The 72,089-nt window shown below is 42.2% G+C and overlaps 1 protein-coding gene across 1 annotated transcript; it reads left to right on the top strand.

The window, feature by feature from the left end:
- The first annotated feature begins 13,236 nt into the window (after positions 1-13,236).
- LOC126245844 (uncharacterized) lies at positions 13,237-50,358 on the top strand. Its single transcript, XM_049948353.1, has 2 exons — positions 13,237-13,752; positions 50,335-50,358. The coding sequence occupies exons 1-2, from the start codon at positions 13,237-13,239 to the stop codon at positions 50,356-50,358; spliced, it is 540 nt and encodes a 179-aa protein (XP_049804310.1).
- The last annotated feature ends 21,731 nt before the right edge of the window (positions 50,359-72,089 follow it).

The following is a 72,089-nucleotide window of genomic DNA, read 5'->3' as shown; positions in this document are numbered from 1 at the left end:
TTTCGGAAGTGTCAGTCGAAATTACACAAGAAGTAGTCATGCAGATAGACAGGAAAACAGAAATTTTTATAACAGACACAACCAAGAATTTACATCTAACAGACAGGAGGGACCTAATTGTCATGCTCCGCGTGACAGAAATTCCGAGAGACAAGTGCAAATCGTAGAAATTGATCCGCGAAATGACGCGAATAATCAAGGACGTGACGCAAACAATCGACAATGTCTTGTAGCTTCGGCTTCTGGCAGCCATATAGACGGTTCAGAAAGTAATGACACTACGACTTTACACTACGTACGCCTGGAAGACATGAGAGAAATTTTGCTAGACGGAAATAAAAATAATGTAGACGCATTTTTACATCCTTTTATTGAAGTATGTGTGGGTAAGAATAAGTTCACCGCGGATTTAGATTCTGGGAGCCCATTGAATGTTATTAGTGAATCAGTTTTTCGTATATGTGTAAGAACTATTGCTTGTCCTGTGTTACCTGTTTCTAAAACTACAATTCGAGGAGCTATTTCTGGAAAAAGTGTGGAAGTCAAACAACAGACCAACCTAAATTTCATTTGTCAAGGATACGAATTTTCTGCTAATTTTATTATTGTTCCACTACTCAGTACACAAATTATATTAGGTATGGAGTTTCTTAACACACATAAGGCAATTTTAAACTTTAAAGAAGGAAGTGTGGATTTGACTGTTGCCGGAATGCCGAAATGTTTGAAATTTTTCGAGTGTTTAACAAAATCTGAATCAGACACAAGACGTTTAAGGTTTCTCACTTCTGATGTTTTCGCTGAGTATTATGACGACAGTGTGTTCATTCATGACAACGACAATAGATACAGAGACGGGATGGATGATGTAATTAATAGCGAAGAATTAATTAATGAAAAGGTTAAGAAAGCTGAAGTGCCAGATGACGTTGCAAGAGAAGAACTGCACCAAATTTTGACTTCACATGCTACAGTATTTAGTCATCACACAGGAACTATACAAGGCTTACAATATTTATTTAAAGTAAAAGAACACACACCATTTCGAGCAAAAACGTACGCTATTCCTTTGGCTTACAGAGACAAGGTTAAGAGTGAACTTCAATACATGTTAGATAAAGGCATTATTGAGCCAGCAGTCAGTCCTTATACCAGCCCATTACACGTCGTTCTTAAAAAGGATGGGTCAATTCGTTTGGTTCTGGATTCCAGACAGATAAATAATATCATCATTCCTGAAACTGACCGCCCACAAAATTTAGATGAACTTCTTCAACATTTCCATGGAATTAAAGTTTTATCCACGACTGATATGCGCGCAAGTTTTTGGCAAATAGAACTCCACCCTGATTGTAGAAAACACACTGCCTTTTTAGCCTTTGGTAACTGTTACCAATTTCGGAAATTACCGTTTGGACTTACTGTATCTTCAGCAGCATTCATTCGTAGTTTAAACGAAATTTTACCTGTTTATCTTCGTGATAATATTACTTCATATGTTGACGATATTCTTATTGCTAAACGTTCTTGAAGTGAGCACAACTAAATTTTGGATTCATTATTACGTATTTTTGCAAGAGTTGGAATTACAGTGAACTTGGAAAAATCTGAATTTGGTCTTTCTCAGGTGAAATTTCTTGGTCACATTATTTCTACCGAAGGTATTCTTCCTGATCCAGAGAAACTAGACACTATTCGTAATTATGCTGTTCCTACCACGAAACGTGATGTTCGTAGTTTCCTTGGTGTCTGTAATTTTCTTAGACGGTTTGCTATATTGGACGATTTGGCCACACCTCGTTTATGTGAACTATCTGGAAAGAATTCTAATTGGTGTTGGGATGAGAAAGCTCAATCAGAATTTGAACAACTTCGTGATGCTTTAGTTGCTGCTCCACTTCTTTCACATCCGGATTTATCTAAAGATTTTTGTTTGGCGACGGACTCATCATACAAAGGCCTAGTTGCACATTTACTTCAAGAGATAGAAGAAAACGGCGTTGTAGTACGGAAAACTATTGCATTTGGAAGTCGTGTTCTCTCTAAATCAGAAAAGAATTATTCGATTACGGAACTTGAAGCCTTGGCTGTTAATTGGGCTTTCACAAAATTTCGGACATTTTTGTTTGGCAGACATACTAAGGTTTACACCGATCATCGAGCTCTGGAATTTCTTATGTCAACACAATTAACACATGGAAGATTGTCACGATGGGCGCTGTATCTACAGGAATTTGATTTTAGTATTGTTTACATACAGGGTTCTTCAAATATTATCGCTGATGCTTTATCACGTGCACCTATGGGTTTGAAACAAAGTGCTGAGGAGGACAGCAAAGAAAACAATTATTGTTTGATGTATATTCAAGGTGTTGCGTTTGAAAATTTTATTTCTTCTTCGCTCCAGGACATCGCTAAGGAGCAAAATAAGGATCCAATTTGGAAGGACATTAAGGAGAAGTGGAGGAGAAAGGAAAGCGTAACGATTAGACAGTATTATTTAGTTCGCAATGATATTCCTTTTAAACGAAAATCGGTCGACAACTCTGTTTGGTTAGTTTGCATTCCTGATGAGTGGGTTAATAAATTGATTTGGTATACACATTTCAGTTATGCACACTTTGGTCCCAGAAAATGCTTTCATAAATTACGAGAAAATTGCTACTTCAGTAATATGGAAAAACGTATTCGATCTGTTCTTGCCAATGCAAATTATGTCAAAAGGCTAAGCCGTCAACTATTTCTCACAGAGCACCGTTGTTTCCTATCATTCCAGCGAAATTAAAGGACATGGCTGCAGTCGATTTGTTCGGCCCAGTGGTTCGTTCTACTAATGGTTTTGCGTACATTTTGGTAGCAGTGGAATTGACATCAAAATATGTGTGTTTTACACCTTTACGCAAAGCAACAGCTCGTTCAGTATCTAACGCTTTCATCAAACATTTTCTTAAAGAAGTGGGTCATGTTGATAAAGTTATATCAGATAATGGATCACAGTTTCGCTCTAAAATTTGGCTTCGTACTCTACGGCGTCGTAAAATTAAACCAATTTTCATATCACTTTTTCACCCTCAATCTAACGCTTCAGAGAGATGGATGAAGGAAATCAATAGATTGTGTCGACTTCATTGTCATCAGAATCACAGAACTTGGGATCAGTATCTTCATATTTTTGAAAACATTCTGAATGAACTCCCTAATGATTCAACTTCTTTACCGCCTATATTGATATTAAAAAATAAAGCACTGACAAATCGCATTTCTGAAATCGTTCCTTTTCCGCCTACACGGAAACTGCGGCATTCTGAAGTTGTGAAACTGGCTCTGCAAAATATTGCATCTGCGGCTGCTAGAAGAGAGAAATCAGTTAAACGTCCTGGTCGTTTATAAACCTTGTAAGTTGGTCAAAAGGTGTTAATTAAGTCACACCGTTTGTCCCACAAAGGAAAAGGCTTGTGTCGCAAATTTTTTCTGCTTTGTAACGGTCCATATAGAGTTCGCAAAATTATTCATGATAACACTGTTGAAGTAGAAACTCTTAAATCTCGACGCTCCAAGGGAATACATCATATATCGAACGTTAAAATTTTTGTGGAATGACATACTTTTGAGAAACTAACAGTTATACGTAAACACACGGAGAGCACAAGGATACCGCGCAGTGTTCCGGCGGCAGCACGTACTCAAAGCAACAGTCAAGTCTGCGCGCCGCACAAGGCAGTCGTTGACCGCAAACAATTACTTCCTACGTTACGCGTACCTACAGCTGATCGAGCGCTCAGTGCGAATGCACTGACAGCCGTAAACAAATACACAGTCTAATTTCTCTGATTCAGTTCAGTATAAAGCTATAGTGAATTGATAAATTATGTTATTAACGGTCAGTATTTTTCAGGATACGGTTGTATAAAATATTTAAGAACTTCAGGTAAATTGTGTGTGTGTCCGACGTTAAGAGGACTTGCTATCGAGAAAATTTCAGGAAGAATGTAATTTCGAAGAAGAAAGTAATAAACTAAAAAGGCAACTATTAATTGATTTTATTTTTCAGGTAACATATTTCCACTTAGGTACGTACTTTAGACGTAATTTGCTGCTCGCGATTACGTGATTCATACTTTGTACTAAATTTCATGTTCTATGAATTTACTTGTGAAGCGACGTGCTTGCGTACATCAACAGATTTTGACAATGATTGATTAATGTACAGGGTAGTTACTTGTGTATATTATGCATCGCTTGGCTGCTGTGCTTTTTTACTGTTGTCACATTTTTTTTTATTATGTTCCTGCTGTGCTTATTTATTTAAATTATAATTGTCACCTGATTAATTGTGCTGACTGTGGTTATGTATGTAAGTTATACTTTGTGATTTATCTGCTTGCGCCTTCATGTTTACTTATTAAGAATACATATGAACATTTATTTGCCTATGCTGATATGATGCTAATGACCTGTTTATTATGTAAGATATATATTTGCTGCTTTGCGTATGGATAGCATATTTACACATTTCTGTTTTGTTGTTATAACTACTCTTTAATTTGGTATATAGAAATGCTGATATGCGATGTATGAACATGGAGTTTGGGTCACACCATGGTATTAATTATAGATTGTTCGCTTGGCAGAGCCTCGTTATAGGGATTGTGCTGCATCCACTTGTTAACATTCTGTTCTCTACTGGTATATTTACTCGCTGTTGCATGTTTTGCTTACGCTCAGTGCCTTATATTTTAAGATAACAAAATGAACTACTATAATGCTGCGAACGACATTAGTACAAGAAACTTCATTGAAGTCACATGAGCTGGAGGTTTTATGGAAGCTGTATAAATTTATGCTAATAGGAAGGAAGCTAACGACATGACGTACCAACACTAGGTTTAAACCATTGACAGTTATTACACTGCATTCTTCGTGAGCAATTGAAATAGCAAGTGACACTTGACACAAGAAATACTCCACATGTTTGCTTCTGTTTTGCTATGATTCTTGAAGTGGTGTACACACTGTGAAATATTATGATCATTCACACTCCGTACTCGTACTTACTTACTGAGAGTTATTCAAACTAAAGGCTGTTAGACGCCATGTATGCATTTCTTTTATTTAATGATGGACAAGGTAACCAAAATGTATTTTATAATTCATAATGAGTAGAAGACTTGGGTCAGATGGATTACACAGAGGTTGTGTGTGGACATTGTGTATTCGGATTATATGGGATGATGAATTGAAGTTTACACTAGGATTTTATCTGTACTTGTTCGAGGAGACTGACTAGAGGAAAGAGTTCTTATGGAAGTGAAATGATATTGGCAATAAGGTTTATATGTGTCGACGTATTGAAGAGGTATTATCGAGGTATTGAGATTGTGTGAGTTGATGATTATTGGAGATTTGGTGGACAAGAGGTAAGGTAAATGATATTGATGATAAGATTTATATGTATCGACGTAAGAGGTATTATTTAAGTATTGAGATTATGTGATGCTGACGATTATTGGAGTTTTGGTGGATAAGAGGTAAAGTAAGTGAGGAGCATTTTTTTTTTTTTGTTGGTTTATATGGAACAAGGAGGATGAAGATGGCAGACTAGAACACTCAAGTAGAAGGATGATTGTCTACACACACACTTTTTTAAATCAATAAGCAGTATATACTTTTTTTTGGAGAGAGGAAGTATTTGCATATCTTGGCACACTGACAGTTGTTCAGCAACCATACATTTGATTTGGCTTGGCAAACATTGGTCTTGACATGATGACTATGACGTTGACTAACTATTATTGACTGTTACACACTGCTGCCATTACTACTTGATACACATGTCGAACATCAAATTTTGACAGAATTGCTGTTTTGTGTGTTTTCCTTTCCTAATCCCAAATAATTGGTACCGACGTATCTCCTAAATATTATTTTACTTGTTTGTTGTGGCTTGCATTGACACCCATAAATATTATAGGTTTACTGGTATTTGTGTATTTGTAGTAGTTAATATGACAATTATCTGATATCATTTGTGTGTTTATTATTATTTGTATGTTCAGTGTAAGAGTATTGATAATAATTTTGTAAAAGCAATTGTGTGTGCATTCAAACTGTTGTTCGTGCTTGCACCTGTTCAACATTGCTGGGTGCAGCTTTGAAATGTTTAATTTATGCTAATGAACTCTGATGAACTGTCTGTGATAGTGAATATTATGGACTGTTACCTGCACTTGTTCAACATTATGGGTGCCACTTGGAAATGTTTAATTTCTGCTAATGAACTCTGATGAACTGTCTGATTAGTGATAGTGAATATTATGGACTGTTACCTGCACCTGCTCAACATTGCTGGGTGCCACTGATGGAACTGCTTATACTGAAATAATGTCACTTGTCGGTGTCTGCACCTGTTCAACATTGCTGGGTGCCACTGATGGAACTGCTTCCACTGAAATGATGTCACTTGTTGGTGTCTGCACCTGTTCAACATTGCTGGGTGCCACTGATGGAACTGCTCCTACTGAAATGATGTCACCTGGTGGTGTCTGCACCTTTTCAACATTGCTGGGTGCCACTAATGGAACTGCTTCTACTGACATAATGTCACTTGTTGGTGTCTGCACCTGTTCAACATTGCTGGGTGCCACTGATGGAACTGCTTCTACTGACATAATGTCAATTGTTGGTGTCTGCACCTGTTCAACATTGCTGGGTGCCACTGTTGGAACTGCTTTTACTGAAATGATGTCACTTGTTGCTGTCTGCACCTGTTCAACATTGCTGGGTGCCACTGTTGGAGCTGTTTAAATGCTGCTGATGGAATGTTATGAGACTGCTATTTGCACCTGTTGACCATTGCTGGGTGCTACTGCTGGAACTGTCAACTACTTGTTTATTGAACTATTGACAAGATTTTATGTGAATATTTGTATAAACTGATTTTTTGTGTATTTACTGTTTATGAAATGTTAAGAGACTCTTACCTGCACCTATTCGTCGTTGCTGACGCTATTGATTGAATTGTTTAACCACATGATACTTGTGTAAACTATTATGTTATGTACAATCACATGTATGCAAGAATTTGTTTTCCTTACTGTATTTTATATATTAGGTTATTGCAGGGTCAGTGCAAAGCCAAAATTTATTTAGTTATGAGATATTTACTTATTAATATTATCTTTTATTTTTGTCTGTATTTTTTTTTGACGAGTTTGGTGGTATTTTCACCACCAATGCCGGCAAAAATACCATCAAATGCTAGCCCGTGGACGAGGGGCATGTGAAAGGTGGCTACACTGAGTCACAGCGCCAGAGATTGCGCCAAAGAGTTTTATTCCGCCGCCTCCACTGGCGGTGTTTCTTCAAAAGTTGTGGTAGTTAGTGCTTTCTGAGAGGATGTTGATAGCTGTACTATTTGAGGCCATGTCGTGTGCAGTTGTTTTCATGGGCTAGACAACAGATGTTGTTCGAATGGGGATGTTGTAATGATCAGAGTGTATTTTTAGTCAATATATATGAAGGTAAAAAACATTTCTTTTTATTTTTTTTAAAATTTCCTGTTTAACAATGCCTCTTGGTCACAGGTTCAGTCAACAAAGCATCTGGCTTGTGTTCATGTATTAGACTTTAATTCGGCTTTCTATGTACAATTATAGTATTTCAGTTTTATTTAATTAATTCACTGTAAATGGAATTTAAAATATCTTGTCTTATTGTGGAAGAGCCGTTCCAGATGTGTACATTGAATCACACTTCCACACACAGAACAGTTACACTTTTCCCTTGTTGTTTCGTAGCTTTCATAGTTGCTGGGGACTTCATTAATTGTGTTAACGGAAATTTCGTTTCATTCTTTGTTGTCATTCTATGCATTCAGATTGCGTACTAATACTAGCCAGGGCCAACCGGTTACGAGACTTCGTAGCCGGACATACAGCGACTAAAATTAAAAATATTTGCATTATATTTAATTAAGCCCCCATGCAATATTCTCTGTAACACACAAGTACTTGCGGAATTCCTGGACCACGTTCTCAAGTTAGGTGAATAGACATACAACAGTCGAAGCCCACCAATCTCTAGCTTGTCTGAAACAGAATTTTATATACACGGTAAGGAATGCTTGCAAGACGAAAAATAGTTACCCCAGGTTGATTGTAGTTCATTCAAACATTTTTTAGGCACATTTTGCGTTGATAATTTGTGTCGTGCGTATAATTTACTAGCAATATCGAATTATTTATCCTGCATTCACGGTCGTAGCGATGTTATTTCCGTTGTTTCTAGCGTGTAGAATGTATATATAGCACGCAGAAAGATATCAATATCTTCAAAAATTCTCTAAGTTGCTTCGTATGCGAATTATTGCAACTTCGAAAACAAGTGTCACCGTGCTATTTAATGAAGTTGTAGGTGTATTGTCATACGTAGTCTTCAACGCATGCCAGTGGATCGCGAACCAAATTATGTCAGTTTTTTTTATTTATTTATTTATTTTTTTGGAATGGTCAACGACTTAAGTGGCCGTAAAGATAACCTAACATTTACTCCGACCAGTATCTTACGCAATGTAAAAATCTTGGGGCTATAAAGCTACAAAATTATGAACATACCAGTATCATAGTTATTTTCGGCTCTTTTGAATATATTTTTAAGTAGGCGGTCCATATGCTGCAAAGTATAGCCAATACGTACAAAAACACTCATATAATTGCTACTTGTATTATTCTCTTAGGTAGAAATTTCCTGGTATCATTGTTTCGCGAGTATTTGAGTATTTGCTACACGTTACTCTTCCAGAGTTTTTGAGACAAGACAACAGTATGAGAAATTATCGTAGCACAACGTTTAAAAAGGTACTTTGAAATCGTTCGTTAACGTCAGCAGAATTCTAGAACTGGTTTGTTGAGGCAATCATTCACAGTCGTTATTTTACTCATAGTTTTATGATTAAAAGCATGCGTTCAAGGAAAGAGGAAAAACAAAATCCCTATATTTCCTCTTACCGTCACAGATGAAAGCCACATGTTTGCCACGCATACTACTTCCACCGCAGTACAAGCGTAAAATGGTGCCACAGTACGTATACACGTCCAAAGTGCGGAGAAAGAGCGTCGGCTCTATTGACAGGCGTAGCAAAATTTGTAACTCCTTCTTTTTTCTTTCAGTCTGCCTTTCATTTCCGGCTGTCAGAAACACTGCGGCTTATTTCATCTTGTACGTTGCCATGCTTCAAGCAGAGAAAGCGAACGAAAAGCCAGAGAGTGCCCTCGAGGTTTCATAACATTCCTCTACGTGGTCTGTCTCAGTTTCTTTCTTTCTTTCTCTGTCCTCCTCCACTCTCTCTCTCTCTCTCTCTCTCTCTCTCTCTCTCTCTCTTCTCTCTATTACGTCAGTGGCCAGCGGAGATTTTGTATTTCGTTGGCAACGTGGAAAACTGTCCAAGAAAAACAAATTCATAAAACGGAATACTGGAAGAGAAATAAAAACAAAACAGTGCAGTGAGTGGAGGTCAGATCAGCCACAGAAAGTAGATATGATGCCAAAATTCAATTTGGTTTATTACAGTAAGTAGGAGAAATTGGAAATCTGGCAGTGCTTTACGGGAACAAATGAAACTATAAAACGATAAAAGAAAAGATTTACTGAACAGATCATTAAACACGGGAAGTACTTAAAGAGCAAGCAGGGTTAAGTATATGAAGAAAAACGAAATCGGAACCAAAAGTTATAGAGTTTAAAAATTGTAGTGTTTCTGTTGTTCATGTATGAAATGGTACAGGAATGACTAACACTTGGAGTGTATGTGACTCAAACATGGTTCTTGACATAGTAGAGCTTTTGGTTCCGGCTTGCATCACGGTAGTAAAGTGTCGTATAAAACATTTACACAAAATCCCTAAAACAATACAGGTTAAAGCAAGTGCCACAAGTCAACATGAAGGTAATAAATTGAGAAGAAAAAGCAATAACTGGACTGTGTTATGGCATTACCAACCACTGCAATCATTTGATAGTGGGACACGTTTACTTCTCTTGTGCCTCAAAACTCAATCTGCAAAGCTCATTTGTCAGAAATCAATGTCTTGTTTTATTTAATAATGTAAAAAATTTGATTAAGGAATGTCTTGAAATCTGTACTTTGTTGACGAAACTTCATTTCTGTTATTCACTTCATTTCTTCGAACTCGTAACCTTATATGGCGGCAAAAAGGCGAATGCTTATATTTTTGATGTAGTACTTTTCAGGTGAAACACAGTTTGTCAAATACTTTTGTAATGATTGTATTCCATCCTGTGGTGAGAATCACAAAAGCCTTCTATCACTCAACTTCACCCAAACCTTTCCACCAGACACTGAACGTTTTCCATCCTAAAAGTTATTTCCGATAAGGGAAGAGATAGAAGCTAAACGATTTCAAATCGGGTGAATAGCGTTGACGTTTCACCGATTCGTTCTTGATATCCCTGAGTTTCCTCATTGCTAAATAACATAGTATTGTTCCATGGAGGAAAATCCATATTTTCACCCCTAGCCCAGCGTCACATACTCTTCGGTTTAATTGTCCCTCAAGGGCCTGCGTAGTACTCACCTTTTATTTCCTTACAGTTTGCAAGTCAGTTAATTAGACGAACACCTGTATCTCGTGTAAATGGCATACTTTTCCAGCAGCTGAAATCAACTTCATGTTATTTGATTCCGAAGTATAGACATCAAACACTGCTGTGATTTTCTTTTCTTTTATGTCATGAAATGCTAGACGCAAGTGTCAATCTCAGTAACAGGTAGACACACGAAATAGATACATTCTTGTTAAAACGGTCCAAATGTTCCTAACAACTATTTTAGTATTTATTTAGTTTGCGTAAGGAAAATTATGGAAATGGAAGGGGATGTAGATGAAGATGAAGATGAAATGGGAGATACGATACTGCGTGAAGAGTTTGACAGAGCACTGAAAGACCTGAGTCGAAACAAGGCCTAAGGAGTAGACAACATTCCATTAGAACTACTAATGACCTTGGGAGAGCCAGTCCTGACAAAACTCTACTATCTGGTGAGAAAGATGTATGAAACAGGCGAAATACCCTCAGACATCAAGAAGAATATAATAATTTGTAAGGGGTCCGCAGGCCCTTACTACTAAGTTTGCGCTCACACAGGTCGACAGGGCAACTATCGATTAGTGTGTCAGGTCGCGAGAGCGAGAGTGAGTCGGTAGGCAGTGTGTGTTGGAGTTTCCCGCGAGGTGGGCAGAGAGCTGTGCAGAAGCCAGCAGTTGAAATAAGGCAGATTACCGACAAAGGGAGTGGCCATCGCCGCGGTTTAACCCCTTTGTGTTAGTATTATACGGGAAAGTGAGAAAGTTTAATTAACAGAGTGATTTCAGTGATATTATGTGCCGTTATTGAGATTCCACGTCTACCGCGCCGGCATTATTTGGATTGCAGTGTTGGATTACAGTGATTGGATTTTGCGTGTGACGACGATGAATAACGAAGAAACCTGTGCTGAGATTAGCCGTTATTAACAGTGTATTGACGAAGGCAGTGGCTGTCTCCTTATCTTTGTGGTTTTGAGGTGAATATAGGTCTTGATTAGTGAAGCTGTGTTGTTGTTCTCTTGCCACCAGACATTTCATTATTGCAGCATTTGAGAAGGACAGAATGGAATGTAACAACTCCCAAGCAGTCCAATCCGATTGCCAGCCCCATTAGGTACACGGTCATATTAATTAATTATTTAATTGGGCTGCTATTCAGATCCGCGAACGAGCGGACACACCAAATAATAAGGGAGTGTTACACCCTTGGCTTACCGTGAAAGGACTAGTGCAATTTTCGGACGAATCGTAATGAAAAATAGATAATTTTACCGTGCCTAACGCAAGAAAATATTTTTCAATGTGGAATTGGGACAGTGCATGAACGTTACAATCGCGACAAGGAACAGTGCATTTTTTAACAATGCTAAGTAATATCATCCTATAATTGTGACTAAACTGTTTTTCTTGCCATATTAAATAGAACAATAGTGTCAATAAACTGTGTTGTAAAGTGCAAATGCGTAAATTCGCGCGAAAAAACTGTGAAAAGTGGACACTAAAGAAAGACACATGTGAACAGTAAAATAGCGAAACGAGCCAAGATTTCGTCACAAAAGTTGTTAAAAAAGTGTTTAGCGGTAGTATTTCGACTGAAATTGCTTTTTGAACAGTGAAAATCGGACGGCTTCGTGTGGACACATAAACTGTTATGCTGACGACAATGTGGTGGCGACGCAATTATTGAGTGACGTCACGCAGACCCATGTAGCAGTTGCACCAAAGAGCTTCGATCCGCAAGGTGATTTCACACGACATCCTACCACGGAGCAACGCGACTTCGAGACAACGAGCGCAGTCCCAGCATCTAGCGGCCAAACTACAAACTACGCCCGCCTGCAGCGCCACGGAGCGGCCGACGGAGAACTACGTCGTCTTGTAGCAGATCTTCAACTTCACGCGAGCTTCGGCAGCAGGGCAGCGCCACGCCAACCTCAAACGTCAAAACATCGCGACTCGCGGTAACGTCGGTTGGTGAGTGAAGACGACTGGTTGACATAACAGTAAATTGCAGTGTGCAGTATTCGCCATAAATAAACAGTTTTTAACTGATATTTACATTAGGAAAAGTGCTAAAATGCGGTAATTTCCGAAAAATTTGCGAAACATACTCTGAAATATAGCATGCTTATTTATGCACACTACACTGACTAAATGGTAATTGTTTTGGTGATTTTGCATTTATAGATTTTGTGAGTGTTGTGATTATCTTGTTTAAAACATTTTTACATAAACTGTGTATGTGGAAATTGTTATTGGAAATTAATAGGTTTTTGAGAGTTGTGATGTTCGGCACTCATGCATGTTGTATCATTTGGGGATTAACTGAAAGTACTGCAGGTACTGTTTGATTAATTTCATGGTAATTAGGAGTGTTTTGGGTTATTAGAGGTTATTTTGTATTACTTGCCTGTGCATTAAAAATAAACCAAACATGTCTACTGAAGATAAGCAGGTCTGTGAGGCAGTAATTGAAAGGAAAGGGATAGGACAGGAAGACAGAGATGATTCGGGAATCAGTGATTGTGGATTGTCATTAGGAAGCCCATCAGCACATTCAACTAATTATCCCGAGACACCGAGACAAACGACGAGAGATAAGCCAATTTCAGAGGATTCAGATATGCGGTGGATGTTAGCAGAGCTGCTAAAGGGGACCAAATCATTAGAGAAGGGTTTACAAGAAACTAACGCATCGTTAGAGAAGAGTTTACAAGAAACAAGAGAATCACTAAAGGAAGATTTACAACAAACTAGAGAAGAGGGAAGAATATTCCGAGAATTATTAGAGAAAGGTCTCAGAGAATCACTAGAGAAGGGTTTACAAGAAACTAACGCATCGTTAGAGAAGAGTTCACAAGAAACAAGAGAATCACTAAAGGAAGATTTACAAGAGATCAAAACATCACAAATGAAGATGGAATATAATTTGAAGAAGGAAATGCAGGAGTTGCAAGAACGACTGAAGATGGACATCGACGAAAGAGAGAGGAAGCTACAGAAGAGCATAGACCAAGTCCAGGGAGACGTGGAGAAGGTGGAAGGAAAGTTAACAAGAAAGATAGAAGACGATATTGAAGAAACGAAAGCCGAATTGGGAGAAAGAATCAACGAAGTGGAAACAAGTTGCAATCATCGAATCGCCGAGGTGACGCAGATGCAGAAACAATGCAACGATGCTGTTAAGGGGATAGGAGTCTCCGCAATATCCTTTCTTTCAGGAGTGCTAGTTCTGCCAGGTTCGCAGGAGAGCTTCTGTAAAGTTTGGAAGGTAGGAGACGAGGTACTGGCAGAAGTAAAGCTGTGAGTACCGAGCGTGAGTCGTGCTTCGGTAGCTCAGTTGGTAGAGCACTTTCCCGCGAAAGGCAAAGGTCCCGAGTTCGTGTCTCGGTCGGGCACACAGTTTTAATCTGCCAGGAAGTTTCATATCAGCGCACACTCCGCTGCAGAGTGAAAATCTCATTCTGGAAACATCCCCCAGGCTGTGGCTAAGCCATGTCTCCGCAATATCCTTTCTTTCAGGAGTTCTAGTTCTGCCAGGTTCGCAGGAGAGCTTCTGTAAAGTTTGGAAGGTAGGAGACGAGGTACTGGCAGAAGTAAAGCTGTGAGTACCGAACGTGAGTCGTGCTTCGGTAGCTCAGTTGGTAGAGCACTTGCCCGCGAAAGGCAAAGGTCCCAAGTTCGTGTCTCGGTCGGGCACACAGTTTTAATCTGCCAGGAAGTTTCAAGGGAAATAATGTTGAACAAAGCTATATCGCATGTCAAATGTCCTGTCCTCTCTTGTTATATTTCTATTGCGTAGCCTGTTTCACTAATAGTCAATTGATGGATACCGTCATCAGCATTTACAGATCTTTCATTACATGGTTACAGTTAAGGCACGTTCTTCACATCGATCGCTTTGAAGATGCGTTTGACTCGACAACGTATTTCCAAACGTATGAAAATAGAACGACGAACTCTTTTTAAAAAAAGCTTTACCGCCTGTAGACGATTTTCTGTCGAGATGGTCGTCGACTAAGGTACCTAAATAACACAATGGAGCACCATCAAAAATAACCTAATTCAGCACATTAAACTGATCTTAGAAAAAAACGGTTCAAATGGCTCTAAGCACTATGGGACTTAACATCTGAGGTCATCAGTCCCCTAGACTTAGACCTACGTAAACCTAACTAGCCTAAGCACATCACACACATCCATACCCGAGACAGGATTCGAACCTGCGACCAGAGCAGCAGCGCGTCTCCGGACTGAAGCGCCAGAACCGCTCGGCCACAGCGGCCGGTAAACTAATCTTAGACTATGTTAGTACACAATATACAGCAACGAGAAACGAACATCATAATATTTATGTTAATAGCATGTCTACAGCAGAATTGTCAATTTCCACGTTCCCAATGCATTTACCAAGTAGCCTTTCCTTGGAATAAATAATGAGCATGAGGTAGAAATCTGTGAGTGCTACGTTTCTCTACAACGGCACATAAGTTTCAGTATCGAATTTATATTATTTTCAAAAAGTTTCCCGAAAAATATTTCAACATTTTTGTGACATGAACGTGATGCCAAGTAATGGTGAATATTATTTAATCACTTTCATACTCAGCGATTTCTAGAAGAGCCCCTGCTTTTGGGGATAGCCTTTCTGACTATCAAACAAAACTTCCACGGTCAACGACTCCCAACGAGAGAACGTTGTTCTACCAACGTCCTTGTCAGGAGGGTGGAGGAGAGGCCAGAGTTCCAGGGCAACGTCTTGCCCTTGGAGTTGAAAACCGACCACAAGGAACGTCATAATCAGGAATCCTCAACAGCATGAGGATTCAGAAAGCAATGGGAACCACTACTTTACAGACGCACAATCTATATCTCTGAAACAACTAATTAAAAGATATACAATGTTTATCTACAAGACAAGGGGCCTCTAATAAAAAATTTGTCATGATGTACCCTCCAGTAGCAAAATATTCCATATTACTCCCCCATACGGATCTTCGAGCGTGCGATAGCCACGAGAGAAATACTGAATGACCACCGAAAGGATAACATTCTTAGAGTTGGGGCACGGAATGTCAGCGTAGTAAGGAAGCTGCAAAATCTGAAAAGGGGAATGCAAAGAGAGTAGCATTCGTTATGGATCGAAAAATAGGACAGAGCGTAAGTTACTATGGACAGTTCAGTGACAGGTTTGCTCTCATCGCAATAATAGAAAACTGAAGCCAATAGTAATAGTTGAGGTCTACATGCCGACGTCACGAGCTGAAGGTAAAGACACAGAGAAAGACAAATTCGCTGTTTAAAAATCACATGAGGAGGGGGTATTTTTGGAAAAGTATCAAATATAGTGGAAAATTCCAGTTGGATTGCATCATGGTCAGACAGACGTTCCGAAGTAAGATAATAAATATTAAGGCGTTGCCAGGAGGAGAAGAAGACCAGTCACCATTTAGTGGTGTTGAAGAGTAGGTTGAAGTTGAAGAGATTCACCGGGAAGACTCAGTGCTTACAAAGAAGTCGGATACGGAACTACTGAGTAATGATTTCATGTGCGTGAAGTTCTCTAAGGCTATAATACTACATATGAACACCACAGTAGACAGCTCAGAAGAAGAGGGAAGTACATCTCTTAAAACTGTAGCCATAAACGCTGGAAAGACAAACATAGGTACAAGGTAAGTAACAGCGACGTAGCCTTCTGTAATAGAAATATTTCAGCTGATCGAAGAAAGAAGGAGTAAACAAGGTTCAGGACAGTTCAGAATTAGAGAAATAGGAGTCACTTAGGAATGAAGTTAATAGGAGATGAGAGAATTCAAAGCGAAATGGTACAAAAAAGGGGATAAACTGAAAAACAAATAGTCGTCGGAAGGGCTGATTCAGCATACAGAAAAAAACTACAATGAAATTAAAATGAAGGCCGTCAACATTCAAAGTGCATGGGAAATCCAATGTTATGCAGAGGAGATCCAAGTAAGCGTAGAGAGTACTTTGAACGCCTCATTGAGGATGAAGACTTGTCTTATGACGTGATTGAGCAAGAAATGGAGCCAATTGGGGAAAGGAAGGTAATCTATACAAGAGTCAGAGATTAATAGAGCATTGGAACACATGCAATTAAATAAAGCTGAAGGGGAAGCTTATATTCCTGCGGAATCTCTGAAATCATTGGAAAAAGTGGTAACCAAGAGACTGTTCAGGTGGTGTTGAAACGGACATACTTCGCCCCTCCTTTAGAATCCCTTTGACACTGCTTCACTAATTCAGTATGTTGTAGGCAGATGCACCCGTGGTGTAGGGATATCATATTTGACTAGTAATCAAAACGTCATCGGTACCGGGTTCGAAACACAACGCTTAAATTTTGATGAATAATCACCACTGGCAGCGGAAGACTTCCGGCATAAGACGTCACCCTCACTTGCCAACGGCCATGTTAAAGAGGGCGGACAAGTGGACAGAGTTTCAGGATACCCACTCTTGTCCCTGGGGTGGGAAAGGACCCCGAAAGGAGGAAGAATCAGCAATGATTAACGGAATGAGGAAGTAGAAGGCAATGGAAACCAGAGGATTTAAAACACATAACGTGCACCCACAGGACATGTGGCTTGTAATTGAAAAAGTCTCGTGATGATCTCCCTATTGGTAAATGACACCGGGATAGTCTTCCATTCGGATTTCCGAGAGAGAACTGTTAGGGGGAGCTCACCATGAAAAACAGATTGAATAACCAACGAAAGAATAACTTTCTACGAGTCGGAGCGTGGAGTGTCCGAAGCTTGAACGTGGTAAGGAAGCTAGAAAATGTGAATAGGGAAAATGCAAAGGTTCAATACAGATATAGTAGGGGTCAGTGCTGTGAATGGAAAGAAGACTAGGATTTCTGGTCAGATGAGTATAGGATAATATCAACGACAGCAGAAAATGGTATAACGGGAAGAGATGTCGTTATGAATAGGAAGACGGGGCAGAGAATGTGTTACTGTGAACAGTTCAGTGATAGGGTTTTTCTTATCAGAATCGTCACCAAACCAACACCAACAACGGTAGTTCAGTAAAACATGCCGACGTCGTAAGCGGAAGACGAAGAGATAGAGAACGTATATGAGGATACTGAAAGGGTAAAGCAGTACGTAAGGACAGATCACATTTTAATAGTCTTGGGGGACTGGAATGCAGTTGTAGGGGAAGGATCAGAAGAGAAAGTTACAGGATAATATGAGCTACGAACAAAGAATGAGAGAAGAAAAAGCCCACTTGAGTTCTGTAATAAATTTCATCTAGTAACAGTGAGTACTCTGTCCAAGAATCGCAAGAGGAGGAGGTGTACTTGGAAAAGGCAGGGTGAAACGGAAAGATTTCAGTTAGTTTACATCATGGTCAGAGAGAGATTCCGAAATCAGATACTGAATGTAAGGCATGCCCAAGAGCAGATATAGATTCAGACCACCATTTAGTAGTGATGATGAGAAGGCGGGAGTTTTAGAGGTTAACCAGGAAGAATCATCTCACTAGGCAGTACAATTGAAGGTTTATGGACATCTCTAGAAGGGGCAATCACAGAAGATGGAAAGGAAAACTTAGGCACAAAGAAGGTAACTGCAAAGAAGCCATGGGTAACAGAAGAAATACTTCGGGTGATCGATGAAAGCAGGAAGTACAAAAATGTTAAGGGAAATTCAGGAATACAGAAACACGAGTCGCTTAGGAATGAAACAAAAAGGAAGTGCAGAGAAGCTATGATGAAATGACTGGAGGAAGAATGTCAAGGAAACGAATAAGAAATTATTGTCAGAAAAACTGACTCAGCTTATAGGAAAGTGAAGACAACTTTCGGGGAAATTAAAAGTAAGGGTGGGAACATTAAGAGTACAACAGGAAATCCACTGTTAGATGCAGAGGAGAGAGCGGATAGGAGGAAAGAGTGCACTGAAGGTCTCTATGAGGGGGAAGATTTGTCTGAAAGGATAAAAGAAGAAACAGGAGTCAATTTGGAAGAGATGGGGGATCCAGTATTAGAATTTAAGAGAGCTTTGCTGGACTTAACATCAGTAAGGCAGAAGGGATAGTTAACATTCCGCCACAGTTTCTAAAAATCATTTGTGGAAGTGGAAGCAAAATGACTATTGATGTCGAATGTATGACTATAGCGACATACCATTGACTTTCGGAAAAATATCGTCCACATAATTCCGAAGACTTCAAGAGCCGACAAATGCGAGAACTGTCACACTATCAGCTTAACAGCTCAATCATCCAAATTGGTGAGAGGAATAATGAACAGAAAAAAGGAAAAGGAAATCTAGAGTGTGTTATATGACGATCAGTTTGGCTTTAGGAAAGGTAAAGGCACCAGAGAAGCAATTCAGACTTCACGGTTGATAATGAAAGCAAGATTAAAGCGAAATCAAGGGTCGTTCTTAGGGTCCGTTGACCGTTAAAAGCATTCAACAATGTAAAATGGTGCAAGAAGTTCGAAATCCTGAGAAAAGTAGTAGAAGCTATAGGGAGAGACAGGAAATATACAATAAGTACAAGAGCTAAGACCGGAAGTCCAAAACGAAGTGCTCGGATTAAAAAGGGTTAAGACAGAGATGTAGTCTTTCGCCCCCACTTTTCAATCTTTACATCGAAGAAGCAATGATGGAAATAAAAGAAAGGTTCAGAAGTGGAATTAAAATTCAAGGTAAACGGATATCAGTGATACTGTAAAACGCCCGGGGGTACAATTGGGTGGGATGGTACCTTATACTGGTTGTCGTTTCGACCGTGTGCCCTGTCCACACCACGTACCGGATAATCCCACGGCGGTCGTACTGTTCTGCTCCACACTGCTTCTGGCTTGCCTGAAATTATCTATCGAAATATAGAGGCGGGTTTAGGAGAGCCACTCAACGTTAAAACACAACACTGTTCTAACTCTGGTATGAACAACTATATTCTGAGACGATAAAAGAAAATCGCAGGTTTGCACTGTTTACATTCCAATTCATAAGTGTTTATCCCAATTAATGGATTATTATCTGTCCACAAAAATCACTAGGACGAGTGTACGTGTAACCGAACACGGCGCGGATGATTGTTGATGATGCGAAAGCCGAATGAGCGCACGGAAGTTCTTACGCTCGTCACGCATACACAGATATTTGGTACCAGTCCTCCTTGACACTAGTAATCATATAGCACTATTCGTAAAGTTAATTTTTCATTTCACCATTCTCACTTGTACGAGCGCGCGCGTAACCGTCACGGCACGGCTGATTGTTGATAATACGGAAACGCGATGATAGAACGCACGTCCTGATGCTCGCTACAAGACAATGTCACTTGTTTTCACTCTTTTATGATAACTAATTTCTGATGATTCACATTAGTTCATTCTGAGAGACCGAACACGGTGCGGATGATTGATATTGTACAGTACGACACGCAACAAGAGGGTACACAAATACGTTATCAGCAGCACTGCTCATTTTAAACTACTTCTTGACTCACTTTTTTTCTGAATCATTTGCTTATTTTATCACTTTACTGTAATAGCACTTGTAGCACACTTCAACTTCCATACTAACAATGCCTATCACATGCAGAGCTACCCACAACACACCATAACATTTCCGTATCCCGCGTTCGTCTCTGCAGACGCGGCTGCCCCCAAAGATACTCCATAACTAAGCCAGCGATATGACAATACGCTTACAATACGATTCGCTGATCATATTGCGATCCTGAGTGAAAGTAAAGAAGAATTACATGATCTTCTGAATGGAATGAACAGTTTAATGAGTACCGAATAGGTGAGAATAACTTCAAGAAATATGAAAGTTATGAGGAGTATCTGAAATGAGAACATCGAGAAATTTAAAATCAGGATTGATAGTCACGAAGTAGGTGAAGTTAAGAAATTCTACTTCCTAGGCAGCAAAGTAACCAATGACAGACGGGGCAAGGAGGACATCTAAAAGAGACTAGCACTTGCAAAAAAGGGCATTCCTAGTCAAGAGAAGTCTATTAGTAACAAACATAGGCCTTAATTAGAAAAAGAAATTTCTGAGAAAGTATGTTTGGAGTACAGCATTGTATGATGGAGGAACACAGACTGTGGGAAAAGTGGAACAGAAGAGAAATGAACCATTTGAAACGTGGTGCGACAGAAGAATGTAGGAAATTATATGGACTGATAAGGCAAGGAATGGATAGATTCTGTGCAGAATCGGAGAGAAAAGGAATATGTGGAAAACGTTGACAAGAGGAAGGGACAGAATGATAGGACATCTGTTAAGGCATCAGGAAATGTCTTCGATGGTACTTGAGGGAGCTGTAGAGGGCAAAAACTGTAGAGGGAGATAGAGAGTGGAATACGTCCAACAAATAATTGTGGACGCTGGTTGCAAGTGCTACTCTGAGATGAACAAGTTGACACAGGAGAGGAATTCGTGGCGGGCCGCATCAAACCCATCACAAAACTGATGACTGAAAAATAAAGAAAAAAGACAGACAGATACCTAAGATTGTATTATATCTTCCTTATCTTCTTTCTTTTAAATTTGATTGAGTATTTTTTATGCTGTTATGTATGAATAAGTAACGAAAAATTGTTGTGTAAATTGATGTTGTTATTTGAACCTTACGGTTCACACAGACAACACAACAAGAAAATTACGGTGTCGCATCTTTGGGGTTATCTCAGTATCATTTGTGTGTCCTCTCTTTGTAAATCTGGATGCTCTGCCCGGTGGGAGAAAACATAATCTATGAGCTAACCTTTTATGAACGAAAGAATAACAAATGATGAAAATGGCGTTCGAAGAGATTTCGGAAGACTGTCGACCCTAAGCCGCGAGATGTGGTGTATGTCAGTAAATGTTTCAGATTTTGAAGAAAATAACAGTTCTGTCAGTGTCGCAAGGAGCTTGGAAGGAAAGGGAAGCAGCAGTTTCGATACTGCGAACGTCACTTTTTACGAGGAAAGGTAAATCGAATGTAGGAAGTTCTGGAAGCTGATACGTGCGTTACTAATACTTTGTTACACTGAAGAGGAATAACTGGTCTGAATGTCGAGTTAGATGAAGAAGCACGAGACAAGAAGAGAACAGGAGAAGGAAGAAGATGCGACGAACCTTCTAGAATCGGCAGCAATCAGGCTACGAGATATCACACCATAGCTATCACATGTATCAAAACGACCAATTTTTGTGATCATTGTTGGCCGAAATAGGTGAAATTTTATAATTCAATAGCATTTCAAGTGGGAGTGAACTGATTGAGTTTTGTGCTCTGATTTGTGAATTGTTTTGTTTCAAATTGTCTCTTACTAGTGTAAGGTCACGACTTCCAGTCGTTGATATTGATAACAATAGAAAACGGACGGCTTTTTAGCTAAATATGCAGTTAAGCTGTCGTTCGTTGCTGAAAGTGGAGGTTCCGTGTTCGCAAAATTAATCAAAGATATCCCATACCGTACTTTTTGAAAGAAACGGTTTTAAGTTCTGTTTACATTCTGTTCTGCAAAGGAACAGCACGCCGGAGCCGCACTAATCTCTTATTTTCAGTTTTGGTAAACAGGTTAGAAATCGATGAAGCTGCCATCGACACCTTGCAGCAGTTCATCAATACTTCCGGAACGCAGAGTGTCAACTTCAGAGAATACTCTGCGGTCATCACGAGGTAGGAAGTACATGAGGCAACATCTCTGAATTCAGCTCACAACAATCCGCCGTCATTTGTGTTGCAGTGTAGTACGGAACAAAACTATTTACCTAGCATTATATTAAAGTGTGCAACACAGACACAGTGTTCATATCCACTAAAACAGTGGTCCCTAAATTTGTTTGTTCAAGAGCCAGTACTTACATTTTGAGACGGCACTTCAGGCTGCATATGTCCCGATGTATTTACTGGTAACCCACACAAATTAGTATGTTACGAGCCGCCAAAAGAATATCTGGAATAAGGCCGCGATAATTTGGCCACCGGCCCCTAAGTACTTATCCTTAGAAGTCGACATCAATCGGAACGCTTCGTGTCGACTGTCCTCTGTTTCATATTGCTGCCGCCATCAGTGACCCCAAAGATGCGACACCGTAATTTTCTTGTTGTGTTGTCTGTGTGACTGGACGATTCATTGATTCATAACAGTAATTGTACTTATATTTAAATGCATTGTGCAATATGAACACCACCACAGATGTTTACTGAATGTTTCAATGCCATTTTTCTTCTACACGTTGCATTATATTACAGCAGCCTTATTTAATCGTATTCCCTGTTACAAATATGTACCACATTTGAAGAGGACCATCTCTACAATGCACATTCACGATTACATGTTACGACCCTCTGAAATTTATGCCACAGCAGCTTATAGGTACAAGTCGCGTAAGAGTTTAGTTGTCCGTACTGGAAGATAATAAAAAGTACACACTCTCATATAGTGGACGCACTATTTACCCCTCTGCCACTGAGATAAACGGCCAACTTATCTTACAGCCGAGTTCACAAACGAAAATAAAATTCTTAATGGTAGAACAGTTTTAGCTAACGTACGCTGTCAGTTTTATTTCGTTGATGTTCAAATGGTTCCATCATTTATGTGATTCTTCGAGGTTGTGCACCAGTGCATGAGGAAATTAGTTACGACTTAGACTGAAAACTGCACTCTTAAGAAGCCCTTAATGTTTGTGGAAGTTTTTGAATTTTCGTGTTACCTGCTAGATGTACATTATTATAAAATACGGCTACGAACGTCGGATGGCATGAACCCTTAGGCCGCTTTTTGGCGATCACTGCCCTAAGAAGCGAAGTAACGGTATTCCACAGTGCAGTAATTACGTGGAATATGTGCTAAACTAATAAGACTAAAGAGAATGACAATGACAGAGGCAAGAGCAAAAGTAAAGATCCTTAGCAGAACAAGTGAAAGCTTTGACTTCAATAAAGGTGTGGAACTAGGTGACAGTCCCTCCACTGTCCTATTCAATGTAGCCCTGCATAGTGTAGTAAATAAAATCAACAAAAGAGGCACCATATTTATGAAAACTAACCAGATATGCGCATATTCTCATAACATTGCTATAGTAGGAAGAAATACCAATACACTCCTAGAAACATACCGGGCAATTAAAAAAAGAAGCCTTAAAAATTGGCCTCGTAGTAAATGAAAATAAAATATATGGTAATGTCCCAATCTGAGGCCAGAAGAACCTCTAAAAACCTAAACATGAATGGGAAATGCTCCAAAGGAGTGCCCTCTTTTAACTTCTTGGGAGCCCTAATAACAAACGATAACAGTATTGGAAAGACTATAAGGGAAAGAATACAAGCAGGAAGCAGAGCCTACTTTGCAAATATGTAACTTCCCAAAAATAGCCTTGTTACAAGAAAAACTAAACTGCTGATAGATAATTCCCTAATCCGCCTAGTTATCACATACGAGTCAGAGGTATGGACGTTGACAGAACACGATAAAAATGCACCAAAAACCATTGAGCGGAAAATACTACCCATTATCTATAGGCCAATAATGGAGGAAGAAGGCTGGAGAATACGCTACAATGCCGAATTACAAGAGTTAATACGAGGTAAGGAAGTAGTAAAATTTTTGAAATCACAGCGAATACGATGGGTAGGACACTTGGAGAGAATGGCAGAGGATAGAATTCAAAAGAAAATGATGAAAGGTGTGATCTATTCACGGAAAAGGGTACATAGAAGAAGATGGATCGACGAGGTAATAATGGATAACACCTGTATGGGAGTCTGGGGATGGAAATGAGCAGAAAACAACCGAGAAGTGTGGAAGAAGATTGTTGAAGAAGCCAAAGCACACCAAGGGCAGTAGCGCTACTGAAGAAGAAGAAGAAGAAGTAATTACGTTTGAATCCCAACAGCTTCTGAATGCCACTCTATCACTTTTCATTACAACCCTTCCCACCATTCACGGAAGCTTTTTCTTGAGTTAACTTACTACCACGGTTAAAACGATATAATCTGACTGGAACTTCCGAGTGTAAAACAAAGTTGTTGTGAAACGTAAAAGCTAAGTGCGTTCCGTTGACAGCTACAACAGATTGAAACTGCATACAGAAGTAGTATATTCCTCATTGTTTTCAAGTACTAGTCAGTCTGACAAATCGTTTAATTCTTGATGTATTTTATATTGCTGTATAATTCTAGCTCAAGCAGCAATTGACTTTTATTATTACATATATATGTGGTGCCATTTCTTGCCAATATGTCAGAAAGAACTGGCACCGTTTTGATCAAACAGCCACAACAAATTAAGACACAAAGTAATTACAGACATTGGCTGCGAGCGGGCGTTGATTGAAATCAAGGGGGAAGTTAAAAATTTGAAACCGGCTCTTCTTACTAGGCAGATGCTCTGACCACTAAGCCATCCGCACGTGGTTTCTGTTCTTTCACATTTATCCGAAAGAACAGACATCACACGTGCATATAAAATTAAGGGGAGACAGCCAGTGATCTCTTCAGTGCAGATGCACACCAGGCGCGAACTCTACGGGAAACGACGAAATGCCGCGAGTAATGAGAGTAACAGGTAAGAGGTACTACTTTAATGGTTTATGGATAATATGAGAATTGCGTCTGACGGGCGGCGTGCTACGGTAGCACATGTAGTTCTTATGATCAATGTTTAGGGATAGCTTGGTAGTGAGTCGGCCTTTGACTGTGGTGAGGCTGCGCGCCTTGTTCGCGCCTCGCCTGTTGTGCTGCTTGCGAGCGAGGGCGCGTTTGTTTTCTTCCGCGTAGCGGCTTGTCTCACAGACCGACTTCATCGACCATAATGGCGTTTTCTTTCCGTCAAGCCACAATTAAATTGACTTTTCCTTTGGATCACACCAACCACCATAGGGGTATGAAGTAGAACGTTTTATGTGGGATGAAATGCGACTCCCGCCCAAAGATGTTGTCGAATTCACTTTTAGACCCTCAGTACTACTGTGTACATAAAGATGAAGAATGGCGAGCTGTGCGCCGACGTCGTGCGGCACCATGCTAACGATCTCAGGTTCCGATACTCTGATGGACATACAGCAACTGTCGTGGTTCATCATTCTGGTTTTCGTCTCCGAACGTTGTAAGTTTTCGAACTTCCGTTTCAAGTACTGTCGGACGTTCAGATGGCCGCCTTTAAGCCTAGGGTACGCCTTACGGCATCGCCGTTAGTCGCGTGGCTGAAACATGGAACACGTTCGAAACATACCGTTTCCTCAATGGTTATAACCGGCTGTAGGGCTGTCGTCATGGACGATGGCCAGCTGCACAACTGTTCAGGTGGTGGCCGGGTAGCTCATGTCCGTTCTGACTGTCTCCGACGTTGACTGGTTCACAAGCCGATGAGACATCGCTCTTCCTGCGGTGCCCACTGAGGAACCGCTACTTTAACGCGTCTGCGGTTGTGCCCCTTCCTGCGGCGCCCAACGTGTTACCTCTGTCTTAGCACATGCGTTGGTGCTGCCTGCTGCACTCCCTCTGATCAGTCGGTACCGGCGTTAACTCTTCGCGACGGGATGGACGTTTCGCTTGTCTCTCCTACACTCCTGCTGCAGGCAGTACAAATGAATGATGGCCGTCAGGCACAAGCTGTCTCTCCCGACCCCATGTTTGTTGATCATGGAACCGTACCTACGTCCGCTTTTCTGCCATCTGACCACATGTCGGACGATAGCTGCCTGCCATCCTACACGGAGCAGCACGTTAGGAAGCAAAGATCGTTAAGGAAAAGGAAGAGACACCGCCATACACCTTCTGATGAATGCATCCATCGGATGTCTGCTCAGGATGTCGACCCTGCTACTGTTGGTGCGCTCTCCTCTGCCGCCCTGACACCTAGCGACACGACGTTCTTCCCCGCCTCCATCTCCAGTCAGCGTCCACCTCTGGACACCGATCTTCCCCTCCTGCGTCTGACATGATTGTCTCCCTTTATGTGTCTGACGGCACCAGTGGACGCACCTCTGATAGTGTTCCACTGGAATGGCCTGGTGAGATGTCTGTCTCCTGGGCGGAGACATCGATGTTGAGGATGGCCGTTCTGGAGGTGTACGGAGCGATAGACTTCCCTTGTTGGAATCGGATCCCTCCCCGTCATAGTGATGTGCAATTCCATGTGGGCCTAACAGGGAGTTCCCTGTGCTTCCCCCTTGTTTGAATCGCGATGGCAGCTTTTCAGACTTACCGCATAGTCACGGTCAATATCAACACCATTCGCGTACGCCACAAACTGGCTTTCCTCCATGACATGCTGCACGCCGCGGATGTTGACGTAGCTCTTCTTCAGGAGGTGCAAGTTGCAACTTCCTGTGCTCCCCATGATTTTACAGCACATGTATCTCATGGTTCCCCTACCGGTAATCGGATGTCGATCCTCTTACGTGACGACATCCTCGCTGATGCAGTTCCCTATCTCCCTGATGCCAGCGGTATGCCTCTCAAGTTTAGTGCGCCATCTGTTTTGGGTCGCCGCCGTGAACGTTCCACTTTCTTTTCGGAGACAGTAGCGCCTCTCTTTCCGTTTCGGCAGGATGCGTTTATCATGAGAAGCTGTTTCAACTGCACCCAGGCACCCAAAGACTAACTACCACGTTACTCTCTGTGCTAGCGCTAGCACTAGCGACAATTCTCCAGCACCTAAACCTACTGGATTCTTGGGAGCATGTTGATGGCGATCGCCCAGGCTTTATGCATTTCACTAGCCATTCTTCCAGCCGACTCGATCATGTTTAAATCTCCCACGATATTGTCAATGCGTACAAGCTGCTGAAGTCTGGCCCGTTGCATTCTCTGACAATGACGCATATATCTGCCTTATCAATCTCTGCCGCCAAAGGGTGTGGGGCGGCCGTGGCCCATGAAAACTGAACACGATCCACATTACGTCGCCCGACTGCCGGCAGCTCATCCAGACCACGTGAACAGCTTGTCGTCGACGCCGTGATGCCTATCAATCTGCCCTGTCTTGGTGAGTACTGTGTGAAAAGCTTGCCCTTCGCACGGCCTCGAGTGGGTACGGAAGGGACGTTGCGGCGTGGCGGGGACGGACCCAGGAATCCTACTTCACCATTCTCCGGTAATGTACTATGATGCCACATTCGCCAGAGCGCCAGGCAATGGTGAACCACGCCAAGGCACAGCGCACATCCCTCTCTCGCCGCCACCTTGAAGGAGCTATGGTCAGGGCACGCACCCACTATGGGTTAATGCAAGAACGTCCATCTATGTATCACGTCATAACGGAACGACGCTGCCTTGAGAGGACTTTGATGTTCTTACGACTGATGATGGGCAGCGTTACAATACCCAACGGGATATCGGTTCTGCTCTCCATGCACATTATGTTAGGCTGTACGCTGAACAACGTCACCTTTCTGTCAACATTACGGCGGTCTCCAGACTCTCCTTTGGCGCGGTTCCCGTGTATGTGACGATGGATCTGCCTACTTCAGTCACACAGGACGAAGTCCATGATACTATCCAGGCTGGTTCTACTAACAGATCGCCTGGCCCTGACGGCCTCCCACTGGGGTTTAATCGGACACTTCGTCCCCTTCTGGCGCCAGTGTGTACCGAAATTTGTCAAGACCTTACGTCACCTTTCGTGCCGATTCCAGACGACTTCCTCGCTGGTTTCCTCATTCCGTCCACATTCTTCGGCGTACCTCACAGATATGTGACTACCGCCACTTGACGCTACTCAACAGTGGCACAAAAACCTTTACCCGGCAGTTGGCTGCGCGGCTTAAAAGGACAGCTCAGTACGTGGTTTCCCCGATAAAACGTTTTTGGGATGTGCCACTAACATACGCACTGCCCTCTGTCGCTATCGGGACCTAATCGCTCTTGCTCACGCTCGTCATATGCCTGGACTTTCAGGAGCTCTTTGGCGCAGCCAGGCGTTCGATCGAGTCGATCACGATTACCTGGAAAGGGTACTCCGCAATATAGGCTAAATTCCCCTCAACTGTCGGCGTCTAGTTTCCCAACTACGAGCAGGGCTCTTAATAATCGTTTATGAGCATTCAATCTTCTGCAACGGACACAATACATAAATGTATATTTTGCGTCACGTATGCCCCGCATGACACAAACACTTCCCATTCCGCCATCCATGGCCCACCGCATGTTAGCGGCAAGGGGTTGATTTGTTCCCCATGGCTTGCTGTTCAAGATAAGGTACGAGTACGAGACCCTCACTCTCCTGCGGTGCAGTTGTGGTTTAGATCTGTATCATGCGCCTGACAGAGCGGCAGACCCTTTCATTGGCTCTCATATGGCGTTATGGCGCCGTTGTCCGATGTCCTTACCAGCTTATTGCTGGAGGCCGTTACACCACACACTCTCTCAGCACTTATCCAGCTTTTCGCCACTTCGCCCTCGAGCTACGTCCATACTGTGATACTGCCAGCGCACTTGTTATCCAGCAGCACACGTCACCGAATGTGGTTGAGGGGAAGCATCCCCACGTCAACTGGCGTACCGTTTGGTGATCGGTGTGCGCTCCTTATTCTGATACTGGCATCCAGTTCGCATTGTGCCTTACTGTCAATGGGAAGCAAATGTGACGGTCACGTCTTCACAGGATTCACCTCGCTGACATCCCGTTGCGTCTCGTTTGTGATGTTTTCGACACAGACGAGCGCCCCCTGTTGCGCAGATCGGCAAGAGGTGTCTGGTTTTTGCTGCGACAGATGTTGTCCCTAATTACGAGTAGGACCACTCATCAGATATTTAATCAACTGCTCCTCTTTCAGCATGCAGGATACTTCCCGCAAGTGAAGACGAATTCTGCGAAGTGGATTTGCGAACATGCAGCTCACTGCTTGTTTGCTGATTGCAAGAGTATTTTTCATTTTTGGCAATGCCTTAATGAACGCCATTGTGCAGTTGTCCCAATCCAAAATACAGACAATTTTTCTCCGATTTCTTCAGCAGTGTCTTCCGTAACAAATCCTGTCATGAAGAGTTGCTCCATGCCTCTTTCACACTTAGATCCGATATAATCTCTGTTCATCGGAATTTTCTTCTCGGGAAAAACTATACGTCGGTAGTCTCAATGAGTCAAACGTCTTTCTCCGTTACACATCTCGCGACGCCGGTTTCCTGCTATTCACGGTGGTATTAAAGTAGAAAAAAAACCAGTAGTCAGAGCATCTGCTCACTAAGCTGGACACTCAGGTTCGAATCCCGATCCGTCACAAATTTTCTACTTTTCTCATTGATTTCAATAAATAGCCACTAGTAGATAATATCTTTAATTTACTTGTGTATTTCTTATTGTTATAATCGGTCTGAACTCTTACGACGCTAATCTGTTAACGCACCTCAGCAAATATATACAATGGTTCAAATGGCTCTGAGCACTATGGGACTTAACAGCTATGGTCATCAGTCCCCTAGAACTTAGAACTACTTAAGCCTAACTAACCTAAGGACTACACACAACACCCAGTCATCACGAGGCAGAGAAAATCCCTGACCCCGCCGGGAATCGAACCCGGGACCCCGTGCTCGGGAAGCGAGAACGCTACCGCGAGACCACGAGCTGCGGACAAATATATACATTCTATTCACATACTGTCAATAAGATTTTATATAAAGGCTATTTGCCTTACTTGTCCACACAATGACTTTCGGTAGCTAAAAGCTACACATCCGTAATCAATATTACAACAGCAGTTACGGTAGTTGTATATTTATACATATTTATGTATTTCATTGCATACATTGGTTGTAAGTGTGACTATGCGTCGCAGGGATAAGTTCAGTCAGGTGTAAGGAGAAAAGATACCTGTCAGATATTTGCATATACACAGTTGCGCAGTCCGGAGGCATTCCGCTTTTAACTGATCCTCACATCTCAAGTTATATTTCACTAACGAACTGTTACGGTGTGCTGAGTTGTTACATGTCTATGACAGTATAGCGTATCCTGGAAATCTAAGTTTATATTCCATGCAACAAGATTATAGGCTACGTACATACACTATGTGATCAAAAGTATTCGGACACCTGGCTGAAAATGACTTACAAGTTCCTGGCGCCCTCCACCGGTAGTTCTGGAATTCAATAAGGTGATGGCCCACCCTTAGACTTGATGTCAGCTTCCACTCTCGCAGGCATACGTTCAAACATGTTCTGGTAAGTTTCTTGGGGAATGGCAGCCCATTCTTCATACGGAGTGCTGCAATGAGGAGAGTTATTGATGTCGGTCATTGAGGCCTGGCACGAAGTCGGCGTTCCAAAACATCCCAAAGGCGTTCTATAGGATTCAGGTCAGTAGTCTGAGCAGGTCAGTCCATTACTGGGATGATATTGTTGTGTAACCACTTCGACACGGACCGTGCATTATAAACAGGTGCTCGATTGTGTTGAAAGATGCAATTGCCACCCCGGAATTGCTCGTCAACAGTGGGAAGGAAGAAGGAGATTAAAATATTAATGTAGGTCTGTGCTGTGATAGTGCCACGCAAAACAACAAGGGGTGTAAGCTCCCTTTATGAAAAACACGACCACACCATAAAACCACCGCCTCCGAATTTTACTGTTGGCACTACACACGTTGGTAGAAGACGTTCACCAGGAATTCGCCATACCCATACCCTCCCATCGGATCTTCACATTGTGTACAGTGATTCTTAACTCCACATAACGTTTTTCCTCTGTTCAATCGTCTAATGTTTACGCTGCTTACACCAAGCGAGGCGTCGTTTGTCATTTACCGGCGTGATGTGTGGCTTATGAGCATTCGCTTGACCGTGAAATCCAAGTTTTCTCACCTCTCGTCTAACTGCCATAGTACTTGCAGTGGATCCTGGCGCAGTTTGGAATTCCTGTTTGATGGCCTGGATAATTGTCTGCCTATTATTACGACCCTATTCAACTGTCGGCGGTCTATGTCAGTCAACAGACGAGGTCGGCCTGTATGCTTTTGTGCTCTACGTGTCCTTTCACGTTTCCACTTCACTACCACATCGGAAACAGTGGATCTAGGGATGTTTAGGAGTGTGGAAATGTCGCGTACAGACTTATGACATGAGTGACACTCTACGACCTGACCACGTTCGAAGTCCGTGAGTTCCACACAGCGCCCCATTCCTTTCTCTTACGATGCCTAATTTCTGAGGTCGCTGATATGGAGTACCTGGCAGTAGGCGGCAGCACAATGTACGTAATATGGAAAACGTATGTTTCTGGGGGTGTCCGGATACTTTTGATCACATGGTTTATTAGTTTTTTTTTTTTTTTTTTTTTTTTTTACACTGCGAACGTAAGCAAAACATTTCAAATATTTACAATCCCCACGAAATTTCACAAAACTCTATTAACCCAAGTCGTGGTAGTTATTCAGCAGCAGGCAGCGAGTGTGAGGAATCAGATCTGGAAATATACCATCGCATATTCGGAAAAATATTATCAACTCCATTTCGAAGCCAGCAACACGGGACAAGTGCGAGAACTATCGCAGTCAGCCTAAAGTATCATGCGTCCAAGCTGCTGACAAGAGTAATGTGTATAAGATTGGAATAAAAATTGAGAGTATTGTTGACGATGAGTTTGGCATTCGGAATGGTAATGAAACCAGAGAAAGAGTTGTGAAGTTACGATTTACAATGGAAACAAAACTCAAGAAATTGTAAAACATGTTCATAGGATTTGTCGACCTGGGAATAGCATTTGACAACGCAAATTGATACAAAAGTTTCGGAATCTACATCTACATCCCTACTCCGCAAGCCACCTGACGGTGTGTGGCGGAGGGTACTCTATCGGTTCTCCCTTCTATTCCAGTCTCGTATTGTTCGTGGAAAGAAGGATTGTCGGTATGCCTCTGTGTGGGCTCTAATTTCTGTGATTTTATCCTCATGGTCTCTTCGCGAGATATACTTAGCAGGGAGCAATATACTGCTTGACTCCTCGGTGAAGGTATGTTCTCTAAACTTCAACAAAAGCCCATACCGAGCTATTGAGCGTCTCTCCTGCAGAGTCTTCCAATGGAGTTTATCTATCAACGCTTTCGCGATTACTAAATGATCCTGTAACGAAGCGCGCTGCTCTCCGTTGGATCTTCTCTATCAACCCTATCTGGTACGGATCCTACACTGCTGAGCAGTATTCAAGCAGTGGGCGAACACGTGCACTGTCACCTACTTCCTTTGTTTTCTGATTGCATTTCCTTAGGATTCTTCCAACGAATCTCAGTCTGGCATCTGCTTTACCGACGATCAACTTTATATGATCATTCCATTTTAAATCACTCCTAATGCGTACTCCCAGATAATTTATGGAATTCACTGCTTCCAGTTGCTGACCTGCTATATTGTAGCTAAATGATAAGGGATCTTTCTTTCTATGTATTCGCAGCACATTGCACTTGTCTACATTGAGATTCAATTGCCATTCCCTGCCACATGTGTCAATTCGCTGCAGATCCTCCTGCATTCCAGTACAATTTTCCATTGTTACAACTTCTCGATGTACCACAGCATCATCCGCAAAAAGCCTCAGTGAACATCCGATGTTATCCACAAGGTCATTTATGTATATTGTGAATAGCACCGGTCCTACGACACTCCCCTGCGGCACACCTGAAATCACTCTTACTTCGGAAGACTTCTCTCCATTGAGAATGACATGCGGCGTTCTGTTATCTAGGAACTCTTCAATCCAATCACACAATTGGTCTGATAGTCCATGTGCTCTTACTCTGTTCATTAAACGACTGTGGGGAACGGTATCGAAAGCCTTGCGGAAGTCAAGAAACACGGCATCTACCTGGGAACCCGTGTCTATGGCCCTCTGAGTCTCGTGGACGAATAGCGCAAGCTGGGTTTCACACGATCGTCTTTTTCGAAACCCATACTGATTCCTACAGAGTAGATTTCTAGTCTCCAGAAAAGTCATTATACTCGAACATAATACGTGTTCCAAAATTCTACAACTGATTGACGTTAGAGATATAGGTCTATAGTTCTGCACGTCTGTTCGACGTCCCTTCTTGAAAACGGGGATGACCTGTGCCCTTTTCCAATCCTTTGGAACGCTACGCTCTTCTAGAGACCTTCGGTACATCGCTGCAAGAAGGGGAGAAAGTTTCTTCGCTTACTCCGTGTAAAATCGACCTGGTATCCCATCATGTCCCGCGGCCTTTCCTATTTTGAGCGATTTTAATTGGTTCTCTATCCCTCTGTCGTCTATTTCGATATCTACCACTTTGTCATCTGTGCAGCAATCTGAAAAAAATAAGAGTAAGCAATAGGAAAAGACTAGACCCAAGAGGCAACAACAAGAATAGAAGGTGCTGAACGAAGTACCCGAATTAAAAAGGGTGTAAGACAGGGATGTAATTTTTTTCTCTAAGTGTATAATTTATAAATCAAAGAAGCAATGACGAAAACGAAATAAAAGTTAAAGAGTGAGATTAAAATTCGAGGTGGAAGTGGTAAGTTTCGCTATCGTGACTGAAAGATAAGAAGTAGTTCGGTAATCACAGTTAAATTGATTCCAGAACATGGTATGATTGTAAACCGAAGAAAGACGGAAGGTGCTATGCGTAGCAGAAATTATTTTTGCGATGGACAAAATTGAGGATTTTTAAGTAGATGAAGTAGAGATATTCTGCCCTCTTAGAAGCAAAATAACACATTTCGGAATAAGGATGGAGGACGTAAAATCTAGATTAGCACAGGCAAGTAGGGCATTCCTGGGCCAGGTAATTCTCCTGGTATTGCACATTGGCCTTCCTCTGAGGCTGACATTACTGAGAATGTACGTTAGAGCACAGCCTTGTATGGAAGTGTGTCGTATAGTGTGGGAATATCGGAAAATCGGAGATTCGAAGCAGCTGAGATACAGTGGATGAAAGTAGGAATATAGGGTAGTAATACGATAAGGAATGAGGTTTTCCCCAGAACTGCAAAAGGAATGAACGTATGGAAAACACCGACAAGGTAAAGCGACGGGATGACAGGATTTATGTGAAAACATGTTATACTTTCATTGTAACAGAGGGAGCTGCAGGTCAACACAGAAAAAAGTCGTGTTCTGTATTGCACATAAATCTCAGGTAACGAATATGTGACAAAGAAAGTACAAAATTAAAAAAAGTGCTGTTTACGTAATAGCGCCTCAGCTTTTTTTCTAATGGTTACGCTTATTTCTGGAATTAGTTGTAAAAACGTTAGTAGGCACGTCGAAAAATTGAAATTTCCCCAGACTGCTATATTGGTTGAATTATGCGTGGCTCGATTGCAGCGTTACGGTGCGATCATGTTTTCATGGCTTCATCGAACACAGGGGCGATAATTCTGCAGCAAATCCTCCATCAATTCCGTCATACAGCAGATCCCTCCCAGAGCCCGCTACGAGCGAGATGCAAACTTCTCCAGTGGTGGCGGTCGTCAGCATAGGCTGTAACTACGCCGCTGACGGCGTATCGAAACTTCCGTGCTCAGATTTTATGAGAGTTTCCTTAACCATTGGCTTCAAGCTCCATCGGAAACTTGACGTTACACTGATACTTTACGAAGCTCCGCCAGCTCAGAACTCACCAGCTATTCTATGAATACAGGTACAATATTATCATTCGCACAACGGAAAATAAGTATCCCTCTCGCCTGATAATACTTGTAGATCTTTTATTACAGAAATGAAAGTAAGAATATTTTGTTTTTCACGCAAAATTTCTTCTCAAGTTGAAGTGATCACGTAATCAGCTTTGAAGAATGTTAGTGTTAACGTGAATTTGGCAGATCCTTGGAGTCAGTTCCAAATGGCCTTTAAGGTAGAATCTAGCGGATGGTGATGTGCCAATAAATTTAAGCTTACTGACGACCCTTTCACAGTGCAAGGAGTTCCATTTTTCAGCAATTAACAAAAGAAAGTATTTAAAATTGTACGTTTTATTGTTCATGGTGTCATAGTTGTATTTTTGGTTCAGCATCTCAAGGGAGTCCAAGTTTTCACACCCCAAAATCATAATATCCGACGGGAATGTCAAAACTCTTAGGAAAATCTAGTCAGTGAAGCGAATATAGTTATATTGACTGTCAAAATATTTAATTCTGAATGAAGTTTCCCGTAAATTAAGTTACCCCTAATTGAACCTAATGTCCAGTCCATAATTTTAATTCTGAGGCTCAGGGGGACAAGCTGCAGTTAGATGATTTTCCTGCCAATGTACATATAAAAACTTGACTTTCAGAAACCTGTCCGTAGAAACCTGGTTTACATGCTACTACTGAATATACCATTTCTGTCTGTTTGGATGATTTGAAAATGCATTCAAGTGACCCGAAATTAGTGATCAATTAAATAAAAAAACTAAATCTTGCAACTTCGGCTGTTTTCTACATCAAAACACCTAAAGGTTTTATGGCTGCCAACATTTGTTCCTTCAAGAAATATCTTAGTAGCGCAGTTTGTTAGACATACGGTATTACCAACATTATCACAAAACATGAGTAATAACATCCCATTTCTTCCATCCCGACTAGGCAACATACTCTACAGATGGGGAGAAGATACCTGAGGTCGCTGTCCTCTGAATGAAACGGCTTCTCAAAATTATAAACTGCGTGTTACTGATAAGTCGCATATAAGTACAGTATTTCATAATCACTTTCTGAATATTAAACCAAATAGAAACCTAGTCCCAACAGGGAATCATATATCGCTCTTAGAAAAAAGTGTTCCGAGACTGTTACCTGAAATGCTCCTCCATGATACTGACAAGGTGGAGATTGACTTAATAATTAAATCACTAAAGACCAAGAACTCTCATGGATATGACGGGGTATCTAGCAGAATACTGAAGTATTGTTCTGTGTATGTTAGCCCAGTACTTAGCCATATCTGTAACTTTTCCTTTAGGAGTGGTTGGTTTTCTGAGCGATTAAAGTACTCTGTAGTGAAGCCACTTTATGAAAAAGGAGACAGGGATAATGTTGACAACTTTAGACCTATTTCTATGCCATCGGTGTTCGCTAAAGTTATCGAGAAGGTTGTATATACAAGGTTACTGGAGCATTTAAATTCACATAATTTGCTATCAAATGTACAGTTTGGTTTTAGAAATGGTTTAAGAACTGAAAATGCTATATTCTCTTTTGTCTGTGAGGTTTTGGACGGATTAAATAAAAGGTTGCAAACGCTAAGTGTTTCCTTTGATTTAACGAAGGCTTTTGACTGTGTTCACCACAAAATATTACTGTAGAAGTTGGACCATTATGGAGTAAGGGGAGTAGCTTACAATTGGTTCGCCTCTTACTTTAAGAACAGAAAGCAGAAGGTAATTCTCTGCAATATTGAGAGTGGTAGTGATGTTCAGTCGCAATGGGGCACCGTTAAGTGGGGCGCTCCCCAAGGGTCGGTGCTGGGGCCACTGCTGTTTCTTATTTATATAAATGATATGCCTTCTAGTATTACAGGTGATTCAAAAATATTTCTGTTTGCTGATGACACCAGCTTGGTAGTGAAGGATCTTGTGTGTAATATTGAAACAATATCAAATAATGTAGTTCATGAAATAAGTTCGTGGATTGTGGAAAACAATTTGATGCTAAATCACAGTAAGGCTCAGTTTTTACAGTTTCTAACTCACAATTTAACAAGAACCGATATTTTGATCAGACAGAATGGGCATATTATAAGCGAGACGGAACAGTTCAAGTTCCTAGGCGTTCGGATAGATAGTAAGCTGTTGTGGAAAGCCCATGTCCAGGATCTTGTTCAGAAACCAATTGCTGCTCTATTTACCATTAGAACAGTATCTGAAATAAGTGACAGTTCAACACGAAAAGTAGACTACTTCGCATATTATCATACGCTTAAGTCGTATGGTATTATTTTTTGGAGTAGTTCTTCTGATTCAAAAAGGGTATCTTTGGCTCAAAAACGGGACCCCTATTCAATAGTCTGGGAATTCTGACATTGCCCTCACAGTATATATTTTCTTTGATGTTGTTTGTTGTTAGCAATATTAGCCTATTCCCAAGAGCTAGCAGCTTTCACTCAGTTAATACTAGGCAGAAATTAAATCTGTATGTGGAATGCACGTCCTTGACTCTTGTGCAGAAAGGTGTGCAGTATTCTGCTGCATCCATTTTCAATAAGTTGCCACAAGAACTCAAAAATCTTAGCAGTAGCCCAGTCTTTTAAGTATAAACTGAAGAGTTTTCTCATGGCTCACTCCTTCTATTAGGTCGAGGAGCTCCTGGTAGAGCGAAATAATTAATCAAATTCCAGTGTTACATTGTTGATTTTCTTCATTTAAGCTTACGACTTGTCACCTGAATATGTTTTTTTATATTTCATTTTATCTGTTTCTACTATCGTGTTATAATTTCATGTATTGACTCGTTCCATGACCATGGAGATTTCTTCTTAATTTGGTCCCACGGAACAATAAATAAATAAATAAATAAAATAAAATTGGTGCAAGTGATCACGGAAGTGAGGATTCTAAGGCGTAACAGTGAATCGTGGAGTCACTTGTCATAGCACCAACTCTGCTGACGTGGTGCCATACGCCCAAGGAATTCAGCAGAAAACGACTGTTGATCGGAATTATACCAGAACGGATTCAATAGCCGGCACAATCACCGTCAGTCAAATGCACCAAGATAAATGACCAGAAAGAGAACAGATTCTCTAGTACTGACAGTGGTTTTAGTAGTTAGCCAATTGATTACGGTTTCTGTCGTAGTTTTTAGTGTTAAAAAGTGGTTCCAGTATTAGCATTTTTGTGATATTACCATTTATTAATATACAGTTTATCCAGAAGTATCTTTCGCGCGGGGTAGCCGTGCGGTATAAGGCGCCTTGCCGCGGTTGGCGGGGCTCCCCCCGTCGGAGGTTCGAGTCCTTCTTTGGGTATGGGAGTGTGAGCTTTCCTTAGCGTAAGTTAGTTTAAGTTAGATTAAGTAGTGCATAAGCCTAGGGACCGATGCCCTCAGCAGTTTGGTCCCATAGAACTTATCACAAATTTTCAGAGGTCTTTCCCTGATTACTAACATGCGTCAAGCACAAAATATGAAAGGTAAAATATTCGTGTTTTTTGTACACACACACAGGTAGTTAATAAATTTCGACGTGTGCTCCTTTCATTGCCAAGAGGATATCCAGGCGATATTGCAATTCCACCCACGCGTTTGTCAATATTTCGTGAGTGGTGGATGTTATGACATCAGTAATTCTGCACCGTAATGCTGCAATGCCGTGCAATGGTGTTCGGTGAATCTAATCCTTGACATGACCCTAAAGGAAGTAATCCAGTAATGTCGCATATGGTGAGAGAGGAGGCTCATTAATGGGACCACCAAGCGCGATCTATCTTCCCGAAAATGTTGTATCCAGATAGCCTTAACATCTAAACCTCAATGAGGTGGCGCACCATCTTGTTGGAAAATTAAGTCTGAATGAATACTTCGGGCTCTTCACGAAAGTGTCTCTCAGGGTCTGAATTTTCTGTGCACTGTGTCCAGGCCTACCTGTTCCAGGGAGATCAAAGGTGCCCCTTGTTTCCTTAGACTTGGCATACCGCTTCCTGATGCTTTTATCATCTGGTGGCTGTCTATGGTATGCCGTTTGGAAATTTTTCTGGACTGTTTTTGGTAACTGTGTCTCGCCATACCAAAGGACACATTAGACTTTCTCCTCGTTTGAGAACACATTTCTTACCAATGGTGCCCGATGCCGCTTTTGTTACGTCACTGGGTCCTGAACAAAGTAACAGTAAGTGAATATATACAGAAAAATTTTAATTTGTCACATCCAATAAAAGATGAAAGGTATTTATCTACGTATCATATTTTACGTTTTATGAGCGTTTGAAATCATGGGAAGATATCTGGGACATTCGGTATAATTGTTTTTAAGTAGCAGCTATAAATAACTAATATATACATTTATTATTATCCAGGAAAATGTTCATTGTATGGACTATTTCACCTTGTCAGGTAATAGGTTGTAACTATGAAGAATAAATAAATAAATAAATAAATCTCACTTCTGCATATCATATTTACAATTCAGAAAACGTACGAGGGATAGTCATAAAGTTGTACTTGTCGTCTCTGTAAGTTCAAGCTGCGACTAAAAACTTGAAATTAGCCCTTCTCTATGTATTCATCCTCCCGATGATGGATGTGTTGGCCGAGACATTGTTTGCAGAAGTTTCAGTTTGGATGTTCAGGACAGTTCTATCCCTATAATCGGGTCTTTTCGTCATTCTGAAAATGTCGGACATGCAATTCACTCTGTCCTGTGCAGAACCACACCGAAGAGACAAAGAAACCAGTACCCCTGCCTAATAGTACATAGTCCCCGCGAGCACGCTGAAGTGCCGCGACGCGACACGGCATGGACCCGACTAATTTCTGAAGCAGTGTGAAGGTGGCTGACACCATGAATCCTGCAGCGCTGCCCATAAATCGGTAAGATTACGAGGGTGTGAAGATCTCTTCTGAACAACACGTTGCAACATACCAGATACGCTCAGTAATATTCAAGTTTGGGGAGTTTGGTAGCCGGTGGAAGTATTTAAACACAGAATGGTGTTCCTGGAGTCCCTCTGTAGCAATTCTGCATGTGTGGGCGCCGCTCTGTTCTGCTGGAATTGCCAATGTCCGTCGGAATGCGCAATGGACGTGAGTGGGTGCAGGTGATCAGACAGGACGCTTACGCACCTTTCACCTATCAGAGTCGTATCTAGGCGTACCAGGGGTCCCATGTCACTCCAGCTGCACACGCTCTACACCATTACAGAGCCTCCAGCAGCTTAAACAGTCCTCTACTGACATGCAGGGTCCACGGATTCATGAGGTTGTCTCCATATCCGTACACGTCGATCTGCTCAATATAATTTCAAACGAGAGTCGTCCGACCAGACAACATGTTTCCAGTCATCGATAGTCCAGTATCGGTTGTGACGGGCACAGGTGAGGTGTAATGCTTTTTCGCCGTGCGATAATCATGGGTACACGATTGGGCCTTCGGCTCCGAAACCCCATATCAACGATGTTGCGTTGAATGGTCCGTGCTCTGATACTTGTTGATGGCTCAGCACTGAAATCTGCAGGAATTTGCGGAAGGGTTGCATGTCTGTGACAGTTATCTTGTCAACGTTGGTCCAGTTTTTCCAGGATCTTTTTCCAGCAGCCTCGATGTTTTATCGCATTCCTGATATTCACGGTACACTCATGAAATGGCCTTACGGGAAAATCCCCACTTCCTCGTTACCTCAGACATGCAGCGTCCCTTCAATAGTGCGCCGACTGTAACACGTTCAAACGCACTAAAATGTTGATAACCTGCCATGGTAGCAGCAATAACCGATCTAACAACTGCGCCAGACACTTGTCTTGTACAGACGTTGCCGACCGGAGCGCCGTATTCTGCCTTTTTACATATATCTGTATTTGAATACTAATGCCTATACTAGTTTCTTTGGCACTTCAGTGTAGCAGGGCACTGTCGTGGAACTATAATACATCGTTGGACAGTTTCCCATGACATTTCGTCTTGTCAGCCCCCCGTAACAGCAGATCTTGGTAGTACACTCCAGTAACCGTTTTCCTATTACGAGTATAAGCTGTGTGCATCACGCCGTTGTCAAGCGCAAAATACACTCAAGAGGATCTTGTTATTGTGGTTCGCTTTTCGCCCTTCTGAGCGGTGTTCAATGCATAGGTTTCCAGTGCTTGTCTATATCTCTTTTGTGTCGGATCATAGTAGGCCCATCGACACCATCCGACCGCCGTGTCATCCTCAGAGGAGGATGCGGATAGGAGGGGCGTGGGGTCAGCACACCGCTCTCCCGGTCGTAATGATGGAATTCTTGAACGAAGCCGCTACTATTCGGTCGAGTAGATCCTCAATTGGCATCACGAGGTTGAGTGCACCCCGAAAAATGGCAACAGCGCATGGCGGCCTGGATGGTCACCCATCCAAGTGTCGACCACGCCCGACAGCGCTTAACTTCGATAATCTCACGGGAACCGGTGTATCCACTGCGGCAAGACCGTTGCCACATTCCACTCCTAAGGGAATAAAATAGGAGATATAAAGCTGTTCGGAATTCTTTCAGAAAGAAAGCATTTTTCAAGATATATCTATGAAAATTTGTATTAGACTTCTCTGTCGAAAGACGTATTTCCCTGTTTTTGGAAATTCGACCTCTAAGGAGGTGCAATAGAAGATGATAATTTTTAAGAATATACATTGATATATTAAAAAAATTACAGCTAACTCTATGAAAATTGGTATTTCTCTTCTCGATTAGATAATAAAGAAATATGTGTCAGGGAATGAAAGTTTTTGTGGGAATGTTACCACAAGAACGCAAAAGTCATCAGTAACCAAAACCCTGGACTCCAGATACCTAAATCTCTTTCTGGCTAGAAGTACATTCGGAAAAGACCATACTTCTGGGGCCTTAATTAGCGTGAAAAGTTTAGAAGGTTTTGCAACTTGTGAACAACTCAAAATTCAATTAATTAGAAACAATTAAAAGCCTGTGCAGGCCGTACAATCTGCGGGCACTTACCTGGTTGTAAATATTTTGCTTTCTACCCATTTAAGTGCCACATAGTATATTACAGCTGTAGGGAATATATTGTTATTTCCTCAGATACAGAATTTTATGGTAAGTAAAATGCTATACATTTTTAAAAACATTTATATAACATGTTGCAGATCAGCCATACTTCGCCGGTCATGCACCATCTTATACCTTGAAACAGAAAAAGATATTTTACCATAGAAAATGTGATATTTGCAAATTTACCGAGTTCGTTGTTGTCTTAACAGTTTTACCTATCGTAGAAATGGAAATTTTTGGTAGTTTCCAGTAGCTCCAACGGTAAAATATATTTAAAACTTAATTTCTGCTTAATACGATTTCATCTGCTGCTTATGCGTGTGTAATACAGTAATAATGTAACAGATATACTATTAAATATGGTACTGACAAGATTTTTTTCGATGAAAAAGTTTTCAATTTCAATATAGTAACTTGGAAGGCGAGACGCTAATGTTTCGGAGCAAGTTTTAGTCTTTCATTCAAGACTACAGCAAATAAAAAGTAAATGCCGTCATTTAAAACGGAATAAGAAAATATATTAAATCTTCGTTACAAGCGGAAGTCTGAAAAAGCTACCGAGGTATAACACTTGTTGTGTCTATTTCATAGAGCATAGACACAATGAGGTAGCTAGGTGCACGCTAAACTAACGCAGACGGGCTTGAAGTTCTGGAACATGAGACTTATTAATGAATAAGAGGAAAAGTACGTAGATGCGTTTAATGCTTATCTTTATTCTCTTGTTGGAATACATCTCTCTTGAATATTAGTACGCTATTAGCACTGATACAATTGGCGCCTTGCTAGGTAGTAGCTAGGGACTAAACTGAAGGCTATTCTATCTGTCTCTCGGCCAATGAGAGGAAAGCTTCGTACGTCTGGTCGCAAGCTATGTCTTCCGTACAACTGGGACGAGGTCTAGTCCGTGTCTTGTGACCTGCCATGTGGTGGCGCTAGGATTGCGATTACACAGTGGCGACACGCGGGTCCGACATGTACTACAGGACCGCGGCCGATTTAAGTTACCACCTAGCAAATGTGTCTGGCGGTGACACCACATTCCTCCCCCGCAAATCGGCGAACGGTCGTGAGATAAGGCTTCCGCCCGCCGTGGGGAGGACCCCATGTTAACGTATGCGATGAGGTGGGGATCCTAACAACAGGCGAGGCTGTGCCACCCGCACCCGGCCATTCGGTCCGAGGGGAGCTAGGAAACGCCTGCAAACCTAGTCCAGGGTGCACGTCAACATGCGGTGTATGCGCACGTAATGATACAAGAGGGGCCGAAGGGTCGACCTCCATGTGGTCGGAGTACCCGACGGACGAAGACATCTGGTCCGGAGCGGTCAAGAGTTCCACGGCGGAGGACGGCTGGTCACGGGAAGCGAGCGGCGGCGCGTGACCCAGGGAGGCGCGTGGCGGCTGCAGCGAAGCGTCCACTGCTGGCGGCGCCGGCGGCGGCTGCGGCGGCTGCTGCGGCGGCGGCGCGACGCCATGGGGCAAAATGGAAGGCAGCGTCGGTAACACCTGGGGATGAGGCGAGCCAGTAGATGGGTCCCCAAGGCGCTGACCTGACGGCTCCGTCGCTGAAAGCAGACGGGGAGCGGCAGAACCCAGGCGACGACAGAGGCGCAGCTGATTGAGATGCCGACGCACCTCACCAGAGGCCCCCAAAACCAAATACATCGCGCGGCCGAGGCAGCGAAGAATGCGCCCTGCGAGCCAACGCCGTGAACCGCGATAGGTGCGATAATAGACAACGTCGCCAGGAGCAAAAGCAGGAGTCTGCCGCTGCACAGGAACCTGATGCGGCGGATGCAGCAAAGACATCAGGGTGCGATGAGGACGACCATGGAGCAATTCAGCCGGCGAGCAACCATCGCGGGGCTGAGAGCGATACGAAGACAAAAAGAGCAACAATGCGTCCTCCCGAGAAGGCGACTCTTTCAATTTCAACATCTGTGACTTGAAAGTCCGGACCAATCGTTCTGCGGCACCGTTGGACTGAGGCAAAAACGGCGCGGATGTCAGATGTTGAATACCATTGGCCATGCAGAACGATTGAAATTCTGCGGACATGAATTGTGGGCCATTGTCGGAAACAATAGTCTGCGGAAGACCCTCAATGCAAAAGATAGCAGACAAGGCTTGGATTGTGGCAGAAGACGTCGTGGAAGACATCCGGACAACAAAAGGAAAATTACTGAAAGCATCGACGACAACCAACCATCGAGCATTCCAGAATGGACCAGCAAAATCGATGTGCAAGCGTTGCCAAGGGGAAGTGGCTTTCGGCCATGCAAAGAATTTCCGCGGCGGTGCGGATTGTTGTTCGGTACACGCCACGCAAGAGGAGCACATATTCGTAATCGCCGCATCGATTCCGAACCAAGTACAGTGCTGACGAGCAAGTTGTTTCGTACGCACTATACCCCAATGTCCTTGGTGAAGAAGCTTTAAGACAGAGGACTGTAACGATCGTGGGACCACGACTCGGGATTGATCATTATCAGAACGCAACAACAAAACACCACGTCGTACAAAAAGTCTCTCCTTGTGAGCAAAAAAACGGCGAACCAAAGGATCCTCGATCCGTGACTTTGACAAGGGCCATTGCGTAGCAACAAAACGCAAAACAGTAGCAAGGACAGGGTCAGCAGCTGTGGCTGTAGCTACACGACGAAAATCCATCGGAAACGATGCGACCACGTCATCGGTTTCTGAATCAATGAACATGCAAGCAAGTTCGGAAGAATCGAATGCTTTATCCTCAGCAACAGGCAAACGGGACAACGCATCAGCGTTTCCGTGCTGAGCAGTGGACCGATACAAGATATCGTAGCGGTACTGCGAGAGAAAAAGTGACCAGCGAATGAATTTCGGCGCTGTACGTGGAGGTACAGGCTTGTTCGGATGAAAAAGCGATGTCAAAGGTTTGTGGTCCGTGATGATTGTAAAGTGACGACCATACAAGAAGTCATGGAACGTGGTAACCCCAAACACGAGAGCTAAAGCTTCTTTCTCTTTTTGTGAATAAATTCGTTGCGCAGATGAGAGCAATTTGGACGCAAAGGCAATAGGGCGATCATGCGAGCCATCCTTGTGCGCAAGCACAGCACCGATCCCGAAATCCGATGCATCTACCATCAACAAAAGGGGTTTTCGGGGATCGAATGGCGTAAGGCAAGTATTTGAAAGTAACGCCGATGTCAACTGGCGAAAGGCGCGTTCGCATTCCGTCGTCCAGACGAACGGAACACCTTTACGGCGTAAGCGATGAAGCGGAGCTGAAATGGAAGAAGCATTGCGCACAAACCTGTTTGGAATTAATGCTAAAAGAAAGCAGGTGTGGATGCACACCCGAATGGCAGTCTTTTGAAGCGAGACAAGCCAAGATGCGTTTTTACCACCAAGACGCGCTGGGATTCTTCGTCCACAGGTATCTGCAAGTACGCATCTGCTAGGTCCAATTTTGAAAAATAGTTTCCCGGGCACAGTTTGTCAAAAAGATCTTCCGGGCGGGGCAAAGGAAAAGTAGCAGTCACAAGTTGTGGATTCACAGTCGCCTTGAAGTCCACACAAAGTCTCAATTTTCCGGAAGGTTTTGGCAAAATTACTAAGGGTGAGGCCCAGAGAGAAGCCTGCACACGTTCAATTACACCTTGAGATTCTAAATCGTGTAATGTTCTGGCGACCTCATCACGCAATGCGTGGGGAACATTGCGCGCTCTGAAAAATTTCGGTTGCGCGTTGTCTTTCAGTTCCAATTGTGCAGCATAGTTCTTAGCGCAACCAAGGCCCGGTGCAAAAATGTCTGCAAATTCTTCACAAAGACTAGAAACACTGGCGGAAGGCACAGTCTGAGTCACTGATAGGACCTGATTTACTATAGACAAATTAAATAATTGAAACAAATCTAAACCAAACAAGTTCACTGCAGTAGAAGAACGAAGAACGTAAAATGATACAAGTTTTGTTTGTCCCTTGTATGTTGCAAGAAGGCTGCACTGTCCTAACACAGGTATATGCTGTCCTGAGTAACTAGTTAACTTAACATTTGCGGCACGCAATGGCTGTTGGCCCAGTTGTATGTACGTGTCGTGATTGAGCAATGAAACTGCAGCTCCGGTATCGAGCTGGAAGGGGATCACTTTGCCTTCAAAGTCTAAGTCCACAAAAAGTTTATTGTCCTGTTGACGACAAGAGCGACTGTCACGTGCAATTGGAACTGATACAGGTACAGAAGCACTTGCGACTTTACGGGATTTGCGGCGACGTCGACGCACTCTGTTTGTGGGACGAACACAGTCACTGATAGCTAAAGTGTCACTGGACGGGTGGGAATGAACGACATGAATGTCCATGGGTGAAGGTCCACGAGCCTGATTGTCCTGGGTTCGATTCCGGCGCGAAGCAAAGGGCCTGGAAGTATTTTGATTGTCCGATCTAAGCTTTTTCTGGCAAACACTTTGAACATGTCCCTTCTTGTGACAGTAAAAGCAAATAGCTTGGCGTGACGGGCAATTTTCACGCGAATGTCTAGTTGCACACCTCGGGCATGATTTCACTGCAGTTGCTTGCTTACGCGGCGCACGTGTTTGCGAGCTAGGCTGCCGCTGCTGTGCGGACGGGCGCGAGGGCCGTGTAGCGTCCCGGGCAGCGCGGCCGGCGGGCCGGTTAATGTGACACACGGCTGGCGAAGTTTCAAATGATTCCTGAGCAAAGTCAAATGTGTCTTGCCTATCCAATATGTCTATCACTTGTTGAAGGGAGGGATTAACTAGTTTCAAAATCTGTTCCCTTATGCGAACATCAGAAACGTTCTGTGCTATTGCATCACGCACCATAGTGTCTGAATAAGGAAGTCCACAGTCACATTCAAATGCACACTCCCTAGTAAGTCCTTGCAAAGTTACTACCCACTCCCTATTAGTCTGACCGGCCGTACGTTTTGTACGAAAGAACGTATACCGTTTTGCAACTACATTTACTGTTTCTTTGAAATAGGCATCCAAAGCAGACAAAATTTCTTCGTAGGACAGAGTTGCTACGTCGCGTCGGGGAAACAATTTCACAATCACACGGTAGGTAGACACACCGACACAAGAAAGCAAAAACGGCTGCCGCTCATTACCTTGAATTCTGTAGGCTGCTAGATGGAAGGCAAATTGTCGGGACCACTCAGTCCACGACTCTTGAGCTGCGTCAAAACAACGAAACGGAGGTGCAACAGCGTTTTGTGGCAGCGGTAGCGAAGAAGCGGCGGCTGCCGCATCGGTTGGCAGCGCACGTTGACCCTGGACGAGCTGTCCGAGGGCTTCCAATAACGCCTGCGTCTGCTGATTCTGCAAGCGAAAAAATTCGGACAGTACATCTGGAGATTGTGGCGAAGCCATGACACAAGCAAATCAGAGCAAAGTACAATCAATTTATGCAACGTGGGCGCGGCACCACTCCTCGGCGCCAAATAATGTTGTGTCTATTTCATAGAGCATAGACACAATGAGGTAGCTAGGTGCACGCTAAACTAACGCAGACGGGCTTGAAGTTCTGGAACATGAGACTTATTAATGAATAAGAGGAAAAGTACGTAGATGCGTTTAATACTTATCTTTATTCTCTTGTTGGAATACATCTCTCTTGAATATTAGTACGCTATTAGCACTGATACAATTGGCGCCTTGCTAGGTAGTAGCTAGGGACTAAACTGAAGGCTATTCTATCTGTCTCTCGGCCAATGAGAGGAAAGCTTCGTACGTCTGGTCGCAAGCTATGTCTTCCGTACAACTGGGACGAGGTCTAGTCCGTGTCTTGTGACCTGCCATGTGGTGGCGCTAGGATTGCGATTACACAGTGGCGACACGCGGGTCCGACATGTACTACAGGACCGCGGCCGATTTAAGTCACCACCTAGCAAGTGTGGTGTCTGGCGGTGACACCACAACACTCTCTCGTACTTTGAAAAGTTTTCTTATAGTACACACGCGAAACTTTTTGTGTAATTTGTGAATAAAGTTTGAATTTCTTTACTACATTCAGGATTTTTATTATTATTTTCGAAACTGTTATGTTTCCTGTGAACTTTGTTTCCTGAAATATAAGCCGCTTATGATGGCTTCAGTTGTCTTACCAAGCATTATTTTCACTTGTTTTCAGTATACTTTTTCAGTTGCCATTTAACAGACCGAACCGTCTAAACTTTTCTCAAAAATACATGAGTTTCTCAACCTAATAATAGCCATATAATTGCAACACAAATCGTTGCTGCAAATAATCTTTACTTGACCTTTGTGCTCTTTTATAAAAAAATAATACTAAACGATGAATAACAAACACAGAGCGCAGCATTTGAGGAAAGGGCGACTTTCTCTAAAAAATTCTCGATAACTACGGTCTACAATGTTTAGATACGTACAGCAAATGACAGTCTATCAAGTTCAGAAGTGACGATCCATGAAGCCAAACTACCTTAATTTTCTTCTGAAATAAGCAGAGTTGAAACGAAATGTAGTTTACCTCTATTGGCGTAAAAACAACAAACGAAATTTTAAACTGGTATGAAAGTCAGTTTTGAATACAGGAAACCTAAAATTCAGAGACCATTCTGTGCAAACCTCATATGTCTTGTAAAAAAAGAAGCGCACTCGTACAAAGCTTTGTTCTGTCTTTTGCCACCTTCAGTTTGAACACAAACTGACCAACTAACAGAAACACGGCAGACGCAACAATTGTAAATTAACATGCATGCTGAAATACGGCAAAGAAGTACGAAGAACACTGAGTAAAAAAACGCAACACGGAACTAAATTAAAATTTTGTTTCTGAGAGGATCCGTTGTCTCTAACTATTTTATAAAAGAAAACATGGTCCGTTGTAGACCGTAGTGTTGCCGTTCTTTATTTAAATCATGTGGTTCAAATGGCTCTGAACACTATGGGCCTCAACAACTGAGGTCATCAGTCCCCTAGAACTTAGAACTACTTAAACCTAACTAACCTAAAGACATCACACACATCCATGCCCGAGGCAGGATTCGAACCTGCGACCGTAACAGATTCGCGGTTCCGGACTGAAGCGTCTAGAACCACTCGGCCACTGCAGCCGGCTAAATCATGTGATTAGCTAATTTCTACCACTAGTCATTTTCAACATATAATGTTAAGCATTACACAGTGCAATCATCAGGCCCTTTTGCCTTGCACGTACAAAACCAGACGTCGAATTCCATAATTACATCAGGACTGAATCCACATCCAAAAACGATACAACGTCACATGAAAGGATGATGTAATATTTTTTATGTGGGTTCAGTCCTAATGTAATTACGGAATATGACGTCTGGGTTCGAATGATGATTGCAATTTGTAATACATGACACTATGTGCTGAAAATGACTTATTGTAGAAATTAGCTAATCGTACAATTTCAATAAAGAACGGTAACATTACTCTCTACAAGGGGGCATGTTTTCTTCTACAAAAGTAAATATTTGTAAGACGTAAGTAATTGCCTATGATAAAGGAAAGTTAAGAAGCAGATTCATATTCGAAAATGACTACTAGAAGAGAATTCATTTTATTGTTAAGAAAATAAATTAATTGAAGTTGAACCAATTGTGGGTACAAAGTATAGTTGATAGAGCAAAAACTGTCTTGAGGAAGATAATAAGGGCTTTAGGATAAACAGGACACGGGGTCACACTGGTTTGCCACTTGCTGCTGTGGCCATATAATGAAATTCGAATACCCTTAAGAGAGAATCAAAAAATGGACGAGCTTTTGCTAAGGAACGACTGCCACAGCTATGAAATAAACTGAAAGGGTAGGCCGAAGACAGCGCTAACCCTGAATCTAGTGAGGATTAATGCGATCCTCTTGTCTGTTGTGTTTTGAAATGCACCGCAAGCCAGCAGAAAGTAATTCCACATGTACCGACAGAAAACACACTCTACTACATAAATCGCATTGTCTTACCGCACTTCTGTTCATATCTTTGAAATTAGCCAAATATACAACAGGCTTACATAAAATACGCTTTATTCCATCGATCCCTTCTGTTAAGAGAAGGTTGAAGGAATATTGCACACCATATTCTGATAATAATCACTAAAGGTGATTTTTGTTGTTACAGGTTGATCTGGTTGATGCCGATTAAGATGTGTGAGACACGTAATTCAGCCTGACGCCCTAAGACAAAACCGAGTACTAGAAGATATAGCTTGAGTCCGTATTCATCGAGACAGCTGAGTCCCCACTGGAACAATAATCTTCGACTATAATTTTCAAATTCATAATGTGATGAACCTCATTTGTAATTTAGGTGGCATCCACGTACAAAATTCTCTAGATTTTCTTGTATCTCATATAGCACCTAACGAAGGAGATGTAGAACATCTACCAAACCTTGTGTTCTGGCCCTGACATGATGCAGCTTAACATGGAGAGAGTTTTTAGCAGCTCCATCTGTGTTGAAAAATTACATTTTGCTAGTAGGGGAACCATGTAGAGCTCGTACATGAAATACATCTAGGGACTCACACCGTTTACTCGCCAAAAGTACGTCTCGAAAATGTAAAAGGAAATTTCCATCCAAGCCTAAACTTCGAATCATATTTTTGGCCTGCATATTCCCGACGTTCGTTCTTGATTCAGGTGACTGACACTATTTCATCATTTTACGAAAGAAATATGTCCCTCTAAGAAGTTCTGCTGATAAAACTAGTCACAAATTTCTCATTGCTAAACCTGGATTTCTTTAGAACAACTTGTTTCTTTTACCTTAACAGCTATTCCGCTCGCAGATAAGACTAGTAAACATATGCCTATCGGATGGCGCAGAGGCTGCAAAAGTTAATGGTCTGAACCTAATCTCCGGAATGACGATAGCATATTCGCATTAACTGCCTATTTTTTACGGAGCCCTGGTCTGCGGCTTTATCCGTAACTGGGATTATCTGTTATTGCTCAGCACTGCCGGCCCGCTGGAGAACAATGCCGATTCGCTGGCGAATTGCCGTGTACAACTGTTACCCCGCAGTAACGACCCACTCGAAGCACTAAACAGCGCAGTTGCATCAGATCCGCAGCCGACCGCTTATTTGATTACTAATTATATCGTAGACAACAGTTTCATTGTCGGATTGTGCTGCTAGCTTGGAATGAGGCTAATTTTCTTGCGCTAATCGTAAATATTATTTTCTCGCCTAGCCTGCAGCTTAAGCAGGGCAATCCACTGAGACACTATCAGTAAAGTAAAAGGAGTTTTATGAGATGACACTGGGGTCAGTGAAAATAGTTGTCTGAACACACCTGTTTACGCTAATACGAGGATTGGATCTTTAATAGTGACAACTATTTATTTACAGCTCGTACAAAATAGATAACTTCAAAAATGGCTCTGAGTACTAAGGGACTTAACTCCTGAGGTCATCAGTCCCCTAGAACTTAGAACTACTTAAACCTGACTAACCTAAGGGCATCATACTCATCCATGCCCGAGGCGCGGTTCCAGACTGAAGCGCCTAGAACCGCCCAGCTACCCCGGCCGGCAAAATATATACGTGTTTCAAATTTTTACTGACCTTCAAAGTAGTCAGCAGAATTGTGTATAACCCGTTGCCAGCGATGTGGAAGTCGTAGGATACTCTTAGTAGTCCCAGTCGTGTTGACAGTTCGAGCGGCGCGGCCTGTTGCCCGAAGAATATGTAGCAGTTCTGAAGCGAATGCCGTGAAGTGTATCCTTCAGTTTAGAAATCGTTTTGAAATCACGAGGGCTTAAGTCAGGGGAGTGCAGTAGGTGGTATAGCACTTAGCAGACCCATCCGACAAACAAATCAGTAACAGCTAGCACTGTAGGTGCTTGAGCATTGTCCTGCAAAATGATGGTCAGGTACTGCAGAAAGTGTCATCACTTCTATGTTGTTCATTTTTGGAACATAACCTACGACCAGCTTAGAGACAGACGTGATGACACTTTCTGCATGACCTGACCATCATTTTGCAGGACAATGTTCAAGCACGTACAGTGCAAGCTGTTACTGATTTGTTTGTCTGATGGGTATGGTAATTGTGTTTTCCTCGGCAGGCACATGGGTCCCCACCTCTCCCTCCTCCTCCCACTCCTTCTTCCCCCACCCACCCTATTGGCAGGAATTGCGAATTTTGGCTGAAATTTCAAATATTGGCGGGAATTTCGAATTTTGATGGCAATTTCTTTGCCTGTAGCCCGTGATGATGTCCCACCCCACCCCCATTCCGGGAAATGGCGGGAAATTATAAATGGCGGTGCCCTTTCTGGGTCTCGAGCCGCCGTCTCTCTGGACGGAGAGCCGAAGTGCAGCCCCCAACGTAAGGAAATTACCCAGATGCAGGAGAGGAAGATTAGGTTAGTGTACTTCATTTATTTTAGTTTGGAAACTGAAGTAAAGGTCGGTCCTAATTACGTAATTAATAGTTAAGATAGGACCTAATTCCACAACTATATGCATAGCGCTACACAGGGAGTGCCTAAAATCGCAGTACGACTCAGAAATTGGCAATTCTATTCAGTTGGGAAAAAATTTCACAATACCACTCAAAAGTAGTGGCAGATAAACTCTAACCTTCACCTACAAGCTGGTGGGGAAAAGGCTGGAGTGGAAGATACTACGATTTCTTTTTTTTTTTTTTTTGCGGGATATGCAACTAACGAGATACTCACGTTAGACAGAGATGAGTTTAATAAGTGAATTACCTGTAAACATAAAGCTGAGGACTGTGTCTATTACTGTTTGACGTCAGAGTTTGCTACAGACGCCTGCTCGACAATCACCCTGCGGCCAAGGTAATCGAAGCCAATACACACTACCATAACTGAGGGAAAATGCTTCGCTGTTCTAATTACACATCGGAATTGTCGTGAAAAAGTTCCAGCACTCGTATTCAATCGGTCATAATGCAGCACATGTACTGGAGAAAATAATCGTCCCAAAAGATTGCACAGGGGGCAGCAGTTGAACATGTGTTCCCCTCGATGTATGGCCAAGAACAGGCGGAACTATAGACATTCCTACATCCCACCATACCTCCTCCTCCCTTCCTCCCTCCTCCTACGGCAGGGACAGAGGCCTTTCAAAATGGTCAACTGCTACTGAGCGCCTTGTGGTTTTCTTGAAGACTACTGCCCTTCTGCCGGTGGACAAACAACACCTAGCCCAGGCAATGGTCCTTTGCTAACACAAAAGGATGTAATGCCAACTAGACAATGTGAGATAAATGATGGCTGCTGCTCGTGCACCTTGTTTGTTCGTTTGAAATACAGCAGCACCGAACTGCCCCATACACATCCTCTGGTTAGGGCACAGCTGCCTAGGGCGATCACACACACTACCCGCACAAGTGCACGCCATCCTGAACACGTCACTGTAACAATTTAATTTAACGTCAGTGCATCTCTTCTAATCGAGTTTCTATTAAAAAGAAAAACAACTGCAATGATAATGAATGTCCTCTTTCCTTGAGAATAGGACAGTCGGTTTTCTTCTAGTTTTAGGAGCAAGATCGGTATAGTCTCTATCTTCAACTGCAGCATACAATTCACGTCTCACTATTTTTTGATATCCAGTGAAGTGCAAAATACTACAGCACCACTCCCGATCACAGATGACCAGACTGCAGTGGCCCAGACATGACCCTGCACAAAATTGGGAAAAAAATTCCACTATTTTTCTGCGGAAACTACCGATCACCGCAGAATGTCATTATTTCGGAACTGACATCAGAGTAAAGAATAAACGAGAATTTAAACTCCAAAGACAAAACAATTGTGTTCAGCAATTTCTTTCCGCTTGATGGAAAAATTACATAATCTGAGAACTTCTCTCACATTCAAATCAGTCTCCGTAAATAAACTGTCACCTTACGTTACCGCTGGATATATTTCGTAAACCACATCAAATACTGACGAACCGATTCCACAGACCGAACGTGAGGAGAGGGGCTAGTGTAATTGGTTAATACAAACCATAAAAAAATGCACGGAAGTATGTTTTTTAACACAAACCTACGTTTTTTTAAATGGAACCACGTTAGTTTTGTTAGCACATCTGAACATATAAACAAATACGTAATCGGTGCCGTTTGTTGCATTGTAAAATGTTAATTACATCCGGAGATATTGTAACCTAAAGTTGACGCTTGAAACCTCCGACGTTCAGTTGCGTGTTGTAACAAACACGGGCCACGGTCGGCGAGCAGCATCTGCAGGGACATGTTTACGATGACGACCGTGTTTACAAGTGTGGCTGTAGTGCACTGTTGTGGTTTGGTCTAGCTGTCGCAGTGTCCGCATGTAGCGCTTGCTGCGATTGTTATTCTGCATTCGTCTACGCACGCAGACCAACTGTAGTACACCGTGTTACCAGACGTCTGTGATAGTGTAGTGTTGTAGGAACTGTGACCATGGTGTATTCGAACTCTGAAAAGGCGAAGATGATACTCATCTATGGCGAATGTCTGCGAAATGCAGCTGAAGCCTGCAGGGTGTATGCAGAACGGTACCCGGACAGAGAGCATCCAACGTGCCGCACGTTGCAAAACATCTACCGCCAACTGTATGCAACAGGTATGGTCGTAGCACGCAAACGGGTCCGTAACAGACCCGTCACAGGAGAAGCGGGTGCAGTTGGTGTGTTAGCTGCTGTTGCCATGAACCCACACATGAGTACACGGGACATTGCGAGAGCCGGTGGACTGAGTCAAAGTAGTGTCATGTGCATACTGCATCGTCACCGCTTTCACCCGTTTCATGGGTCGCTACATCAGCAATTGCATGGTGATGACTTTAATCATCGAGTGCAATTCTGTCAATGGGCATTAACAGAGAATGAGTTGCAGTTCTACCTGTTTACCGATGAAGCGGGTGTCACAAACCACGGGGCAGTGAATCTACGAAACATGCATTACTGGTCCGTGGTCAATCCTCGCTGGCTCAGACAGGTAGAGCGACAGCGACCGTGGACTGTAAATGTATGGTGCGGAATCATTGGCGACCACCTCATTGGTCCTCACTTCATTGGAGGGGCCCAAACAGCTGCAACATACATCGCGTTTCTACAGAATGATCTGCCAACGTTGCTCGAAAATGTCCCACTGGAAACGCGTCGACGTATGTGGTATCAGCATGATGGTGCACCTGCACATTCCGCAATTAACACTAGGCTGACCCTTGACAGGATGTTCGACGGGCGTTTCATAGGACGTGGAGGACGCATAAATTGGCCAGCCCGTTCTCCTGATCTTACACCTCTGGACTTCTTTCTGTGGGGTGGGTACGTTAAAGGAGAATGTGTACCGTGATGTGCCTACAACCCCAAAGGATATGAAACAACGTATTGTGGCAGCCTGCGGCGACATTACACCAGATGTACTGCGGCGTGTACGACATTCATTACGCCAGAGATTGCAATTGTGTGCAGCAAATGATGTCCACCACATTGAACATCTATTGGCCTGACATGTCGGGACACACACTATTCCACTCCGTAATTGAAAACGGAAACTACGTGTGTACGTGTACCTCACCCCCCATGGTAATGTGCTTGTGCGTCAGTGAAAAAGACCAATAAAAAGGTGTTAGCATGTGGACGTAATGTGCTGTTCCAGTCTCTTCTGTACCTAAGGTCCATCACCGTTTCCTTTCAATCCCTACGTAATTCGGTGCTCTCCGATACACACGATCGAACAGCTGAGGAGTGGTACTCAAGCGTTAACTTTAGGTTACAATATCTCCGGATGTAATTAACATTTTACAATGCAACAAACGGCACTGATTACGTATTTGTTTATATGTTCAGATGTGCTAACAAAACTAACGGGGCTCCATTTAAAAAAACGTAGGTTTGTGTTAAAAAACATACTTCCGTGAATTTTTTTATGGTTTGTATTAACCAATTACACTAGCCCCTCTCCTCACGTTCGGTCTGTGGAATCGATTCGTCAGTATTTGATGTGGTTTACGAAATATATCCAGCGTAATGTTAGGTGACTCACCCTGTATACTACAAACATCTCAGATACGTGAAATAACATCACAGACTACAGCTTTTCGCGTCATTTATTCACATGTTGGAAAAGTTACAATAATTTTATTTTCTGGAACAAAAAGCTATAATTCAAAAGGACGTTGCTGTGTTTTACAATATGGCATGTCCTGTTTTACGTATGCAATGCTATATCACACTGGCCATACGAAACAAATGGTGAGAGTAGAACGAGAAAACGGTCCAAGTTGAAAATTTTTACCTTTTATTCATTCGATTGCTACCTTTGAGCCAAAACTCATTGTCAAATCATCATAACAAAGCCCCAAATGGCATTTCCAAAGATATGCAATGAACATTTACGGTGCATGCAGTTATCTGTATCCACTGTAAATGTTCATTGCACATTTTCGACCTTTGGAAGTGGTGCTTTCGAGTCTGTTATGATGATATGAAAAGGTCTCGGCCCAAAACTAATCATCGAAGGAACAAAAAGTAAAGTTTTGCAACTGTTTTTTGTTCTGAGCCAAAATACACACACTGGTAGGATTTTTATCAACCGTGAGAGCCTGTTTTGTAATAGAACCTCCTATAACATTCTACCGCTTATATATCTTCCAATATATCGATACCACTTACTGTCTGCTTGCTTACATATGACGTATTGGCTCCATAAGTCTGCACTACTGACTTATCTGTAACGTTTCTATCATACAACAGATAGTCATTCACAACACTGTTTTTTGGCTGTAGCACTTCGAAGCAGTGTATTGCTACAGCTTTGTACATTGCCATATACTTTGTGTTTCTTCCATGACTTCGCCGTCAGTGTCAGGTGCTAAACTGACATTAACATGTTGGCTCTCACAGAAAGCTGGACATCTCATGATGGAAACTATGCAGTTCCCACAATATGCAGGTTTCTTTATCACAGCAAGGTTGATACCACAGTTAGGTACAACGGTTGCCTTGGGTACAAACTGTCATCCAACTTGTGCCCTTTCCGGCACCTCTGCAAAAAATGGCTCTGAGCACTATGGGACTCAACTGCTGAGGTCATAAGTCCCCTAGAACTTAGAACTACTTAAACCTAACTAACCTAAGGACAACACACACATCCATGCCCGAGGCAGGATTCGAACCTGCGACCGTAGCGGTCGCGCGGTTCCAGACTGTAGCGCCAGAACCGCTCGGCCACCAGCGGCCGGCGCGCCTCTGCATAGCAGAAAGTTCTTGATCTCGTCCATTCATGTCCCATTACATTTTCAGTTGTTGTCCGCTGCATTTTCATGGTCAGTTGACGATTGTTTCTTGCAGGGGGTAGAGTACAAAAATCTTTTCTTATAATCTACCTTATTCCAGTGTGGGTTTTGTGAGTGAGAATAACGTGCAAGCGAGGGCGTATCAGTCCATTACTTATACCTTTCAGTGAATGCCAACCAAATGTGGATTGAATACACTATGTAAACACGTCCGAGGTCAGTGATGAGCGACTTCTGTCAGTTGAATATCTTGTTTAGGCGCTGGTCCACAGCTTGCAAGAATTTTACAAAACGCGTAACACTGTGCTGTCTGTGACAATGTTATTTATTCTGCTACCAGTTTTGCTTCCAAACCATCATCAACGGCTGAAAAATTATCGCAGATTTATCACATGTAATACGTGCGTTGATATACGTTACTATTTAGAACCATAACTACCAATAAAAATGAAATACTGCAGCAAGATTACAGTACGATAGGCCATCGTATTGTAATCTTGCTGCAGTTCTATCAGTGGGTTACAAAATAAATGATGAGTAATGAAGACACGTTTCATTTGTCAGTGTTTCCATTCCACATAGTTACAGAACGTGGAAGCAGAAGTGAACTTCGGAACCAGAGAACAGGGATTGACTACAGGCGTCCTTACATTAAAGAAATCCATAAGTTGTATTTGTTGAATACTTGAGTACTGATTTTGCTATTTCACAGAGCTATATTTACGAATAACAAAAAATTTCTCTCTTACGAATACGTAACAGCAATAGACTTTCTCATGCATAATTTCAATATTTTCAACCCTACGTTGCAACTTATTTCGAATACCAAATTCTGGATCAAATAATCGTAAGGAAAAGCGATCTTATCTCTCTAATAACGGACTAATTTATGTGTAAGACGAAGCTATGATTGTCAAATACAGGGTGTGTGAGTTGAATTTATTTTTAAGTATTGGGGTGTATTTAGGATTAGTTTTTATTTTCTTTAAGTGGTATATTTTTCTAATTTTTTGAATGTAGGCCAGAGAATAATTTCCTGATTGATGTGAAATTCGTTTCTTTGCAGTTTATATACTCATTGACAGTTACGCCAACATCACTTACTACTTTTCGATAAACTGGGTATCAACAAGGATTATGGGAGAAATGGGTCCAACCAAAAGTTCGCTGGGCAACTTTCAAAAAGACTGTAACTTCTAAACCATAAGTTAAGAGGCGGACTTTGCCAGTTATGATAGACAACAACATTCCTGCCTGATCTGGGAGAAGCAATGTTCGTATGGCTGACACACATACAGTTAGATGTCAAACATACATATTATATAGTTACAAGTATGGAACACAGCTTCGGTATCATTGACATGCAGGAATAAAAGTGACCCGCCGGTATAACAGGGCTTGCAGGACTCGCCAAGTTGTGCATCTCCGAATGGAATCCACACGGCTGACTAACGACATGCCCTTGTGTGCCGGCCAGCCTGGATGTGGTTTTTATGCGGTTTTCTATATGTTAATAGGTGAATGTCAGCCTCATTTACAAGATTAGCAAATATTTCATAAAGGTTGAGACACTTGTACATGAGGTAACACAAGACGCAGACAGATGGCCTACACAAATTCTGTTCCACGAGGAAGTGATGATGTCAGGAAGGGCATCCAGTCACCACCTAACACTAATATTATCAAATCCTAAGTAACATGCAGACTCCGCGAAGACTGGGGATAAGGCCAGAAAAGAAGAAGAAGATGGCGGGAGAAAAGCAATGGACCAAAGACTGAACGCTGATGGACACACAAGAGCACTTGTTCCCACTACGAATTCTGTAATCCAAAAACGACTCTTTAATATCCGGCTTTAAGGTAACTATAAAACCTCAACATTGCAACCTTCGCGAAATTCGGCTGCGACATTTAACAGCAATATATCGAAATTAACTGAATCAAAAGCTTAGTAGAAGTCAAGCAGTGTTAACCTTAAGAACCACAGATAAGTTTAAATCGTTTCTTTCGTTGTAATAATTCTCCAGAGATGTACAAGATCGAGTTTCGCACGTTGTAGTACACGTTGTAGATTTTGCAACTGCTGTTTAAATTGTAAAGCGAAGATTCGACGAAATAAACTACATACAACTGAGAAACTGGTAAGAATTACTATGATTCGTCAGTGACATTACTATTTTGGTTAAATGGGAGGGACAGGTTCACGTAGGAGGTAAACAAAACATAAAGAAAACTGGCGGAGCTAACATACACTGATGGAAAAAAATCGCAACACAAGGAGGAGCTGTGCGACATAAATGAAAGTTGGTAGGCATGTTTCTACGTCTGGAAGATGATATCTGTTCAAATTTTGCATCAGTCGCACGACAGGGACTCTAAGAGAATGCAAATCAGATTTGCTTAAAATACAAGCTGTACTGATGGTGAGCGTTGTTTGCCTTTGAGACTGGACATGGTTTAAAATGCTCAAATGTGTGTGATATCTTGTGGGACTTAACCGCTTAGGTCATCAGTCCCTAAGCTTACACACTACTTAACCTAAATTATCTTAAGGACAAACACACACACACACCCATGCCCGAGGGAGGACTCGAACCCCCGCCGGGACCAGCCATACAGTCCGTCACTGCAGCGCCCTAGACCGCTCGGCTAATCCTGAGTGGCCTGGAAATTGTGAGGATGTTAGTCAACAATGCATTTAAGGCGATAAAGACGCCATTATCAGCACCTCACTAAGTTTGAACGAGGTCTAGTAATAGAGCTACGAGAAGCTGGATGTTACCATATTGCAGGAAGATTTGGCGGGGATGTAACCAGTTTACATAGTTTCTGGAAGCAGTGGTCACTTGAATGTACGTCTCAATCAGATCGGGGTCCAGGCTGTCAAGTGGCAGTACCGAGAGGGAGGTTCAAAAATTGGCTCCAAGCACTATGGCTCTTAACATCTGAGGTCGTCAGTCCCCTAGACTCAGAACCACTTAAACCTAACCAACCTAAGGACATCACACACAGCCATGCTCGGGGCAGGATTCTTACCTGCGACCGTAGCAGCAGCGTGGTTCCGGACTGAAGCGCCTAGAACCGCAAGCGCCTAGAACCGCACGCGAGAGGAGCGGACCATCGTCTTCGACTTATGGCTCTGGCGCATCATACTGCGTCTGCAGTAGCAATTTGACGAACAGTTGGCAGCACAGTGACGCAACGAACTGTTACCAACCAGTTACTTCGAGGACAGCTCCGAGCCACACTCTCTGTAGAGTGCAGTCAATCGACCCCAAATCACCGCCATTTAGGACTTCAGTGGTGTCAAGCGAGAGCTCCTTGGAGGTCATGGTGGAGGTCTGTTGTGTTTTCTGATGAAATTTGCTTTTGTCTCGGTGCCAGTGATGACCGTGTGTTGGTTACATGGAGGCCAGTTGAGGGCCTGCAACCAACCGGCTTGTATGCTAGGTACACTGCACCTACAACTGGATCTATGATCTGGGGTGCGTATTCAAATGACAGCAGGAGCTGTCCCGTGCTATACCACGCAATTGTGTACATTAATCTGATGATTCGAACTGTTGTGCTTCCATTCAAACAGCACTACAGGGGTGTTTCCGACAGGATAACGCTCAGCCACATCCTGCTGTTGTAACTCAACACACTCTCCAGAGTGTAGACATGCTGCCCGGGCCTGGGCTATCACCAGATCTGTCTAAAATCGAGAACTTACGGAATATCATCGGATGACAACGCCAGTGTCATCCACAACCCGTACTAATCGTCCCTATATCGGTGTAGCGTGTGTAACGGGCAATGAACTCCATCTCACAAACTGACATCCGGCTCCAGTGCAACACAATGCGTGCGTGTCTCCATGCTTATTTTTCAGCATTCTGTCTTACACCGTTATTAATGAACACGTCACAGAAGAAAAGTGCGTCACTGGTGAAGGAAACCAACATTACGTAGCTGGTCGCAGCTCTTCCAAACGCCGAAGCCCTGTGGGGTACAGCCATTTGACTACACACAATGGTTCCCGCAGGAGACCACTACAGAACAATGTTCATCATGGCAGTCAGTCCAGATGTAAACTAATACTACGATACAAGAAATGTTAAGAAACACGTTAATAGAGATCTTCTAAATTGAACATAATTACAGATAGTGACGCTTCAGAGGTCTTATCAAACTCATTAAATGACATGACAAGTTGTTGCTCGCTATCCAACCTTGAACTCACAATTACTCGATCAAAGCTTTTGTGTCTGCTCGAGTCTCGACTAGGCATAAAAAGAGGTAAAATGCAGAAGTGGTCTCCAGTATCAGTTTTCAAGTCTGAATGTCCGAACCTGCAAATAAATTACAATACGTTTAGGACGGCACCGGGAACCCCATGAAGATTATATTGCCCTGAGAAGTAACCACGAAAGGTATGAAAAAACGCAACGCACAAGTGTGAAACACCATTAATTAAAGCTGTGGTTATGAACGGGAAGTAGACTCCAGAACCCACATGAATTGTAAACAGAGCACAGTCAGTTGTCCATATTAAATATGTTCACAAATAGCGTGATACTGAAACCTTAAATGACAATACAAATTATTTTTGCCTGGCAGGTATTCGAACTGACTCCTTTCGCTACTCCCTTGTATCTATGAATAGACATGAAATATTCATTGTTTCTTCACCCCACACGAAATGGTGTCAACTATCAAATTCTCTTTCGCTCGTACCTATGATCCCGCTGTTTGTAGAGACCTGAGGAGTTTGGTTTTGTAAGGAAACAGCGAACTGGAGGGACAGTCACCTCGAAAGGTTCAAATTCAGAGAAATGTTGGAATCGGAGCTGAATCCCAGTCCAGTGCCAATATTTTCAATACCTCAATGTCATGAAGGCATTATGACCTTACATGAGAACTGTGTAGCGGGACTTTGAATTTCGCCGCGCTACACTCGTTCCCTCAGATAAAAATATCCCGTCGCAGCAGTATGAGCGCTCGACGGCAGAGAATATACCAAAATTGTAACCTTTTTTGTTTTCTATCCGTTTTCAATTTCTCTTGATAGCCGAAGCTTAAGGCAGACGTGATCTGATGAAGACGTAAAAACAAAATACTTATTAGCTAGTCTTTATCTGGTTTTAATGTGTAGACGTATTGTGAAAGTTGTTAAGAAATTCGGAGGATGGAAGTAGCAAAGTAAATTAAATTGCATACAGTATCAAGATGATTTTAATTGGTATAAATTAGTGATTCCTGGACGATTTCAAGATTTCGGAGTAGACTTTTCACGCAGAATTGAAGGAGATTTTTGAAGACCTGGACGCCGCACGAAAGAAGACATGTTAACCTGGTAAAGAATGAACTCAAAGCTACGCCATTTACCCCTGTCAGTTACATTTTGTTATTCTCTGTTCTTTTTTTTTTCAAAAATTTTTGTAGTGGAAATTGGTTTAACTTTTGCTCAAAAACGCCACAAGGACCACCCCAACAATAGCTTTTCCTAATAACGAAGTCCGATAGCTTTTCTGTAATACGAAGTCCGATTTGCTTTTCATTCTTTCCCTTTTTCACGGTCATTAACGATTTAAAAAAAACCATTTTCACTTACGATTTCTTCCCACATTTACAACCTTTTTTTCCTTTTCTTTTATTCCCACTTTTTTTTATTAAACCACTACAACTGGCTCATGAACTAAAATAACGTTAATACTGTTAGAAAGCTTACTAGAGACTTCCACCTGTGTCAATCAAAACTAATCCAACTCTGTTCCAATCGGTAGCGAATCGAAATGTATAATGTTGGTTCAGAACCACGGAACAGTCCTGCGTTCTTTGCTTGGCGTTACTAGCGGTGAAGAGGGTATGTTTGTCACTGTTAAAAACTGCTACTCCAAGCGTGAATTGAACCCACACCTTACCCATTGCAAGCTAGCCTCATTCCCACTAACAACCGATGTGTTAGCACAATGTTTTTTTCATAATGGGACACGCAACACACGTATGAGAAGGTCCCAATTGAGCTGTTGTGAAAAATCTATACGTGGTCTAGAAATCAGCGCCATGCAGTGCGAATGCGAAGCCGTGATATGAAACCCTTCCTTTTCCTTTGTTTTTTAAGTTATACCCCGTCTGTCTGCTAAGAGCATCAGTCTGACAGACGGTCAGAGACAGTTTCACTCATTTTGTAAATAGCCAGTAATACAAAAATCTTGTGGAGACATGTTTGTGAAAGGGCTCGTGGGTGTGTGTCATGGTTCGGCCAATTTCAGCGCCGTCAGCCAGCAGTCGCGACGCATTGGGCGTAGAACCTATGAACTCCAATGGAGTTTTCTGTGGTCAAATTAATAAGTACAAAATTATGGAATTTTGCGTATGATATAATACTGTGTTCCAGCGTGCTACGTGGTGATTTTGTATGGTCTGTTACTACAAGCGTATTTAATCATGGTTTTAGTTTTTTGAGTTTTTAATATAGCTTGTGCCATGACAACTTGAGTATTTCTCATTTTTGACATTCTGAGCAGCGTCATTTAAGCATTAGAGAACGGAGTCTAAAATACAGTAAAGTCTAAAACTTGTGAGATTGTGTCCCGTTTGTATTTAATAAAAGAGTGAAAGCAGTGGAGGCTATTCGAAACACGTGTGTCCTGTGTGGAGTGAATGGTATCGAGAAAGTCAAGTTGTATCATGTCATGTACAATCGTTTTGAGATAAATTAATCACCACATTCAGGAAGACAAACAGGAATTGATGAAGGAAGTTCCTGCAATTCACTAGTACGGTCAATGACAGTTTATCAAATAACTGGCAAGTGTGACGACCAATTAACCTTCGTGTGACACTTACGTGGTATTATTGAGGTTAAAAGATAGGATCGAGGCTTATGGTACAACGACTCCTCGAAAATAAGATTAGATGTGAAGCAGAATCTCAAAGATGGCGAAGGAAGTCGTCTGTGCATTCTCAAAAGATTGATGGTGGCATTTGCCTGGTACCTAAATCAGTGCGACCTCAAAGCGATTTGAGAAAATAGTGGGTGAGCCATAAAACACATTATCTCAAACGAAGGTGTATATATGTGCCAACAAAATATATTGTTATTCATATACATCTGGTGGTACAAAGAAGGTGATTTGTGTTACGATCTTGCCTCACAGGGATGTGTTTTTCGCAGTTGAAATATGTTGTCAACAAATGAGTGGCCCGGAAGACAGCACCAAGAAGCTTAGCTGGCAAACATCCATACCTCACGTCTTCTATTCTGGCACCCGCAAATGTTTACCATTCTCGCACCTTATCGATCACCCACCAAGATTAGAGTTTCTTTTTTTTCGATTGTGCTTTAAACGTGGCTTAACTCAGAATCAGCAAGTCGCTATATGTGTGGGATCTAAACACGATAATAAAATGGAATATATTCTTTGCAATTTCTTTGATGTTTGTGTCTGTTTTGTTCAATAACACAACAAAAAACACTATTATTATGCACTACACGAACACGACTGGTACTTCATCAAAATACCATACTTTGAATTAAACGAGAAGTTTTTTGTCATACTCAAATGGCTTTAACGGACTGCAATGTAATTACGACAATGTGGCTGTGAGAGTGGTTGCTGAATGATACACAGTTAACAGAGTACTCAGTAATACGATTTCATTACCTGATCAGTTTTTTTTAGTAGCGCTTCTGGAATATTTTATGTTTCTTACCTCTAGTTATACGGGTTTCTGAAAGTAGCGGGACGTCTTATGACAAAATATCTACATACGTCGTTTGGAGTTGGATGTAATTGTTTGTATCTCTTTCACAGAGGAGGTGGAACGTTACTCTAGCTCTGATTTGGAATTGAGAAACGGCCGCAGTGGCCGTGCGGTTCTAGGCGCTGCAGTACGGAACCGCGGGACTGCTACGGTCGCAGGTTCGAATCCTGCCTCGGGCATGGATGTGTGTGATGTCCTTAGGTTAGTTAGGTTTAAGTTCTAAGTTCTAGCGGACTGATGACCTAAGATGTTAAGTCCCATAGTGCTCAGAGCCATTTGAACCATTTTGGAATTGAGAGGTACTGCCTCTTTCTCTTTACCGTTCGTCGACATTTTCATGGAGCAAGCGACCAACTGGAGCGTTCATCGCCTCGTCGTTGCCCTTTTGATGGGGGATACAGATAAGTCACAATGTAGGCAACGAGATTAGTTGTAGTAGCAGCGTGAAAGTAATCTCCTCTGTCTGTAAACATATCTTTAATAAGTCGATGACACACCAAAGTGTAATTCATTCAGAATCTTTGACTGGTATACCACGATTATATCAAGTAAACCTTATAAGACATTCTGTCATTCCAGGAAGTAACGAAACTGCCATAGCTGGCAATGTCTTTCTTGAGTAGGTAACAGTTCAGGAGTGCTTTTTGTCCATCAACGATGCAGCGGCTTAAGTACCTTTGCTACGACCTCATACGTAGTATTCTAGTATTTACAGTGAGGAGAAAAACGGAATGTTACACAGACCACCGCAAAACATACGACAGAAAACATAAGTGATCCACTGAGTTACAGATCCATTTCATTGACATCTACATGTAGCAGGACGTGTGAACAAATACTTTGTTCCAGCGTAATGAGATATCCTGAAGTATATTGCCTATTGACATAAAGCCTGCATGGATTTGGAAAGCATCACTCTTGTGATGATTCCGTACTTATAATGTTATAAAAAGGCTACTGGTATGATTTCTCATAAGCGGTTTCCACCCCCATTGTTTTACTTTGGACTATCGTCTTTGTTGTGTGACTGAATTCGGATTTACTGTCTTAAAGGCACAGTAGCTGACGAAACGTCACCTAATGAAATAGAAGTGATGAGTGTGATTCCGCGAGGTAAAGTGATGTAGACAATCTGCGTGTTCCAGTATATATAAACTATTTAGCAGACAATCAAGAACATTTTTCTTAGACTTCTTGCAGGTAATGCTGTCGTCTTGTAAACTCCTCAGAAGAGGAAAACGAGTTGCAAAATGGTGTTGAAAACGTATTTTCACGGTGCGTAACATAACAATTGACCCTAAACAATAATACGTGTGAGGTTCTCCACGTAAATACCAAAGCAATTCCGTTAAAGTTATATCAGTCACATTTCAGTGTTATCGATTCAACTAAATATGTAGGAGCTACGATCACAAACAACTTAAATTGGAACCATCATATGGAAAATATCGTGGGGAAGGAAATCCAAAGAGCGCGTTTTAATGGTAGAACATGTGGGAGATACAATAGATTAATTGAAGTGGCTGTCTATAACACACTTCTCCCCTTCGTGAGTATTCCAGAATGGTACGTGATCCCAACGAGATAGGACTGACGGTAGACATCGATAAAGTTCAAAGAAGGGTAGCTCGTTTTGTTTTATAACGACATAAAGGAAATTGTGTAAACGAGTGAGGTTGCAAATCATTGAAACTTGGTGATTTTTCATGGTGGTGTTGTGTTTTCACTAACTTCCAATCACCAAGCTCCTCCGCTGAAAGCCACGATATTTTGTTTACATCAACATACATAGGAGACATGAACATTGTGATAAGACACATCAGTTCTTGCACGGTAAGGTTTAGTTGTTCATTATTTCCACGCGGTTTTTGACAGTGGAACGGTAGAGAATAATGTGACAGTGATTGTAAGAACCCCCTGCCAAGCACTTAATTGTGAACTGCATTCGTGCTAAGGTGGACGTAGATCTCAAAAGATGGGTAGCAGGAAGAAGGGGGGGGGGGGGATCTAGGAATGAAAATAAAGGAGTGAAAAACTAAAAAGCTTTCAAGGTATTCAATACTTAGACGTATTTCACAATCCGTATTATCTTAGGACAGAGAGAAAAGGAAGGAATGTGTTCAGAACGAAGAATGGGTTATAAGTTAGGGGATATAGGACAGCAACCAAAGCAGAAATCAAATAAGTAGTTGTAGTTTCAATGGTAACCGCTAGGTTAGTTTAAAACGTTTTGGGAGAAGGGAGTAGAGGGGAAGTTGAGGTGATAGTGTAAGAGAGGTGAGGGAGTGAGGGAGAGAATGGAGGAGAAATTTACAAATAATAAATTTAAGACGAAATCGTTTGCATAATTTTTGGAGGACGAAGGGTGTATTAATGGATGGAGTAGAAGAGAAAGGTGTATTTGAAATAACACAAAATACTCATAGGGTCCATTTAAACTGATTACTTTTTAAGTATCTAGACAGGGTATTAAAAAAAAGAAAAATAGAATATTTTACAAACTGTACTTTCAAAAGAAACTCACTTCAATTAAACATGCAACTCAGGGCTAAATTAACTCATATTTTATTTTATCCATCGCCAAGAGATCTTCCACTTGCTCCCAATGAGGAAAAATTAAGAATAAGACAAAATAAAAGAACGTTTAAAACGTTATTTTGGACTTGTCATAGAATCTATAATCTGGCAGACGTAACAGCCTGAAGAAGCAACTTCCTCCTAGGATTCAAGAATGCTGTCCCGAAGAGATTCAGCTGTAGTTGGTTGGTTTCATCTCTAGTTCTCTGTTAACGTTCTGGCGACCTTAGCCCACATGTTTTCCACAGTCGATGACGCTGACGCCAACCGTGGAGGGCTGCTGCTGACCGAATGCAGACTAGAGTGTGGTCATCTTGCAATTTGAAGTACAGCATTTTCTCTGACTAAAGGATCATATCATCCAATATGTGGATGTACTACTCCCTGTGTGTGATTTCTTCTGTCCTGTGAAGAATTCCTGTTCCTGTCACAGAAATCCATCACCAGCAGGAGACAGATAGCCGCCCACTTCTTCTCGTCGTCGTTAGATATTCAAGTCGATGGCGAGTCCCATGCGGCCCTTAAACGATTCTTGGACCATCATTACTAGTGGACAACACTTTCTCGTCAGTGAAAATGACATTTTTCCACGACGCACACAGTTGTAGCTCCGCATATGCCAACTGGTACAAAACACTGTCTTCGCTGAACTCTTGCTTCACGGCGGATAGTCATGCGTGCAGTCCAGCGTCCCTCACCTTCGATGAACCGGACAAGTAGGTCTCCCACCGCAACTGCCCGACGTTCAGGAAAGGATTTTTTCTGCTGTTGGACATTAACTTCCCCTTCTCCTGCTGTGGGCTCTATCTCTGAGCCAGGAATCATGTTTATAGTGCCTGTTTCAAAGTTGTTCCTCCACCATCTCGCTGCAGTGGTATGTGGTACGCCATACCTTTTGCCGTCTTCAGTAAGAGCAACGACTCTATCTCTAGTCGATTTCTCTCAGTGAGCCATGGTTATAGACGGCCTTATGTGTATTCCTACTTGCCGTTCTTCTACTGACGCCAGGAGGGGAAGTAAACATATTTACGTCAAAAGAAGTGGCAGAGGCAGAGCCATGCATTGCGGCAGTGCCGGTCTGCCCTTGCCAGTTGATCCACCCCCGCTGCTCGCTGGCTTCGGTCTCGCCTTCACACCAGGCTGCAGCCTGCTAGCCAGCCCGTCAGCCGTCCAGCTTGGCTGGCCCATAGGTTGCGAACTATGGCTAGTACAGGCCCGGGCCGAAAAGACACGTTCACCCCTTAAAGGAGCAAACATTTCATCTGCCCTACCCGAGTCTGTAGTTTATACTAACGCAGCTAGAGTTATTTTGTTGTAACAGAACAGCCACATTTACTTTTGATGATTCAATCAAATATTTAACGAAAAATAAGTTAAAGAATACACTCATGATAATAGTAGCTACTACAAAATATTTCAACTATCTAGCAATCGCTTGATGCCGGAAACTATTCTTCCTCATAAGCGCTCGGCATTGCATCTCACCTTAAGAAAATGCGTATTCTACTGAAATGACTAAGCGGACTGTAAAGGCAAACAGTTTTGGTGGCTACGTTGACAAATCATTGTGTATACATAGTACATTTTGAGGACTTCTAGAGTGTACTCAAATTTGGAAATTTGTGGTAAGGACTGTGGGACCAAACTGCTGAGGGCATCGGTCCCTAGGCTTACGCACTACTTAATCTAACTTAAACTAACTTACGCTAAGGACAACACACACACACCCATCCCCGAGGGAGGACTCGAACCTCCGACGTAGGGAGCCACGCAGAGTGTACTCAATGTCTCTGAAACAATAAGTGCTGCACGATAGAAATTAAATTATGCTGAGGCACTACATTTACATTGCAATGACACACGACCACTCTGTAACTCACAGTTACGAGTTTCGTAAAGGATTCTCAGAATCGCTTCAATGTTTCGACCGTTCCAGCCACGTACAAAGCTCGAGGAAAACGAACACCAAAATCTATATGTGCGAGTTCTAATTTCTCTTATGTTATTACAATTATAATATCATCCTTTGTAGCACGTTGGCAACAAAAACAGTTTGCATTCAGAGGAGAAGTATGGTGGTTGAAATGTTGTGGGGATAACGTGCTGCAGTGAAGTACGTTTGTTTTAATATTGCGTCCCCAACTCGTCCCCCTGTCTCCTCCCCTTATCAACTTCAACGAAAAAAAAGAAAAACAATCCGTGAAACTCTGTTCCATAGTTTGCTATACTACAATGTCTGCTGCTTTTTCTTTTTCAACGTTTTCTATGTTTTCCGTCAATCCAGTCAAATTATGACCGCACAGTGCTCAATAACCCTAGTGCTGGCAGTCACCTTGCATACTTCTTCGGTTCTCCAAGGGTTGTGTCAATAACCCATTTGTTTCACCATCGCCACAGCACGTCATGTTTTACAGTTACGTTATTTATATTTGTAAGCCGTAGGATTTCGTTAGATCTCTAACCCTCAGATTTGTTTTAATCATCGGTTTTTCAAAGCTTCATGAACCCTTCTTCGTCATCATGAGAACAACCTCACACATTTTATTATTTAGAATTCAAAAATTGTTCAAATGGCTCTGAGCACTATGGGACTTAACATCTGTGGTCATCAGTCCCCTAGAACTTAGAACTACTTAAACCCAACTTACCTAAGGACATCACACACATCCATGCCCGAGGCAGGATTCAAACCTGCGACCGTAGCAGTCGCGCGGTTCCGGACTGAGCACCTAGAACCACTAGACTATATTATTTAGGGTCAACTGTCACACTGAGCACCGTGAAGATACATTTTCAGCAACATTTTACAATTTGCTTTGCTCTTCTGAGGAATTTATTAGACAGCAGCGTTACCTGCAAACAATATAAGGGAAATGTTCTGATTGTCTGGTAAATAGTTATTATGAATTACACGTAGAAATAACTGTACGTCTACATCACTTTAATAGCAGAATCACACTCATCACTTCTGTTTTACTAGGTGACGTCCCGTCAGTTACTGCGAACTTTCAGCTTTCGGACTCTATATCACGAATCCTGCTGCACAAATGAGACGGTAGTTCCTAGATAAACAACGTGGTTGGAAGTCGCTTATGAGGAATGATATCAGAAGGCTTTCTGGAACTCTATAAATTGAGAATCAAACTCAGAGCCCCTGTATCCAGTACATCGTGCGAATATAGTGTCAGATTTGTCTCAAGAGAGTATGCTTTCCAAATCCATACAAGGTTTATGTCAATACGTAATATATTTCAGGGTATTTCATAACGTTGGAACAAAGTATTTGTTCACACCTCTTGCTACATGTCGATGTCAATGAAACGTATCTACAATTCAGTGGATACATTATTTTCTATCGTATGTATTGCGATGGTCTGTGCAAATTCCCATTCTTCTTCCTTACCATACATAGTAGAATACTCCTCATGACATCGTAGAAAATGTAATTAAGCCACTGCATCGTTGATGCACAAGATGCACTCTTAAATTGTCAGCCCTCTCAAGGAAGACATTGCCTGTAGAAACATAATCGTCCTCATGCGACTGCGATAGTGTCATCAAAACATAGTGGAACATTTCTGGTGACGTTGTGATAGTTTCGCTACTTCCTGGAATGACAGACAATTATCCTGCAAAATTCACTTGATATATTCGTGGTATACCAATCAAAGATTCTGAATGAGTTACACTTTGGTGTGTCATCGACTTGTTAGATATAAGTTTACAGACAGGGAGACTACTTTCACGCTGCAACTGCAACTAATCTCGTTGTCTACATTCCGATTTATCTGTATCACCCTTCACAAGGGCAACGACAAGGCGTTGAACGCTGCTGTTGGTCGCTTGCTCCATGAAAATGTCGACGCAATGTAAAGAGTGAGAGGCAGTAAGTACCTCTCAGTTCCAAAGTAATGCGAGGCTAACAATTCATCTCCTCTATGAAAGAGGTGCAAACACCTATATCTAACTCTGAACGACATATTTACAAATGTTGTCATCATACGACATCTCGCTACTTTCAGTAACCAGCAGAAGTAGAGATAAGAAACATAAAATATAGCAGAAGCGCTACTAAAAATACACTAATCTGGTAATGAAATCGTATCACTGAGTACTCCGTTAACTGTGTTTCATTCAGTAACCACTGTCACAGCCACATTGTCGCATTTACAGTGTAGTCCGGTAAAGCCATTTGAGTATGACAAAAGTGAGCCGCTGGTGCCGTGTTTAGGTTTCTGCCAGACCGTATCGTTTCGTTGGCATGGTTGCGTTGTTTG

This window comes from Schistocerca nitens, chromosome 1, assembly GCF_023898315.1.
Source record: "Schistocerca nitens isolate TAMUIC-IGC-003100 chromosome 1, iqSchNite1.1, whole genome shotgun sequence".
Classification (NCBI taxonomy): Eukaryota; Metazoa; Arthropoda; class Insecta; order Orthoptera; family Acrididae; genus Schistocerca; species Schistocerca nitens.
This window is presented reverse-complemented; position numbering and strand designations above follow the sequence as displayed.

What these genes read in the sequence shown, in the direction of transcription:
- LOC126245844 (XM_049948353.1), top strand. Translation starts at nt 13,237, where the DNA reads ATGTTAGCAGAGCTGCTAAAGGGGACCAAATCATTAGAGAAGGGTTTA. An exon ending in GCAATCATCGAATCGCCGAG is followed by an intron (nt 13,753 to 50,334) that starts GTGACGCAGATG and finishes TTGTTGTTACAG; the next exon opens with GTTGATCTGGTTGATGCCGA.